The sequence below is a fragment of the Cupressus sempervirens genome, chromosome 9 (genome assembly GCF_028749045.1).
Source record: "Cupressus sempervirens isolate cs-2001-9-10 chromosome 9, ASM2874904v1, whole genome shotgun sequence".
NCBI lineage: Eukaryota > Viridiplantae > Streptophyta > Pinopsida > Cupressales > Cupressaceae > Cupressus > Cupressus sempervirens.
Genome location: NC_143126.1, coordinates 157,514,508 through 157,586,596, shown reverse-complemented (window position 1 = coordinate 157,586,596; position 72,089 = coordinate 157,514,508). Strand labels below are relative to the sequence as shown.

At 35.3% G+C, this 72,089-nt stretch overlaps 1 protein-coding gene across 1 annotated transcript; it reads left to right on the top strand.

Annotated features, from left to right (window-relative positions):
* The first annotated feature begins 21,856 nt into the window (after nt 1-21,856).
* LOC149537988 (uncharacterized) lies at nt 21,857-56,638 on the top strand. Its single transcript, XM_089799385.1, has 4 exons — nt 21,857-22,319; nt 40,467-40,563; nt 56,050-56,109; nt 56,241-56,638. The coding sequence occupies exons 1-4, from the start codon at nt 22,036-22,038 to the stop codon at nt 56,319-56,321; spliced, it is 522 nt and encodes a 173-aa protein (XP_089655511.1). The 5' UTR covers nt 21,857-22,035; the 3' UTR covers nt 56,322-56,638.
* Nucleotides 56,639-72,089: the final 15,451 nt, after the last annotated feature.

Genomic DNA, 72,089 nt, shown 5'->3' with positions numbered 1-72,089 from the left:
ATCAATAGGTTATTGGGTATTAGGTTGTAAGAGTTGAGTCACAGATAAAAGAAGTTGAACAATAGAGATATGGAATTGAACACTAGTCAAACCAAGTCGATATGTAATGCCCTGCTCGAGAACCCAAGAGAAATAACCTAACATGATTCAATGTTTAATAAACTATTTTTAAAAAAATTTAAACAACATCGAAGTAACAATGTGGAAGCAATATACACATACGTGCATCAAGTACACATAAACAATTACAAATGTAGATTTTCATTCCTCAAGGGTTCCTTCACGTTGAGTTACATTTAATAAGTTTATATTTATTAGTTTAAGTCTCAAGTATAATGTCTCATGAGCATAAGGAAATAACAGATACATCATCTCATAAGAAAATGCATAAGTACAACTTATACAATGAGAACACATCAAATAAATAGCATCCACTACACATGTAACACAATATGTGAGAATAGATACAAGTATATTAATACACAACACAATATCCTATAGGATGTCAAAATACATGATACATAGATACATCAAATGAACAGAAGTCTCCAAGATAAGAATAAGAATGCTAATGGTACAAATGCATCCACGAACATCCAACATCTGCCAAACTAAGGGGGACCCAAATGGTAAGAAGACACTACCTCCCGACCACCTGGTCACCTAGTCAGGCTTTCACTCCCACCATGTAAGGAAGATAATGAATGATCCACAAATGAATAATCAATCATAAAGCATTCCTAGGAAAGGAATACCTCAAGGGTAACACATACAACTCAAGAAGAAAAGATAATCAAAATTGAATAAACACTCAATCCAATACCAACGTCACACACCAAGTCAACATCTATATACCAAGTATAAATCAAGTATCAAAAATCAAGAGATAACACCAACGAAAGACATCCACTCCAAGTCAAAAGTCACATGTCAAAGAACAATAATCAACAAATAACAATCATCATCAATAAAATTAAATCACCAACAATAAGAACATCCAACAATAAGTAAACCACCAATAAATAGCCATCTCATCAATAAAAGTCAACTATCAACAATAAATGATATCCAATCAATAAGTAACAACTCACAATAAATACACCATCAATAGTAATATCCAACAAGTACACCACTAGAGGCAAATATTAAAAAAACCATGAAGGAGACTCGAGCTACATATTGTTGGATACAATCAACTAATTGTGTGTTGTCTTTGATGTTACACAAATCTCATATCATTATCAGTCGATATATGTCAAGCTCACTTGGGCAGTGAAGATAACTTTCTATGTCTACTGAGCGTTCCTGTGATTGCCTAGTTCAGAAGGTAGTGTCTACCAAGTTCACTCGAGCATTGAAGGAAAGTATACAAAAAGTGAGTGTTAATTGAGCTCACTCGGTTAATGAAGGAAAGTTGGATGGAACTAGTGCTAACTTGGTTAACTGAGTTCACTCAGTTGCTAAAGGATTTTTGTAAAGTTTGCAGTGTTAACCGAGCTTCTATTGATTAACAAAAAAAATTATTTTTAAGTTAGTTTCTACCGAGCTGGGTCGGCTAACGAAGGATTTTCTTATTTTGGTATAGTAAGCTTAATTAATTTATCTATTGATTCCAATCGATTGAGGTGGTGAATATTAATTATTGTAAGTTGTATATGAGCTGACTTGATAAAGTGGAAGATATAAGTATAAGGTCAAGTTTGTGATTTCAAAGTATGGTGTGGATGTAATGCAAAAAGATGTTATTGAAGATCTAATGATGAGAAGAGGAAGCAAATTTGAAGGATAAGCAGAATATCCTTATGGAGCAAAAAAATTATATTCGATTAGGAAGGATTAGTATAAGCTAGATCAGAGATTTGTAATCAGCAATTAAGTTTCATTCAAATAAGGTCATCTCATTGTTACTCTCTAACTCCTATAGGAGTGATCTAAATCTTCTAACAGAGTTGGCTTAACAACTATTTGCAAATCCTCTAACAAGGTGTCAGTTCTATTAAATTGTCTAAAGACCTCTAATAAGGCCACTCCTAACAGGGTGATTAAATCCTCTAATAGGGTGACACCTAATAGCATTTTTTTTAACCTTTAACAGGGTTGGCTCCTAACAGGGCTCACTTCAGAAGAGTGAAAATAGTAACTAGTTGTAATTGGTGGTTTTTCCCAAATTGGGTTTCCATGTTAAATCTTGGTGTCAAATGTGTTCAAGCTATTTTCTTTTATGCGTTTGCAACTAAGTTAAAGTAATGGTAATCACAGATAACATCTAAATTTTATATGTCAAGCTTTTACTGAGTTACAACATTTTGTACGTGTTTACCAAGCTTCAACAATATTCAATTTTTAGTTTGTATTTGGTAATGACATCTAAGGGATATAGGATTTATTTCAGTAGTAACTGATTCACCCCTCCTCTCTCAATTACTCCTCTTATATTTCCAACAACTAGGGAGTGTCATCACATAGTCAAACTACTTGAGTTACCCTGGACTAATCTCTCACTAGGCCCTAGACCCTCAAGTGTTGAATTACCCTAGATTGGTCACTCTGGACCCCAAACTGTCAAGGTGACACATGCAGAACTAGAATACTCTCTCATGGAGACACGATGAACCAATCATACATCTCACCAGGTATCGTCCCATTCCATCCTTAGCCTATACAAGCGCTCAAGACATGGGCGAGGCAAAATCTCTAACTTATCTTTTTAATGTTTTCTAAATATTTAAATTGTTATGTTATCACTTGTTGCACAACTTACAATGAGTTAGATTGGCAACCACTTTGGGCCTTGACCCATTGCAAGCCACTCCTATAGACATGCATATAAACTACCTTCCCAAAACTCACAAACCACAATTGTGTCCCATACCACAAAAGTAACATTGATCGAATTCAGTTTCTCAACGGACAACTCAAAAATAACATTGGTTCTCAAAACTCAAATTCTCATAAACGTTCAATAGCATAAAACTCATAAAACATAAATCTCAATTCCAATCATAAAGTACATAAAGTCAAATAATCACGAAAATCTCAAAAACGCCTCCGGTGCACATCCTAACTTGGCCAACTAAACAACCCACAAAGAAAATCATCACAAAAATAAACATCACAAGACTATAAATAGAATATAAGAAAACACATAGTTTTCAGCCAGATAATTTAATTCTATCAATTTCTCTTATTTAGTTTGGGTCATAAGGATGTGTTTAGAAATAAAATAAGAATATACATGTTAATATAACTTGTTATGCTAATATACTTATTTAAATCAATAAGTATTTAAATGTCAAATCCCTTTGTGCATATAAAATATCATGCAACATTATCATGTTATTAATTTAAATAATCTTAAATCCTAAATGATTTAATTAATAACATAAATGCATATTATTAGACTAAATGTTAACACCAATTTTATTTCTAAAATATTAGTTTGACTTCTATTTAAGTCTAATATTAATATTTAATTATCCTTTAAATCTTAATGCAACTAGAGATAAAATTATAAATTGAATTGAATTATTTATAATTTATCTCATAAAATCAAATAGTTATTAACTAAATGATTACAAAGTGAGCTCCACCACAAATTCTCTTAAAATATAATAAAGTTATAAATATTTATTTATTAACTTCCCACTTGCATTAATAAATATAAAATCATTCACATGCAATTAAGAGTTTAACTAGACTTAAAGAATCACTAATACTAACATTCATTTTATAACTAAATGAATAATATTTATTTAATTGTCAAAATTAATAAATTAAAAATATCAAGAATATATTTTAAATTTTTTTAAAATTAATAAATAATCATAAATTTTATTTTATTTTTTTATATAAATAAATTTAAAAATTAAATTATACTTTTATAAAATTAAAATAAACATGCAATCACTATTTTTGCATTCATTATGCAACCATAATATACTTAGTTTTCTATCTTTAGTATGTTTGTTTTCACATGCATGCATCAATATAGCTACAACATGCTTTCCTCTCAATTAATATCTCATTTTTTCAATAAATTTTGCAATTAATTTATTATAGATGTAAGAATAATATTTATCTTTAATTTTAAAATTTCTAATGGCATTTTTAAAGTTGAAACCCTAGCTATTCAATTTGTCATTTTCTTTCAATTTTCTATAATTAAATTTTCCTTGTATTAGAAAGGGTTTCAAAAGAATACAATTATAATAATTCTCTAGATTTTTCTACAATTTTCCTCAGTCAAATTTTTTTGATCAATAAGTTTTTTTTTAAATCTACAACATAATTATTTATCCATAAATTAATATAGTAAATTAATAAGCATTATGCAAGCACCCAAGAAGACATGAAGTAGAAGATCTTTCAATAAAATTTTACAATGGTTTTTCAAACCTACCTTTAAAACAATCTACGAACATATGCAAATCTAAACCCTCTGAAACTTTCAACAATTCTTTTTCTCCAATTCTGAATTTTGCTCTCTAAAACCTATGTGTCCCTCAAGTGAACTACCATCACCCTAATAAAGAACCATAACCCTAACTAGAGTTTTTTTTCTCCAATATTTCAAAAGCTACTAAATTTATTAAAATATCAATATTTTAATTGTTTAATCCTTTCATGCACTCTTAAAGAAATTTTAAATTAAAATTTTCTTCTTTTTTTTCCCCTCCACTTTATTAATAGTGCAAGCATTATTTTAAGTGCAGTTTATTATTTAAATTAATAATAATAACTAAAGCTCATTATTTAAATGCAACTCAATTTAATTATTATCAATTAAATAATTATAATAAAAATATTAAATCTTTAATCTTTTAATATTTTATTTCTCTTTTTATTCGACTTCTTAAATTATACTTTTAAATTGAAGCACATATTTAATTAATTTCTAATTAATTAAGTAACATCATATTTTAATTTCTCTTTAACCAATTTTTTCAATTTAGACTTCTAAATTAAGCCTTTTAAATTAAAGCGCACATTTAATTAGTTTTCAATTAATTAAATATTTTGATATTTTATTTTTAATTAAATAATTCTCAATATTATATGATTAACCCAAATATTATAATTAAATCACATAGCCAAATCCACATAAAAGCAACATTTTCAAAACTAACCAAAACTCAAAATTAAACATCAAGGACGAAGATAAACTCATGGGTTAAAAAGGGTGGAAATTCAGATACATGTCCTCATTCTCAAGACAAGCAATTAGGTTATGATTGGGATTGGCCCTGAACATTATCTCCCCATTCTTACCATTGAGTTATTGCAATAGGGCATGCTCATCTTGTCAATTCAAAGAAGTCGATGTCTGGTACCTACAAATCTATATAAAATATGAGAATTTACATGTGCATATATATTTAAGCTAAATAAATAATGGCTAGGAGTGGTACATTGTGTAGATCCCAACTAGCAAGTGACTACATCTCCCTCCCTCAACCATATTAGGCACATCAAACATAAATGTAAAACTCACACACACACCATACACATGCAAGTATGGAGTGAGTATAATAGTAAATCCTAAATATAAATAGAACCATATTCTAACATGAATATCTCATCATTGTGCGGACATAATAAACATATTTCTAAGACACACCATAGGACATCATCATAAAAGGTAATTTCATTGACTAACTAAGAGAAATTAAAGCATCATCATTGCAAGCAGGAAATTATTACAACCTAATAAAACCAATTACTCAACATATCAAAGTATTGCATTTCAAATATCAATTAAGGGATAAAACATCTATAGAAGATTCATATAGAACTTTAACAACTAAGTCTACAATTATAACAAAGGAGGGGTATTACACAAGTTGCAACCAAAGAAACCTAAAATAGAAGAGCAAATAGAACTAAGTGAAATAAATGAAGAAGAAAGAAGATCTAAACCTGTGTTAGAAGAATATGTAAGGAGGAATCATACACTAGACTAAATCATTGGAAGCAAATATTTAGGATTCATGACAAGAAGTTGAAAAATGATACATGTTTGTTGTGTGAGGTTGAACCTAAGTCAGTTAAATATGCTTTGGAGAATGAAGATTGGATTAAGGCAATGAATGAGCAAATTGATCAAATAGAGAAGAACAAGACATGAACATTAGTATGTAGACCAAAGGACAAGAATTTGATTGGAATGAAGTGGGTTTTTATAAACAAGCTAAACGAGAAAGGTGAAGTCACAAGGAACAAAGCGAGACTGATTTATAAGGGATATACACAAGAATAAGGAGTTGACTATGAAGAGACATTTACCCCAATTGCAATATTGGAAGGAGTAAGAATTTTTCTTGCATATACTGCTTACAGAGGATTCAAAGCATATCAAATAGATGTCAAATTTGCATTTTTGAATGGAATCTTGGAGGAAGAAGTCTATATTGAACAACCTAGAGGATTTGTTGATCCTAGCAAAAGGAATATGGTATTTAAGTTACACAAAACATTATATAGTTTGAAACAAGCCCCTAGAGCATGGTATATTGAAAGGTTACACACTTATTTGGTGAAAATTGGTTTTGAAAGAACTAATGACAATAGCAATTTGTACTTGAAAAATGAATCTAAAAGTAAGATATTGCTAGCTGAAATTTTTGTTGATGATACCATATTTGGAGGACAAGATCTGATGTGTGAGTCATTTGCTAATCAGATGAAGAAATAATTGTAGATGCCAATGTTTGGTGTGATCAAGTTCTTTGTAGGTTTGCAAGTTTATCAGATGGAGAAAGGTATTTACATTGCTCAATCAAAGTATGTTAAGGAGATATTGAAGACCTTTGGAATGGAGGACTCAAGACTAGTTGGGATACCTATGGTGACTATACATAATCTTTTAAAGAATGATGGTTCTACTAAGGTGAATCAAACATTGTATAGGTCAATGATTAAAAAATTGCAATATATTGTACATGATAGATATGAAATTACATTACTTGTTGGTATTATTGCAAAAAAAAAAATCTAATCTTAGAGAAAATCACATGATGGTTGTGAAAAGAATATTGAGATATTTGAAAGGAACATAAGACTATGGATCATGGTATAAAAAGAGTGACAAGTTTGAGCTAAAAGTGTATACAAATGTTGGTTGGGCTGGAAACATACTTCACAAAAAGAGTACAAGTGGAGGTGCTTTCTTTCTAGCAAGGACATTGATTTCCTAGAGAAGAAAGAAGCAAAATTGTATTTCTCAATCCACAGAAAGGTTGAATATGTTGGTGCAACAAATGATTGTTCAAACATTGTGTAGATCAAATAATTATTGAAAGGTATGAAGGAAGACATTTTTGAACTTGTGGTGATATATTGTGATAACACAAGTGCTATAAACATTTATAAGAATCTTGTGATGCATACAAAGACAAAACACATTGCAAACAAGTATCATTACTTAAGAGAATTGGTACAAGACAAAGAAGTAAGACCAGAATATGTGAGCACAAAGGAGTAGATAGTTGATATATTCATTAAGGCATTGCCTAAGGATAATTTTGAGTATCTAAGAGATAAGTTAGGGGTCATTCCCCTATCTGAAGCAAGTTGTGAAGTGATGCAGCATTGCATCAAATGTTGTGATTATAATACTTCACACATTGACGCAAAAAAGTCACACTTTAGCAACTACCTAAAGATTGTGAAAAGATGGACTGCAGCATGAAGAAGATGAGATTGCAAAGAGTCAAGCTACAGATGATAGTGGAAGTGATTTTGACATATCAGCTAGACATTGAAAAAATGAAGATGATATGTATGATGAGACAAAGAGGAAGATATATGTTATAGATGATATCTTTGGCATTGTTGTGAAAGAGGGAGAAGTTATGTACTTACCATCCTATATCTAAATGAAAGAGGGAGAATCTATATGAAGTTATTATTGTCAGAAGAGGGAGACATATGAAGCTAGAGAAGAATGTGATTAGAGGTGTTGTCATCTAGTGATCAGAGTTAGAAGCTTTTTAGTGTTAGCATCGAAGAATGTATAATTGGTATCTTAGAGGGAGAAGTGTAAGTGAGTGCAAGATGAGAATCAAAATGAAACTAAGGATATTAATGGACATCTATATTAAATCACAGAGGGAGCTATTGTTAATACATCATGAGAATGTCTTTTGCATTTGCATGGTAACTAAAGGTGTTGCCATCAATGTCAAAGATGGTATTGTTGGAAACTACAATTGGAACAATTATTATGTTGGCATTGATGTTAAAACTTACTAGTAAGACATTTAATAACTATGTTGAGTGTTGTATAGTTGATTGATGAAGAGGATTTGAAAAGAGAGATAACTAGATGAACTAGTGAAGTTGAGGAGTGATGATGAGTAAGTATGATGGAATTACAATGGGCACTTGATCTATAAATATTTGACAAAATAATGAGTTCTTCAATCATTATATGAAGTGAGGGAGACAATTGAGTTAAAAACTAAGCTTGACTGAGTGACAGTTTTACAAGGCTATTGAAGCAAGAGATTAAGGAACTTAAGAGTTAGCCAAGCAAATAGTCTTAGTCGAGTGATAGTTATGGTCGAGCAAGAAGAAGAAGAAAGTCTAGTAAAGATCAAGTGTAGTGAAGACTGGGTGATCCAATAGAAGCTGAGAAATCTAGTGATGGCCAAGCAAAAGAACATAGTGAAGGCCAAGTGTTAGCAAAACAACAATTTGTGAAAGAATCAAGTTTTGAGGCCAACATACTTGAATTTTTGGATTAGTCAAAACACGTGAATGATATGAATAGATAAGTTGACGCATTTGTTTCAATAATTGAGTTTGTTATGTTATCAAAGGGAATGATTCAAGAAGAAGTTTCTAAAAGTATCAAGAAAGGAGTAGAAGGAAAAAACAATGGATAGATTCAATGGATCTAACCTAAAACTAACATCTACAGTGATGTTTAATTGGAAAAAGATTAGAGCTACCTATTTAGGGAGGCATAATAGATGTTTTATAAGGTTGGTTTGTTGTTGATTGGAGATTTTTATGAAGAACCTATGAAGAATAGAGTAGGAGAGGAAAAGTGAGAAGATTGGTATAGTGTGATTGCTTAAATGGTTGCTAAGCATATCAAAAAAGGAGAACATGATGGAGGCTAGTCAATGAACTAGCATGGGCAAAATAGAGATCTAAATTTATAAAGTGAGTTATGTTTTACATATCAAACCTTTTGTTACTTTCTAACCGCTGTGGTAGTCAAAATCCTATAATTAACATTGACCTAATAGTCACTTGTAAATCCTTTAATCAAGGTGACATTCTAATGGAATAATCCAAAGTCCTCTAACCAGACCACTCCTAACAGGGTCACGCCCAACAATGTGTTTTGTAACCTTTAAAAGGTTGGCTCTTAACCAAGCTCACTTCAAAAGAGTGAAGATTCAGTGGCATGTTATTGGTGGTTTTTTCCAAATTGGGTTTCCAAGTTAAATCATAGTCATTTACTTGTGAGAATGTTATGTTATGCATGTTGTTTCTACAGTTGTTTATATTATCGTTAGTCGACACATATACAAGACATAGAGATGAAGAATGTTAAGTTGTCGATGAGATGCTATATAGGCTGAGCTGTTTAATGAGTTTGTTTAAGTTGTTTGAAGTTATTAAATGTTGAATTGGTTCATTTGGACCTAAGGGTAACTGATTCACCCCCCACCCTCACCCTCTCAGATATTCTAAATATTCTAACAATCCCAACACTTTTAGAAGAAGAGAGCAATAAAACCATTTGACCTTTGGGGTTTTCAGATGACAAAGGCAAGACTACCTTATAAAATTTATGGAGACTAAAAGGAGATAGTAGGAATAGCATCAAGTAGCCCCTAAATCCTATTGTCATCCACATGAGGGGGAAGAGGGGGGTCTAGAAGATCTTGAAAGATTTTGACACCCTCATTCTAAATGTCTTGAGAATCAGTAATAATTCTACCATTAGAATAATCCTTAAAAGATAAAATTGTACTTGTAGCTCTTCTTTGTTTCACTAATGTGTGGAAAAATTCAATGTTTTTATGTCCCTCCTTTAGCCATAACTCACATGATTTTTGCCTCCAATACTCCTCCTCTCTATTACACAATTCAACTCATTCTACATGTTTTTTATTTTGTCTCATATGTGTGTCAGGATCTAAACCATGGACAATGATGTGTTCATTGATTTCTTCTAGTTCTTTCTCAACCACTTCTTTTTGTTGAAAGACATTCTTGAATACCTTTGTATTTCATTCCTTAATATGTAATTTGATGCATTCTATATTGTTATGAAACTAAAACATTTTAGTTCCCACTTGAGGAGGAGCACTAACCCACCATTGCTTGATTAGAGGGAGGAAATGAGGATGGAAAAGATACATCCTCTCAATTTTAAGTAGAGGCCCATACCTGGGAGTACTTGAAGAAGCAATATTGGAGACACTCAATAGAATGAGGAAATAAGCTGAGCTAGGAAGAGGCAAAATGTCCAGCTAAAAGGAGAAATCGCACAATTTATAATCATGAGAGATGAGAAATTTGTCCAATCTTTTCGCAGTTTGGAGGAATCCATCTCATTTCTTGGTCCACGTGAAGATACCATTAACTAGAAGAATGTCTTTGAGATCATTTATTTCTATGAGAGAATTAAATTCATCCACCACTCTAGTTGTTGGAATAATGCCACTCTTCTTTTCCCGTAAACTTTTAACAACATCGAAGTCACCTCCAATAATGAATTTTTGATTACGCCACTACTAAATATTGATAGCAAGACAATCTCATGATTAATTTTTTTGTCTACAGTGACAAAAGTTCCATACAAATTTAAGGAAAAATGAGGTATCAAAATGTTTAAAGTTTAGTAGTTTCTAGTTGCTTCCTTGATTAATAAGATTGCTACTTATGGTCTTAGGATTCTACAAAGAAACAATACCTCTTGATGCACCTAATCTCTTGGAATGAACTGATTTCTATTAGGTTCATTTTTCCGCTATTTCTCATAAGATGCATCTAATAACTTAGTTTCCTAAAGAAGAAGAATAATGTCAACTTGTGAAGAATCAAGCAAAGACTTGATTTTCCCTCTTGTCAAAGGTGTTGATACCCTCGACATTCCATGTAATGATCTCAATGCTTTCTTAAGAAGGATACTTAGTTCTCCTCATAACACTTTTTACTAACTTGAATCTCTCTTCTAAGGTGGATTATAGACCCGTTGCAGTTTACTCTTTAGCTTTGGTACTTTTTTGATTTCCCAAGGTGCCTTTTTTTGTGATTCTTTATAGACTAGATATTGATGAAGAAATAGTGATTGTGTGAAGTCAAATAGAGATGTTTTTCCTTCAAAACCATCCCTTGAAATATGTTCTATGGGAAGTTCTTTTACTTCTTCTAGTGTAGAGTGGGTATTCTATCAAATTGTAAATCAAATAACTCCTTGGGGACCATGATCTTTTGTGGAATGATCCTGCTATCTGTTGGGATAAGGCGACTTAGCCTTACCATGATTTATTGCTTTATTTGTTCTTTCTTGGAAAGTTGCTAAATGAAGTTGGATTCTTCCACAAGAAAAGACTTGGAGTAGAAAAACATAAAACTTCAATTTTTTGGTGATTTATTCTATTATGCTTTGTTTTTATGCAAGGGTTATGCATAAAGAAGTTTCTAAAATAATTTATAGATGCATTGAATGTAGACGCTTTAGAAATTGTTTCCTCTTGTACAAAAACTATATAAGTACAAAGAGTTGTTGTAGAGAATTATGAGAGATGAAAAGTTATTTGCATTGGGCTATGCTACCAGATTTTCTCTAGAATGGAGCAAGATGTAAGTCTCCATGTGAAGGCTGAAAATGTACTATAACTTGTTGCTGAATGATACATTAGCTTGATGGTTTGGAGGGTGGGGTTTTTACTTGGAAAGGTTTTCCCCACATATATCTATGTTCTCTATTCTATCTCATTCTTCTAGTTTTATGATTGTAGAATAATAATATGTATGTCGTAATGCCACTAAAATTTATTTAGATCAGTAAATTCCAATCACTTTCCTTTAAGGCTTTAATTATGGGAAATCAACTATGTTTGTTTCCACTTTTATGGCATAGTAGTATGCACTTGTATTTTCTTATTAGAAGCTATTCAAGGAACTATTGGATACAAGATGCGCATACAGATCTCAGATGACTTTCTGGGGTACTCTCATTTCCCTTCAATTGATATTAGAGCTTAGTTTTATGAATTGCATGTTGCTTGCATGTGAAGATTCTAAATATTTCTAGTTCTGGTTATTTCTTTTGTTAAGATTTCTTAGCTTATAGAGCTTGAAGATTTTTTTGAAGAAATCGACTAATATTTAATCCTTGGATGAGTGGAAGTCTCACAATTGATTTATCTTTTAGGATATAATAAACATTTCTTGAAGGATGGTGAAGACAGAGAAAATAGAGTTTGTCATGTTGAAATGACATTGATTTGGAGCTAAAATAATTCTCAATGCATTGGCATTGGAAGATGTCTCTTTTGTTATCTAGAATGCATAGAGGTTATAGAATTGATCATTGGATGATTTGGAAGCTTCTAGATAACCTATCTCTCTCAAATGTATGTACTAGTATTGGTTGTGGAATTGGTCTACAAGTGGGCCTAGAGTTCCAGTACTATGTTTTCCTCTTGGATGCTTATACATGCATGACTTGGATTCTTGTTCATTGGATCTGAGGGGTTTATAGATTGTCTTAAAAAATCTATGGCAATGTTCATCTATGATAATCCATTATTTTGGGTTCAGTTATTTGGTATTTTTTTCAGACATTGAGTCTTCCAGATGAAAAGTGGTTGTGGATGTATATGGGTGTTCTTAAACACAATATTTTTGCAGGTTTTGCATGCTAAAATAAAAATGTGTGGTTTTTTGTGGATCTATTGAAGAGCTATTTTCTTGACTCTTATTCCTTTAGAGCACTACTAGGTGAGATAGTTGTAGTTCTACATGCATGCATTATTTGTGCATGGTGAGAGGAGGTGTTTTTTCTTTCTCTACATGGAGATGTTGGTATATGATCAATCACTTAACATTTTTGTGGTGATGCTTTGTTGGATTCTTGGACTATAGTGCTCAATGTGGACATAATTGGCAAATCAAATTTGTGCTTGTTCTGGTGTTTGAGTCATGTTGTCTACATGATTATTCTCTTTGATCTGATTTGTATATGCCACTAATGTGATAGTGGGTTTGCATGTTGCAATGATCAGATCTACAAGTTATGCAATCAAGTGGGTAGGCCACCCATTTAATTGCAGTGGGATGACTTGGATGTGGATTGTTTATATCCACTAGAATTGATTTAGTGTTGGTATAGACTTGTTAGCTGGCCTTGTTTGTGGTCACTTGTACATTTGTGTGGTTGCTTTGGGATGAGAGGATGGATGATATTTGAGTACTTGGCTAGTTAGTTATGGAGTCCCATAGCATGGTGAATTTCCTTAGTGTGGAGATCTTGGTTTCACTAAGTGTGATGTGTAGGCTTGGATGATTTTTAGATTTGGAGGATGGCGTGTCATATGCTTAGATAGCTTGGTATCATGTTTCAGTGGGAGCTTTAGCAGTGGCTATATTTTTCAATCACATGGTGATGGATTATCTTCTCTAGTGCTGCAGATGTTGGAGGATGTCTTAGATCTTGTTGTTGTAGAAGGGTATTTCACATTTGTTGGTTCACTAGTTGGAGATGGTATCTTCATGTAATTGGAGATGTTGACATCTTTAGGATTCAAGGGGTCCTTCGTAGAAATGTTGCTCATGCTTTTATTTGATATGTAATCATGGTGGCTTTTATGTCATGGTTTTCTCTTTATTACCAGTTCAGAGTTGTGACATGATAAGATTATTTGATATGATCACATGGAGCATGTTATCTCTTTGGAGGAGATGTTTTAGATCATGATGTCATGTTTATATTCCTGATTCCATGATTGGAGGTTTGACATTGATCTTGGTTTAGTTTCTTAGTATTGAGTACTTTGATCATTTGCTCGATACTTCATGACAGTGTTATGTTGCAATGGAGTGATTGATTACAAGTACTTATGGATACTTGGAGACTTAAGTGAGGCTAGAGTTCTCTTGAGATGAGAGACATGTTGTTGAGATGGATACTCTCGATGAGATTTCAATAGAAAGTCTGAGGAGCCTATACCTTTATTGGACATGAGTTCAACAGAGACCTATGAGGAGATTGTTCTTAGATAAGTCATAGGGTGACTTTCATATCTTAGAGGAGCATTCTCATTCCCTATTGTTGGTCTACTCGACAGTTTATCACTTGAGAGGTATTGCCCAATGTTACTTTTGGGTGCTTTATATATTTTTTTCATATTCATGGATCTTGAGCTGCAGTTAGATGGTTTTTGATCAGGTTGGTAGTGGAAAAATACAAAAATAATAAAATTCTTCGATATTTTTCTATGTCTCAGTAAACTGCATTTTTGAAGGCCTTCGGAGCATTTCTGGGACAATCTTCTTTATCTAACCTTGGTTTGATGTCCCAATTTTGGTTCTAGAGTTTTTGACCAGCTTTCCAACGAAGTAAACGATTTACAAATCGGAGCTAGGACTAGAAAGTTATGCCTTATCCAAGTGGACCTATTTTTTTATATAGTTTTTTTGATAATCTTGGTAGTTTGAATAAGTTTATTTGTATTAAACACTCAATGACTCTTCATTTTCATTTTTGAGGGGATTCTAGTGACCCTTGAGATCCTCCATATTTGTATAAACTCATATTTCAAACAGAATGGAGTTTTCCGTTTTTGGTTGGCAATCTTATTGTTCATTATTATTGTTTTTCAATACCGCAGGTTTCACACCAAGTATTATAATCTAAATCTTTAATTCAGATCAGTTTTGGAGGATTTGTCGCGAGAGATGGATAACATGGTTATGATGACAATAGGAGATGGTAGTGGGTTGATTTTCTAAAATGAGAAATGGAGTTGTTTGATCTTCTTTGGGAGTCTTACATCCATATAGATTCATGATATCATATTATGTTTAATCTCTTGAGGTTGAACAATTTTGGATGTTGTTGTGGCTTTTCTCTTGGGGTTGTGAAGGAGATTATACTTGACACAAATGACTTTTAGAAGTGTCTGTAGAAGGAAATGCTACATGCTTGTGATTTTCAATTTCTTTCTTTGGTCAAGTGGTTATCTTCTTGCATGTTTTGGTTCACGTAACATTATTTTTGAGAGCTATGGTGGTCACTTTTTTGTGGTCATTTGTTATCATGTTTACTTCATTTCTTTTTTGTGATAACAAGGTGGCTCATTTATCTCTTTTCTTTGTTGTATGTGGAGAACATGAGAGAGTTGTGGAGACTAGATGAGAAAGATGTTTCTTGCAGTGTTTTTGCTATAGGGTTTGCATGTCTTTGTGGATGGTCCTTGGTACTACATGGTTGCACTTTCTTTATGTTGTTATCAGTAGACTCAGTATGCTTTTGATTTTTTAGATTCAATATTAACCATGCAGTGGGAGTTCTTGTATGTGTTTGGTCTTCATCAACTGGTTTGCACATAGAGCTTGAGGTTGCATTTTATGGGTTGGTTATGTTGTTGGCATGAGTTTTGTGGTGTTGGATACCTTTGAGGTATGGGTGATTGGATTGGTTAGCATTTACTGTGGATTTTATTTTCAATCTTGTGGGTTTATTTGTTGGATTGGACCAATCGGTTTGGTTGTTGTTCTGGCTGATGTTTTATCTTGTTTTCTAGAAGATGACTTCACAATTTTGTTGGGCTAAGAAGTTATTTTTTTAAAATACTTATGTGTAGCTCATGAGCCTAGTGGAGTGATGGCAGTAGTGTGTTGCCTTTGTTATCACATGGATCTTATGCTTGTGTTATTTGGACATGTGTCTAGTTGGAGCATGGGAGCATATGTTATGATTTATGTTATTTCATGGATGACTGTGATGATATAGTTTCATTAGTTTGAATCTTGTAAGGTCTTCGTCAAGTGGGAGATTGTTGGGATAAGGTGAATCAACCTTACCACAATTTATTGCTTTATTTGTGCTTTCTTGGAAAGTTGCTAAATGAAGTTGGATTCTTCCACAAGAAAAGACTTAGAGTAGAAAAATATAAAACTTCTGTTTTTTGGCGATTTATTCTCTTATGCTTTATTTTTATGCAAGCACTGTGCATAAAGAAGTTTCTAAAATAATTTGTACATGCGTTGAATGTAGACACTTTAGAAACTATTTCCTCTTGTATAAAAACTCTATAAGTACAATGCATTGTTGTAGAGAATTGTGAGAGATGAGAAGTTATTTGCACAGGGTTATGCTGCTGGATTTTCTCTAGAATGGAGCAAGATGTAAATCTCCATGTGAAGGCTGAAAATCTATTATAACTTGTTCCTAAATAATACATTAGCTTGATGGTTTGGAGGGTAGATTTTTTACCTGGAAAGGTTTTCCCCATGTATATTTGTGTTCTCTATTATGTCTCATTCTTCTAGTTTTATGATCGTAGAATTATAGAAATTTATTTAGATTGATAAATTGCAATCACTTTGCTTTGAGGTTCTAATTGTGGGAAATCAACTATGTTTGTTTTTGCTTTTATGGCATAGTAGTATGCACTTGTATTTGCTTATTAGAAGTTGTTCAAAGAACTACTGGATACAGGATGTGCATACTAATCTTAGATGACTTTCTAGGGTGCTCTCATTTCCATTCACTATCTATTATGTTGTCCTCTAGATCTTCTACCAGATTCTATGAAAAAAGACTCTAATTAGTTCTTGTCACCATCTAGATGCATGTGGGTGTCTGGAAAAGTGGTCTCTTTCTCTTAAGAAGTTCCTCCCCAAGTTTCAAAGAGTGGTCGTGGTGAGTATCCCTTGAATCATCCATATATTTTCAACATTATGTACTCCAGACTTATCATGAATGAGTGTCGTTAGGTGAGCACATTCTCCAAACATCTCATCAATTTATTTGGAGGAAACAAGTTCAACAATCTCTTTTGCTAAAATGATAAACATAGAAAGGTGGAACATCAATTTGTGATTCGTGAAACATAATTTGGTTAATTACAACTTTCTCAAAACTGGCATTCCTATATTCAAGTATAGGAGGAGGGGGAAGTGACAAAGGAGAAGTAACTCTAGGCATAATGGTGGAACATCTAGGAGTAACAAGTGCCTCAAACCAATCTACTGGGAGTGCAGGCTCCAATTTTATTTTCAAACTAAAGTAAAAAAAAATCATCTAAATATGAAATATGAAGGAATTTATCCTTAACACCAAAGGTAAGGGTGTAAATAGGTGACTATGTGGACATATGGAATCTTGAATTCCTACCCAACACAATTCTGTCAACTGTTATATGAGGACCATTCACTTGACAATTTGCATGTTGCATATCCATAGACTTACCCACATCCTTGCTAATTGATTGCTAATTGATAATTGATAGAGGGCAACGATTGCCAACCTGCGTGTTCATGTTGTCCCTTTTTTATTGTAAACCTACTTGATGTTGATCAATATTTACCCTCCCTTTATTTTGAGTACCAACCATGGGTTCTACCAGTTTATCCATTGGGGCCCTAAAATCTATTTGATGGTCAATATGTTGATAGTTATCCTTGGAAACTTCTTGAATGTCCATTGTCAAATATTGAGAAAATGATTCACCCTGGCCCCCCAAAGTGGAATTCTGAGGGATAATTTGCTAATGAAACAAGGACGTGGGGGGATTTGAGTTTTGATTTGGGTAAACCAAAACAATATCTTGATTCAACCCATTGCACTTTTTATTGAAGTGACCTAATAAAGTAGTGTTGATGTACTATGCTGGCATCCAACACTAACACTTCTTGATCCCACAATCCCCATTTAGATTGAATAGAAATGAGTGAAGAGAAAGGTTGTGTGGTCTTTAGAAGAAAACACACCCATATTGACCTAAGAACTTTCTCAAATGGGATAAGGTCACATTTCATAGGTATTCCCATTATGTTAGCAAGTATCTCAATAATCTTTAGATCTTTGTATTCCATGGGGAGGGTAGGCATTGATATCTAATAGGGCACAAAACCACATACACTAGGACTAGATTTGAAGTTGGGCACATAGGTAAGAGTGGCAACACCATAACCAAGATAAAACTAGTCTTTAAAACGATAAACTGAATCTCTAGAAGACTTATAGTTAAAAATAACAAAAAAAAGGTTGGGTTTGATTCAAACAATAGTACCTCATTTAAATTGCACCAGTTTTGTGAAACCCATTCCTTAATTTGATCTGAAGCCAAATATGCACCTAATATTTAATAATGAGAGTTATCTCCCTAAGGAATAAGACATGTGGTAGAAGTAAACTCTTAGGGAGGGTGATTTCAAAATGTCTCTATTGCTTGGACTGATCAAGAGTTGTTTCTTTCTCCATACTTGTTTAAGTTTTTGGCCATGCACCTCCTTGGGTTTTGGCATGTTTCAATGAATCACATTTTCCTTGTGAGGCACATTTACCTTCTTGTTTGGATTAAAGGGAGGTTGACGATTCTTGGTATACACATTTCTTTTCTTTTCTGTAAAGCGAGTGCACACAATTGCTTCCTTTGAATTTTCTCCCTTGTCAAAAGTGGATTGCCCAAAGGTAAATATGACCTTTCCTTTATCTGATGTTGGTTTTCCTCTAAATGTTGTTTTATTCCATTTATCCACCCACATTCAAGTCACATCTCTGTTTGAATCTTCCCCGTAGATATCAAAGGGTGTCTGTTTTTGCCCTTGGCGATGAACCCCAATGTGAAAGCACAGATTGAGAAAGAAGAATTTAGTGGGTTGAATAACTACTTATTTGTAGAAAATATTATTGAGCAACTCTAGATCTTTCATACTACTTCTAGGCTTGCCATTTATGTCGATTCTGAACTTATCTACAAATCTACAAGTTTGAAGTCCATTTATCGCCCACATCACTCCTCTTGCTCCTCTTGTCATCTTTCCAAGATTTTTTTTTTCTCTTGAGGTGTTGCCATCCATTTTTTAGTATTCAACTATTGTTGGGCTTAGTATTACTATTTAAGTAGAGCTATGGTTAGATATAGTTTAGGTTCAGGGTTGACTCAAAGTTTGTAAGAGGTTACCCTCAAATTTAGGAAGAACTGTGGTAAGGCTTTAATCATGATTATGTTTGGTTATGTTTTATTTAGAGTTACATACATGGTTATGATTTAGTTATAAATAGGGTTAGTGTTAGGATTCAATTAGGCTTATCTTTTAACTAGGGTTAACATTAGACTTAGATCCAATGATAGGTTTTAAGTTATTGTTCAATTTGGGTCATGATTGGGGATAGAGTTTAACTAGGGTTATCATTAGCTTGAGGACCAATTTTAGGGTTAGGATTAGAGTTACAATTTGCATTAGAATTAAAGTTATAATGTAATTAGAGTTAGGAATAGGGTTGAATTATATAGTTACACTTGAATTAGAGTTAGGGTAAAAATATAATTGTGACTAAGTTAAGAATTGCAATTTAAAAAAGATAGAAATCAATTAAAATTAGGATTAGAATACAATTAGAATTAAACACGTTAAGATGAATATTTTTTGATATATTGTATAGATTTTTTTGAATAGATCAAATAATTGAGAGGGGGGTGAATTAGTTATTCCACACACTCTTAATTTTTTTCCCAACTATTTGTTGTAGAAAAAATATACATCCACTACCACTAAAGAGATTATGATTAATGCACAACAACACACCATCAAATGATAAGCATTAAGAACATGGGTATACCAACACAATGAACATTATATATGACGTGAAATCCAAACTAGGAAAAACAATCTAGAGAATCTAATTCTCATGAAATGAATAATGGCATCGATTAGGTGATTTGATACATCAATACTGATTGCTAGAAAGAATAAGGGGCACTGCCAACAAGCTAACTGCTTGAGTAGTTACGCCCCAAAATACATAAAGGTTCACTTCCAAAATAAATGTTCATTGCCATAATGAAAATGAGATCGAACCAAATTGTAGTGTTAGGCTTCTACAAAAACTAGTTGTGAATTGTCTGCACCTCCTTGATCAACTTGACTGAGTTGTTCGCACTTCCATCACAAAGAACAACACATGCACCAAAATATGCAATACCATTGCTAGGCACAATGCTTACTTGCATTTCTAGTACATTGCACTCATTCAAATTATTGCACTCTGCTTGAATACAAAGAAGTCTTATATATACATATATACTAATATTCAAGATTACCTCTATTGACCACCAATAACAAAACATGTGAAACCTCCAATGTGTTGATTCCATTGATACAATTAATTATAAGCATCAAACTTAAATTTTGAGTCTCATCACCACATTATGCTATTACAAAAATAGGTCACACATAAGATAATGCAATTGTTGACGCTATGTGAACACTACAATCAAGTCCAAAAGATGGAAACTTAAAAGTCATTGGACGAATTGACTACCCCGGGTAATACACTGATAAAACCAAGAACTAAGAATAACTAAGGTCAACCAAAAAGAACACAACTTTTGACAAACACCAATCTGAACATGAGTACCCAATCAACCAACCAAGAACTAACAAGTGTATCGATAAGAAAAAGCAAAGCAACCAAGTACACGAGCCCACCAACAATAGGAAATGTAGGATATTCTTGTCTTGTATACTCCTGCAGATGACCAACCAAATTGTATCCATAATTTATACTAGGAGAACCGATGCATGAAACCAAATACATTAAAAACTAATCTAAATAGAAGATGTGTGATGCCTTCATTACGAGCAATGGTTCTGCTAGGCTAACCATACTATCACCAATCAAAGTGACATACACCAAAATATGTCACACAATAGCTGATACTAATAGAGGATAGGTATGGATGTTTTTACATCAATGTCTATCAATGCTAATACCAATATGCCATGTTTAATAGATTTATTATGTTACACATAACTAATTAACAAATTCTTGTAAAATGTAATAAGTTATAATGGTAGCCTAAATTATCCTCGAAAGAACTGAATTTTTTCCCTAGACCAATATACTCAACATCCTAAACTTAAAAGTTATGGGCTATGTTGTGGATTAATAAACTTTTTTCAATTATAAGGTCCAATAAGAGAATTAGATGAATTACGGGCTAAAATCTTTTAATTATCACACACAGTAAGATAATTAGAGGTATTGATTGTGATGTGGTCCAACCAAAAGCAAATGAATTGAGAGGAGCCCAGAAACAAGATTCCAGGTTGCTTATTTTTTTCTTAGAGTTATGGCTAGAAAGTCACCATTAGAATTTAGGTTACTATTAAATTAGAGTTATGATTATAAATATCGTAAGCTAAGAATTAAATTTTAGGATCAACATTAAGTTAAAATTAAAATTAAGATTAAAATTGAAATTACAATTCAATTAAAATTAGACTTATGATTTAATCACAATTACATTTGAATTAGAATTAAGATTAATTAAAAAATATGACTAAGATTAGAATTACAAATAATTAAAATTAGTTCTACCAAAATTAGAATCAGTTACAATTCAATTCAAATTAAACTTATGATTTAATTACAATTACATTTGAATAAGAATTAAGATTAATTAAAAAAAATGATTAAGATTAGAATTACAGACAATTAAAATTAAAATTAGTTCTATCAAAATTAGAATCAGAAAAAATTATATATATATAAAACACTTCGCATATTGCCTGATTTTAAAATTCTTTAAACAATGGTCGGTTACCCCAAAAAAGATATCCTATATCTCAGAGGTTATGGGCTGCATCACGGATTAATAAATGCCTTTTAATTGTCAAGTACAATTAGAGAACGATAGATAGTTGGCCCAAGACATGAAGTGGAAGGAGCTGGAAACAAGATTCGAGGTAGTGGGGATATTTTGGAGGGAAAATCTTGCTATTAATATGTTTCAGTGGTGAAGAGGAGAAAGTAATATCTCAGAAGAAATTTCAATGGCTCCCAGGAAGAGAGGTGGCTCTGCTAGAGTACAGCCTTCTAAAAATGAAAAGAAACCCAATTCGAAAGATGCTCACGAGGAGCCAAAGGAAGAGCGAAAATCCACCTCGATTCATGTAGAGGAAGAAAACCCCCCAGCGAAAAAGCCCAGGAGAAGTTCCAGAACTGCGTCTGTTCCCGATGGAAAAGAGGCTGGAGAAGAAGTGAAAGGTCAAGTAGTTGTGGAGAACAATGTTTCAGAGGATGCTGGCAAGTCCAAAAACATTGTGATTGAGCACTGGTGAGTGGGTTTCTATAGGCATGCATTCAGCGGATGTGTGCTTGAATTGCAGAGTCAAGTTCATGGTTTCTTTGTGGGCGATTGTTCTCATGTTTGAGAGATGGGTGAGGGTTTCCGGATTTCTAGTGTGATCTTAGTTGCAAATTTACATCTCTAGCTTCATCATGAAGTCAATGCAAGTAAGGTCTTGCGCACGCTTTTTTCTTTTTGGCTTACATGCAGTATCCTAATCTTGTTGTAGGAGTTCTGTATGCAAGCAAGGCCCCCAAGTACAGCCCTTGGGTTGGTCTTAAAAACGGTGTCGCTTGGAGCTACCAAATATTTTTCCCTGATTTTAACAATGTTTATGTCTTGGCAATCTCCACCATCGACCCTCTTTTGTTCTTTGCATTCTAAAAAGTACACGACGTTGAATGATGGACTCTAAAATGTTATTTTCTACTGATTAGGATAGATACGTTTCTCTTACTTTCTAAGTGGGGTATGTTTTGTAAAGATCTCAGAGATTTTAGAATTCATATCTTAGGTTAACTCGACCATTGGTAAAGATATGCTACTTATTTTAGCTGTTCGTTGGGTGTTTGCATTTTCCAATTGTCTGATTTAGGGCAGAGGTCCAATAAGTCGGGCACACTATGCTGGCTTGGGATTAGTTGACCAAATTTATTTGGCATTATTAGGAAGTTGTTCCAGAGCTGCTCTTTTATACTAATATCAAGTGTAAGTTTTTTGACTTTTTTGAAATAATTTTGTATAGGTGATTATATGCAAAGAAAGTGTGACGTCCATAAGTGTTATATTAGATCAAGTGTTTTTGGGGTGCCTATGCTATCATATGAGATATAAATTTAAAACACTGGACGTCACATAAGATAAGATATAAAAAATAACTGTCCTTAAAAAGTCCATGTATTTTTATAAGACACCATTCAACAATTATGTACTGGAGATCAAAGGAAAGGTGCATGAATTATAGACATCATTAAGCGAGCCAAATATATAAGGAATTATTCTCTATTTGTATCCATCAGTTGTTAATTTCCGCAGCATTTTCTACTTAGTCTATGGTTTTTATGATTGAGTAGTTGCTTATTTGCGGAGTTTATTGGTCCAGATGTTCTCTAGACAACTTATATGTAATCCTTCTCTTACAAGTGGTTTTAAATGAATGATTGTCAGTCCCTCCCTCTCCATATTTACGGAGGACACAAGTCAAAGTATTAGCTGTTTGTATTGGCAGCATCTTTATGTAAATATAGACCAGGAGGGTCTTAAATCTACTACTTTATGTGAAAAAGTTCTACCTGGTACAAAATATTCGTGTTTTCCTTTAAAGCACAGAAAAATGATTTATTGATGTATTACTTGTAAACATACTTTTTTGAAAATTTGATATTTATGAAAGTGTGGCTGCCACAGTCTTCCCAAAAATTTGACTTGGCTAACTTTGACAATTTTGATATCTTGGGGTGATTGCTCCCATGTTTCGTTAACCATTCTTCACTGATCTTGGTATCCACTTGATCATTATAGTGTTTTAGAGCTTGTTCCTTTGTCATGTAAACACCTAACGCTTGATAAGGTATGTTGAAGGTCTCTCTGATTACTCGTTCAGTGAGAATTGTCAACACTTGCTCGTCTTTCCCATAGTGGATTGCCTTTGTCTGTGGGGATTGTAATGCATGACACGCTCAAGTACTAATTCCGAGCATTGCATCATAGGAGGAGAGGTGGCAACTTGAACAATTCCATTCCTCGCCAATTGTTTTGCCATCTTTGAAGGATTCCATCTAAGCACTAGTTCCGAGCATTGTATCATCGGAGGAAAGGGAGCAACTTAAACAATTCCATTCTTCACCAATTGTTTTTCTCCATCTTTGAAGGATTCCCTCTAAACATTCAATCCCCTTATTTGCAACATTTTGACTGGTCCAAGGTTGCTATCTCCAATCTTTTTGTTCCTTGAGGCAAAGTTAGTCGCTGGAATCATTTGCTTTGTATCTTCTCTTTTTGAATCTGCCTATCCTTCTTTGAGCTTGCAGTCTTAGCTCCCGATATCTTTGGACCTGCAATCAACATCCAATCCCCTTATTTGTAACATTTTGACGGGTCCAAGGTTGCTATCTCCAATCTTTTTGTTCCTTGAGGCAAAGTTATCTCCAATCTTTTTGTTCCTTGAGGCAAAGTTAGTCGTTGGAATCATTTCCTTTGTATCTTCTCTTTTTTAATCTGCCTATCCTTCTTTGAGCTTGCAGCCATAGCTCCCGATATCTTTGGACTTGCAATCAACATCCACAATTAGATTTCAATTTAGAAAGCAAGACTACAATCATGATATAAACTCATGCAAAAAGCTAGATCAACTTATCACTTAGGCTAGATTTGAACTTTAATCCAAGACAAGATGACTCCATTTTTTTGTTATCTCTATAAATCTTCATTAAGCACTCACACAAATGGCTTATCTTACTGATTAGAGATTAAAAAAATCTTAGTGCTAAAAGTTTTGATTTTGCTTGTATCTCTGATTCAAAATGACTTGTCTAATAAGGCCTGATTTTTGTGTCGTTAATCTACATTATGTCTCTTTTCAGCACCCCACTCCTCTGATTTCTGGGAGAATTAGTGGGGCTTCATGGGAGAATTAGTGGGCTTCACCCACTAGGCTCTCTTGAAATTGCACCTCTGAGTCATAAAATTGCTGGTTTCCTGAGTAATTCACTGCTCCTTTTAGTGGTCAGTCTGCTCTTTTTGGATTTGATGGAGAGATGAAATGTCTCTCCCTTATTGTATAGATGATCTTAAGATGAAAAGGCATGGCAGGGCTGACCTGTTCTAAGTGTGGACAATCAATAATTTTAAATTAAACATTTTAATGTACATGAAGGGGCCAACCAAATTGGTGATGAAACACAAATTAGAACCCCTAAACTAGTTCATGCGATCTAGTTATTCATTTCGAACCCTCTCATCAATTTGGTTTAAAGTGCAATTGACTGCAGGTAGAGATTTAGTGCAAGTTGAGATTACAAATCTCAATAAGGGAACTGATTCCACCCCTTGGCCAAAGATTGTCTCTTCCTCATTCGTCTCTCTTGCCTTAAGCAACTTGTCAATTGGCAAGGGCAACATACCCTTTTCTCACTCCAAACCTGCCATCTTATTGTGCCATGGCAAAATTTTTAGTGGTCTGGATATTAAGAATCCTCAGTATGGGTTGGAATTCGATACTATGTCAGGATGATTTTGGGTCTTTCTTATTGTTTTTCAAGCCCTCTTCCACTTTATTTCGTTCTTACAAATTTCTTTCAAGGTTTTATTGTTTGGGTTTCTTAAGTGTAATCTGCGTTTATGACTGATTGGAAGCCATATTCATTCGATTCTTATTCACCACTTGGTTTTAATTCATATGCATTAAAACTTTAATATCCTCCACTTTAAGTTATTCGGAACTAAGGATCTTCATCAAGGAGTCATCATACTTGAGCGGGGATTTGAATCAAGTTGGGATTTATTTTTTATTTGATAGGGGGCAGAACTTTTATGACTCTTGAGATTATGAATCCTGAGAGGTGGTTGGATTTTGACCTTCCCTCGAGATTGTTGTTTCGCTCATTTAACTTTGCAAACCTCCGTGGACTTCACTGTTTCTATTTTAATTTTCAACTTTTCCCTTTTGTGTTTTGACACTCAATTTTATTTTGGTCTGAATGTATTAGATTTAGTAATGATTCTATAGTTGAAAATCATCATTCCTTCCTTGGATCATTATCATTTTGATTTGTATTTAAATTTTACCCTGTCATTGTCGCTTGGAACTCACCTAATCTAGGGGTGGATTGGGGAGGTGTTCGGATTGAGAATCTTGACAAGTTGTCAGAATCTGACCTTATGAAGGTGTCAGGATTGGGAAGCTTGACAAGAGGTTGGAATCTGACCTCTTGTCAAGATCATTCCCTTTCCACAGAGTCTTTCCTTCAAATCTTGACTCATTTCACTTGTAATGCCTCGCTTAGAGATCCTTGGAAACAAGGATTCAAATCAAGCCAAGATATTTTTTTTTTTACGAGTATGAATGCACATGACAACATCATACAGGGATCACAAAGATCGCAACGGAAGACTTCAACACAATCTCGGCAACCAACGAATCTCCGAACACCACTACCAAATTGACACACAAACAAAGCCAACAACAACAACGCACATGATGAGGGCACAAGAAACAACCACTCATCAACAAAACACCAAGCTGGGGTAAAATGCAGAAACTTGAAATCTGGCTAAGCCTGAAATCCTGAAGCCTTGAAAATTGGCTAAGTTCGGATTTTTGAAGCTCTGAAATTTCCTAAAATCCATAACTTATCTCTGAGAGGTCTGAAACCTATCTCAAACGATTTGTTGCATATATTAAAATATATCTTAAGTATTTAAACGATATATTTTAAACCTCGAAGGACTACAACAAAAACCCAAAAGCTGAAATACAAAGAAACCTCTTGAATACAAAATGCAACAACATAGGCTTGAAGAACGCCCAAAAAGGTATCCAGATCAACTATCAAAAAGATCAGAACGCTACAAAAAGTGCCTGCTGATGGCACGCGCAGGTTTTAACCAAAGTGCGTGTGACACTTTTTACTAAGGGAGGGCGACACTTCTCCCATAGTGCGTGCGACACTTTTCAAAAAGGCGTGCGATATTGGAAAAGTATTGCGCGACATTTCTCATGAAGTCGTGCGACACTCTTCCAATGTCGCACGATACTTTTCCACTAATGCGTGCGATACTTTACAGTATCGTACGACATTCTTTCTATGGGCGTGCGATATTTTATCAGTGTCGCACAATGCTGAACAAATGTTGCCCATAGAAAACAAAAACCCTTCAAGAAACTCGAAAAAGGCCTAACACACAGAAAAAGATCCACATCGGGGAGTACCGGATCCACATTCCGAGGCGAGAGCACTCGAACAATAATAGAGTATCTGAAAGATAGAACACTAGGATCTAACCATCTACCAAACAGAGAAGGGAAAAAGTACACAAAGGAAACATCATATTCAACTGAAAGAAACATTGCAATAACATAGTTAACAATGCAATGAGCAAAATAACCAACTAAGTACGCGGTTCCTCCCAACCGTCAATAGCATCATAAGACCATCGTGGGTCTTAGCCATCCTCCGCGCGTAATATCCCAAGCCACCGACCAGATCGTCGGTACTGTTGTAATAGGGATGTCACTACTAAAACATGCAACAATATAAGCATTAGGAAATCTAACATGCTAGTAGAAAAGCATAAGATAATCCTACAATAGATAACATCACCTATCACATGCTAAATAGCAGTAAGCGACAGATAGACTACTAAATCAAATAACATCATCTAATCATATGCTAAACATCACGATAAGGGAATGCATCAAGTAAACTAATATCTAAACATGATATACAAGCATCCCAATGAAAGCATAAATCACAAGAAAGCATACTTTGAAACTCAAAGTACCAAGTGAAAACATCTAGCAACGATCGCACTAGGACAAAAGATTGTCTCTGTACACCGATCCCTAGCAGTGGTGAAGGTAGCTACGCCTTCCAACCACGTGGCACCCACAGGTCCACACCCGCCGTGCTGATGGAGATATAGATCCAACCACAAACACACAAAAATCACAACATCCATGGCTAACACACACGCCAGGCAGTATGATGGCTGAACCAAGAACCTAAGACAATGCAAGGAGTACAGGTCCTGGTCAGACACTCAAAAGGCTACTATGTAGGGACTAACATCATGGAGAGTCGCTTGGCATCAAAAAGCCCAAGCTAGGACTTGCGCATATTCAACATCCCTCAACGGAAAGGCTCTTGCACCCCAAACCTTTTTATTATCTTAAGTTTTATTATCATTCACACATTTTATTTAATTTTCACTTAAGTAAAGCTTCCTTTGCCAACCCTCTGGGCACAATGATCACCAGGTTGCGAGGTAGAAGCCCCTTCCATATGCTACCCTACCCTACCCATGCTCATCCTACGACAAGTGCCCGTGGGCATGCATACTCCCATCCCAACCCCAATGATCATAGCTTTCGGCAAATCTACGAAAGATCGGGCCTCGCAAGTCACCCAACAAATGTACGCGCACGTACTCGTGTGTGGCGCACCACCATCACGAAGATCATAACACAAGGACAGGAATGAGAACACAATGCAAAGAAAACACCCAACTAAAAGCAACACGGGAAGGACGGATTCTACACGAATCCCAAAGCCAATAAAATCATACATCATGAAATCACTCAACCGGCCTCAATCCGAGAGTATGGATTCTACACGAATCTCAATGATGTAACAAGACCAAACATTGTGAATTCACTCAATCAGCCTCAATCCGAGAGTATGGATTCTACACGAATCCTAGCGTTCACGAAACAAAAGCAAAGGTCCAACAAAAACCATAACGAGTATAAAATCACTCAACCGAACACAACGTCAGGAGTACGGATGCAACACGCATCTCAATGCAACAAAAATGTACAAAAGTGGTATGATTGATATCCAAACGGATCATCAAGGTCCACGACCCACATTGTGTCAAAAAAATTCGAGAAAACAAGGTGGCACACAAAACGAGGTAAAAATTTCAAAAATTTGAAAAACTTCAAAATTAAAACCCAGTTGGCCCTTGGGTTCAAAAACCCTAAAAATTCAAAAATAAATGGAATCGGACACCGTATGCAAAAACGGCTAGCATAACGGTGCAAAACCCCAAACCCTCATCCAAAAAAATAGGAAAATGTTCATACTCGCCCAACCGGGTAGAACTAACATACAGAAACGGAGGGGAACACTAGTTCTCAGCCTCCAAACAAACGGCTACCAAAAACAGAAGCTGAAACGGAGCATAAAGAACAAAACAGGAAAGCCCTACCTCACAGCCAAAAGGGCAAAACGGGAATCTGAACCATAAAATAAATATCTCGCAGAAGTAGCTGAAAATCGCGGCAATCCAAGGTTTCCCCGAGCTGGATCCAACAAGATCAACCTCGCGATAACCCCATGCTCGTAGCTCCCACAACGAACAAAACAGTAAATCCTCATGAAGAGGATTTTGAGTTTTACTCTCCAACTTTCCAATTTGAAAGTGAGAAGTGAGAAGTTAAATTCCTCTTTGGATACTTATTCACTTTTCGGGTGAATAATCGATTAGGGCATTTAACCAGCCAATCTAGTTAAACCCCGAATCGACCCAAACGAAAATAGGCTATTCCTATAAATAGGAATTCGTTTATGGCAAAGCTGCCAGAAATTAAAATAAATCAATTAAAAAGCCCGAAAACCCAAAGACACAGAAATCACCTTAAACAACTTTCGCGACAATGCGAACCTCGAAATGCACAGACACGCTTATTGGTCTAATTACATAATGCAATGAGTTCGAATTTAATAATCACCGAAAGGTTTAAATTAAACATTTTAATAAAGGATACGTTGACCATACAAGGACGGCATTGGTAAAATATGAAAGGCTGAATCACTAACTCCATGTGCCACTGCCAGGGATATAAATCCTGCACACTAAACAACACGATCAAGTGCAATTGCATATAATAACATAGCCGAAGCAATAAATGCATTAAATCACCTAATTTAACCATTTATTTAATTATATTAAAATAGTTTATTTACATCACTCACGTTCGCATAAAGCATAACAACGCAGGGATGAAGTAAATAACCATAGCATTAATTCCATCACATAACATAATCAAAGGTATGTCCAATTACCAGATATCATCATAAAACACATTGTCATCTCAAAATGGCATCATCATGCAATATGATTAACTGAACAGTAGTCTAATACCTATGATACTGAAATCAAAGAGTAACATCTGACCCTCGGGTCATCTCAAATGTAAACATACATGAGTAACAAATATCTCTCTAATCAGAAATATAACAAGGTAAATGCCTGGAACACATAACCAAATAATCCCACATGAACAATCCATTCTAATTACTTAAACATTTAATAATGATTGATTACTCTGCATTAAAAAGGCATTTAAAACACAAGCAAACACAATCGAAAACAGGACTAACCACTGCTACGGGAACCTAGTCTAGTGTAGCATGGTAAAAAGTACACAGTGCAATCTCTGCACACATCTCAAGGTAATCACGGAACAACCTCATGATACCACATCGATCCTGGTAACCACTGGCACAAACCTCAGTGAACCAAAAATCACATCATAATCTCAAAAATCAGTCAAAAGCATAATCAATGCAATTGATAAAGAAACATAAATCCAAACACCTCAACGGTGTAGATCACTTAGGGTCACAATCATGATCCATCACAACAAAAGATCAACAAGGGTGCATCCATCAGGATGACTTACAAAAGTCAGATGGGAGAGGCACTACATCATCCCCCCCAAAGACTAGGCTTACTCCTGAAAGCTTGCAATCCAAGAATAGAACCCAAAACACACAAGAACCAAAATCAAAAGCGAGCAATAGGAATGACTCAACAACTCTGTACAAGTCAAACCCAAATCACTCCAACATTCTCAAACCATCATGTTAACCCCCAAATAGGTTAACCACGAGAGAATGGGTGTCACACAGACACAAGGTCCTCCAACAAGGAACCTTCTATGCACTAGGAAGAACCCAACAAGCCATAGAGTCAACAATACAAGGTAAGGAAAATCCCTCTCTACCTCGTCAACAGGTGCCCAACTACAACATGCACCAACCACATGACCACAAAACCAGGTCAAAACACAATGCACTTCCAACAAAAGTTGGAATCATGGGGAAAACCATCCCAAAATTCCCAAGAATACTATCATGTCACACATGATCATTCTAGAATCCATGTAAACTCACCCTTAGAACAAAGAAGATGAAAGTTTACCAACAAAAGGACACACTCCAAAAGACTACTCACCACCAAGCGTAGAAGCACAACGACTCACCACGGCACAAAAGTTCAACTACCACTAGAAACTAGGGTAACACAACCCAACCAGACAAGATATCACCTTCTCACAAGGTTCAAAGACTTTCGTCAGTGGACACAATCATCAAATGTCAGCATACCAACTCACGAGATGGTAACATGTGTCCAACAATACCATGTCCCTCTAGCACCATGCTAGGAAAACTACACCCAATCTACCGCTAAACTCAATCTCTAGCCTCAAGTCAACAGTTAAAGAGAAAACTTGACTGAGACAATCCACATGAAGATATAAGCTTAGGGAGAAGGATACTACAGAGTATTAGGACTGAGAGGGAGTCTCTCTCTCAACCTCTACACTAACCAGTCCATGATGCGTTAGGAAACTCACAATTTCACCAACCATCAACATACTCACTAGAAAGCACTAACTGAGCTAGTGGCATAACCACACTAGCTTACTCTCACAAGAGAGAAAAGGATACAGAGGTGCACCCAAGACAACGTCCAAGAAGGAGAATCTAGACTCATCAAAGAACTGAGTCACTCCCAAAAGACAAGGCAACAACAACCTTGAGCAAGGAATGCTCACAAAACACACTACACCTCACAAGGGCGGTTCAATGCAATAGGAAACACAAAACCCAAGCACGAACCCCAATAGGTACCTAGTAGATTATGAAGACAAGATAATTCTTCCATATGAATATCATGAAGAGTTAAACTTCTCCAATGGCCATAAATATGATATGTCATGATCGAATTGGCCTCTATTCAAAAAGGTACTCGGAACATCAATCAGCAACTCCAGAAGCCATAGCTTTCACGTCCGGACTCAAATTGAATCCATTTGAAAAGCATGGAAAAGATATCGACAAGGACTACAACATGAAGAAGCTAAGAGAGACCTAAGACCTACGATTGAGTCACCACTCGAAACAAAACCACAAAGGCAAAAACAACAGTCTTGGCGACCAAGACAAGCGACAGACAAAACGTCCAAAACCACTCAAGAACACACATGCCCAAACAACATATGACATGGAAAGAAAGGTAATTCACACATTGAAACCATCATTACTCCTCTTTCATAATTTCATTAATTAAACATAATATAGGCACCAATGCGCAATGAAAATGAAAGGTTTTTCAAGCAAGGGTTCAAGAGTCACTTTCCTTAAATCAAGTACATATCTTTCAATTTCTTTAAGAATACACTACGTTTACTCATCTTTTAAACCATTCAATAACAATAACAACTTTAAATCTTACAAAGACACACTAGCATGTTCTCCATGATATTATCCCTTGAACGTACTATCAGAGGTTCGAGATGAACATGATAGAGTCACAACACATAACTGGGCAGCAATAAAACACATTCAAAATAGTCATCATGAAACATAATCAAGAAGCCCAAATGGGGGAATTATCAATTCCAGCAGTAAGTACCAAAAAGAGCTCATTTCAACAATAAGTCAAATGTGACAACTGTCACAAAGAGAGCGATAGATAAAATTTGATGACTACTCCAAGAGAGGAAGAAACTAAAAACCAATGCTAGCCCAACAACATGAGGAAAGTACCTCCAGCCAAATAAAACAAGGCATCAAACAAATCACATTACAGGTGATCACTGAGGACAGTCACACCAGAGGGATAGATCACCACACAATGCTAAGGAATACATCATCCTAGAAATGTTAGAGAACACACTCACAAACGTCAAACAATATACCATCAGTAACCTCATGCATATGCAGACAACAATAATTTCCATGCAATGCAACATTTAGATATCCATCAAATTAATACAGTTCTACATAAGCTTAAGAGACAATCAGATTGGGGACTTAAGTCATTAACCCAAATATATAATGCAAAACTACAACTTTGCAATGATTCACAATAAACACTCATTTTCAATGAAAGGAACCCTTTCATCATTATAACAACAAAATAAAGAATCACAAATAAGATTCATTCATCAACTTACAATCAGGAAAAAACAGGGAAACAATGCACCTACTCCACAAGGAGAAACAAAAGCAGCACTCAAAGCCAACACATGGACACCAATCAATGGTTCCATCTAAAAAGGGTCACATAAGCAACCAACCAACCAAGGCACATCGATTCTGCTAACAAAACTAGGAAGACTCACTTCCTTCTCCACACACTGCTCTAGTTGCCTCTACTAGACAAGCAAGTCCATCACAAGTAGATACCAAAGCAATAAGATCACGAGTTCTCACCAAGACACTCGCACTCACCCAACGCAACAACAACTACATGGGCAACATAAACACAAAGATCCCAATGTTTGACCATGGGCTCTGATACCAGATGTAATGCCCCGCTCAGAGATCTTTGGAAACAAGGAGTCAAATCAAGCCAAGATATATTTTTTTTTTACAAGTATAAATGCACATGACAACATCATACAGGGATCACAAAGATCGCAACGGAAGACTTCAACACAATCCCGACAACCAACGAATCTCCGAACGCCACTACCAAACTGACACACATAAACAAAGCCAACAATGACAACACACATGATGAGGGCACAAGAAACAACCACTCATCAACAAAACACCAAGCTGGGGTAAAATGCAGAAACTTGAAATCTGGCTAAGCCTGAAATCTTGAAGCCCTGAAAATTGGCTAAGTTCGGATTTCTGAAGCCCTGAAATTTCCTAGAATCCATAACTTCTCTCTGAGAGGTTTGAAACCTATCTCAAACGATTTGTCGCATATATTAAAATATATCTTAAGTATTTAAACGATATATTTTAAACCCCAAAGGACTACAACAGAAACCCAAAAACTGAAATACAGAGAAACCTCTTGAATACAAAATGCAACAACATAGGCTTGAAGAATGCCCAAAAGGGTATCCAGATCAACTATCAAAAAGATCAAAACGCTACAAAAAGTGCCCGTTGATGGCACGTGCAGGTTTTAACCAAAGTGCGTGCGACACTTTTTACTAAGGGAGGGCAACACCTCTCCCATAGTGCGTGCGACACTTCTCAAGAAGGCATGCGATACTGGAAAAGTATTGCGCGACATTTCTCATGAAGCCGTGCAACACTCTTCTAGTGTCGTACGATACTTCTCCAGTAATGCGTGCGATACTTTACAGTATCGTACGACATTCTTTCTATGGGCGTGCGATACTTTATCAGTGTCGCACAATGCTGAACAAATGTCGCCCATAGAAAACAAAAACACTTCAAGAAACTCGAAAAAGGCCAAACACACAGAAAAAGCTCCACACCGGGGAGTACCAGATCCACATTCCGAGGCGAGAGCACTCGAACAATAATAGAGTAACTGAAAGATAGAACACTAGGATCTAACCATCTACCAAACAGAGAAGGGAAAAAGTACACAAAGGAAGCATCACATTCAACTGAAAGAAACATCGCAATAACATAGTTAACAATGCAATGAGCAAAATAACAAACTAAGTACGCGGTTCCTCCCAACTGTCAATAGCATCATAAGACCATCGTGGGTCCTAGCCATCCCTTGCGCGTAACATCCCAAGCCACCGACCAGATCGTCGGTATTGTCGTAATAGGGACGTCACTACTAAAACATGCAACAATATAAGCATAAGGAAATCTAAATTGCTAGTAGAAAAGCATAAGATAATCCTACAGTAGATAACATCACCTATCACATGCTAAACAGCAGTAAGCAACAGATATACTACTAAATCAAATAACATCATCTAATCATATGCTAAACATCACGATAAGGGAATGCTTCAAGTAAACTAATATCTAAACATGATATACAAGCATCCCAATGAAAGCATAAATCACAAGAAAGCATACTCTGAAACTCAAAGTACCAAGTGAAAACATCCAACAACGGTCGTACTAGGACAAAAGATTGTCTCTGTACACCGATCCCTAGCAGTGGTGAAGGTAGCTATGCCTCCCAACCACGTGGCACCCATAGGTCCACACTCGCCGTGCTGATGGAGATAAAGATCCAACCACAAACACACAAAAATCACAACATCCATGGCTAACACTCACGCCAGGCAGTATGATGGCTGAACCAAGAACCTAAGACAATGCAAGGAGTACAGGTCCTGGTCAGACACTCAAAAGGCTACTATGTAGGGATTAACATCATGGAGAGTTGCTCGGCATCAAAAAGCCCAAGCTAGGACTTGCGCAGATTCAACATCCCTCAACGGAAAGGCTCTTGCACACCAAACTTTTTTATTATCTTAAGTTTTATTATCATTCACACATTTTATTTAATTTTCACTTAATTAAAACTTCCTTCGCCAACCCTCTGGGCACAATGATCACCAGGCTGCGAGGTAGAAGCCCACTCCATATGCTACCCTACCCTACCCATGCTCATCTTACGACAAGTGCTCATGGGCATGCATACTCCCATCCCAACCCCAATGATCATAACTTTCGGCAAATCCACGAAAGATCGGGCCTCGCAAGTCACCCAACAAATGTACGCGCACGTACTTGTGTGTGGCGCACCACAATCACGAAGATCATAACACAAGGACAGGAATGAGAACACAATGCAAAGAAAACACCCAACTGAAAGCAACACGGGAAGGACGGATTCTACACGAATCCCAAAGCCAATAAAATCATACATCATGAAATCACTCAATCGGCCCAAATCCAAGAGTATGGATTCTACACGAATCCCAATGATGTAACAAGACCAAACATCGTGAACTCACTCAACCGACCTCAATCCGAGAGTATGGATTCTACACGAATCCTAGCGTTCATGAAACAAAAGCAAAGGTCCAACAAAAACCATAACAAGTATAAAATCACTCAATCGAACACAACGTCGGGAGTACGGATGCAACACGCATCCCAATGCAACAAAAATGTACAAAAGTGGTCTGATTGATATCCAAACGAATCATCAAGGTCCACAACCCACATTGTGTCAAGAAAACTCGAGAAAACAGGGCGGTACGCAAACGAGGTAAAAATCCCAAAAATTTGGAAAACTTCAAAATTAAAACCCATTTGGCCCTTGGGTTCAAAAATCCCAAAAATCCAAAAATAAATGGAATCGGACACCGTATGCAAAAACGGCCAGCATAACGGTGCAAAACCCCAAACCCTCATTCCAAAAAATAGGAAAATGTTCAAACTCGCCCAATCGGGTAGAACTAACATACAGAAACGGAGGGGAACACTAGTTCTCAGCCTTCAAACAAACGGCTACCAAAAACAGAAGCTGAAACGGAGCAGAAAGAACAAAACAGGAAAGCCTTACCTCACAGCCAAAAGGGCAAAACGGGAATCTGAACCATAAAATAAATATCCTGCATAAGTAGCTAAAAATCGCGGCAATCCAAGGTTTCCTCGAGCTGGATCCAACGAGCCCAACCTTGCGACGACCCCACGCCCGTAGCTCCCACAACGAACAAAACAGTAAATCGTCATGAAGAGGATTTTGGGTTTTACTCTCCAACTTTACAATTTGAAAGTGAGAAGTGAGGAATTAAATTCCTCTTTGGATACTTATTCACTTTTCGGGTGAATAATCGATTAGGGCATTTAACTAGCCAATCTAGTTAAACCCCGAATCGACCCAAACGAAAATAGGCTATTCCTATAAATAGGAATTCATCTATGGCAAAGCTGCCAGAAATTAAAATAAATCAATTAAAAAGCCCAAAAACCCAAAAACACAAAAATCACCTTAAACAACATTCGCGACAATGCGAACCTCTAAATGCATAGACACGCTTACTGGTCTAATCACATAATGCAATGAGTTCGGATTTAATAATCATCGAAAGGTTTAAATTAAACATTTTAATAAAGGATATGTCGACCATACAAGGACGACATTGGTAAAATATGAAAGGATGAATCACTAACTCCATGTGCCATTGTCAGGGATATAAATCTTGCACACTAAACAACACGATCAAGTGCAATTGCATATAATAACATAGCCGAAGCAATAAATGCATTAAATCACCTAATTTAACCATTTATTTAATTATATTAAAATAGTCTATTTACATCACTCACGTTCGCATAAAGCATAACAACGCAGGGATGAAGTAAATAACCATAGCATTAATTCCATCACATAACATAATCAGAGGTATGTCCAATTACCAGATATCATCATAAAACACACTATCATCTCAAAATGGCATCATTATGCAATATGATTAACTGAACAGTATTCTAATACCTATGATATTGAAATCAAAGAGTAACATTTGACCCTCGGGTCATCTCAAATGTAAACATAACATGAGTAACAAATATCTCTCTAATCAGAAATATAACAAGGTAAATGCCCACAACACAACCAAATAATCCCACATGAACAATCCATTCTAATTACTTAAGCATTTAATAATGATTGATTACTCTGCATTAAAAAGGCATTTAAAACACATAAGCAAACATAGTCGAAAACATGACTAACCACTGCTACGGGAACCTAGTCCAGTGTAGCATGGTAAAAAGTACACAGTGCAATCTCTGCACACATCTCAAGGTAATCATGGAACAACCTCATGATACCACATCAATCCTAGTAACCACTGGCACAAACCTCAGTGAACCAAAAATCACATCATAATCTCAAACATCAATCAAAAGCATAATCAATGCAACTGATGAAGAAACATAAATCCAAACACCTCAACGGTGTAGACCACTTAGGGTCACAATCATGATCCATCACAACAAAAGATCAGCAAGGGTGCATCCATCAGGACGACTTACAAAAGTCAGATGGGAGAGGCACTACATCACTTCACATTTTTATGTATCACTATAACTTTTAAGGTTGATTTTCATGTCCTGTTCTGATTTACACGTTAGCTGAGTGACATTCATTGACATCCGATTTCATCCATGCCCATCCTTAAAGTTGGCTTATCCATCTTCAAAACGTTGACTGATTTTCACCTCTCACCTTCAAGTTTGGCCTTCCCCATGTCAATTTGAAGTTGGAAATCTGTTGTAGATTGCTCCTGTAATTGCACGGAAATGTGGAGGATGTCAGGGTTTTGCAGAGAGAAGGGGGTGGGAAACTTAGGGCGATGAGGATTCTGAATCCTGAGACCAGGTTGCCCCTGTAATTGCATGAAAATGTGGAGGATGTCAGGGTTTTGCAGAGAGAAGGGGTTGGAAATCTTAGGGTGGTCAGGATTTTGAATCCTGAGACTAGAGAGACTAGATTAGAATCCAATGTGCTCTCAGGATTACACCAAAAAGCACTGCTTCAATCAGACTTGCCCATTATCACCTCAGCCAAAACTATACTTTGCTTGGTCCTTCCCCATTGAAACTAGGTCTGTGATAACCATCTTTGCCTACATTTTTATTAGGACTTGTTTCTGATGTAAATGTTGACATTCATACTTGCCCTCTTGCCATACCTGGATCTTGCTCATTTTCATCCCCATCCCAATGTCTTGTTCAAGATCCAATGATTTCATGCTAAGCTCCTTTTCTTGTAGTCACCACCATTTAATGATGATTTTTTTTTTTTTTTAAAACACCAAAGCCTTGATCTCCTGTTCTCGTTTACCTCTCAAGTCTTCACTCTGGAAAAGATGAACTGCCCAACCTGACTTCGTAAGCCTAAGACAACTATCTAACCTACAGAAAAACCAAAAGAGGGGGTGCCCATTTGCAATGGGTGGTGGTGTGGAAACTGGTACATTGTCTTTTAACATTTTCTTCTGTTCAGTTCCAGAGTTGGACATCTAGAAGAGCAAGTCAAAGAAACTGGTTTTTTTTTACCGACTGATATTTCCTCTCATTTTAAGGCTGTAATGGTTGTAGGTCACTTTGTCTTGATTACACCAAATGTGCTATTCTTTCACACAGAGTCTTTTTTAGCTTGTGCTTTGTGTTGCACATTGTAGATTCTACACATTGAACGATAAAGAAAGAATCAAGAGCATAGCATAGGGTTTCTATTTTTTTTAATAAATTTGAAATTTTGGAAAAGTAAGAAAAATTAATAGAAATAAAAAAAAATATAGCAGGATCCAAAGTAACAGGAAATCTCAAAATTCTAGCACCATAACAACAGGGTTTTCATTGTTTTGATTTTAAAATTTTGAAGAAAGAAACTAGAAAAGAAAACAAATAGCTCTTCAAATGCATTCCTATCATTGATAAATCCTTTTTCAATTGCACTCCCACTTCGTCAACAATCAATTTGATACATTGAGAATCAAGATTGCAATGACAAGCTGAAAATGAAAAAAAAGACAAAATAAATCAGGTTTCAATGACTTCTGGCATGGTGTACTTGCTGGTTGAGATTGCAGAGATACCTGGGAGGGACTTTGCAGGCCAGCCTTGTTTGTAAGTTGTGAGTTACTCTTCTGGGCTTGGTTCACGAGTGACTTGTGAGCAACTGAGTCTGCAGAAATCCTTTTGAGTTTAGTGAGGAATTTGCTGGGTTTGCAAACTATGCTTGCAACTTCAACAACAGATTTGGAAATTAATAATAATGGCTACACATGAACTGTGGAAAATGATGTTGTTTGGAAGCAATTACTTACTTGGTGCTTCAACAAGGATGCAATACTAGAGATCCAGCAGTGTCCTTTATGTCTTGGACTTCCCGAGGTTTGAATTTGGGGGGGATGTACTCTCTATCAGGACTGGATAGCTTGCACTATTTGGTACATAAAACTAATATTTCAAAGCTTTTTCAGACAAAAATTGCTGAACGCACAAAAAAACTAAAGTGAGCTGCAAATTCAGCACATTGTACTTCGTCAAATTTTTATTTTCTTGTTTAACATGTTTTATGTTAATGTAATTACTTACTGCAGCCTGTATGGTCTGGAATTTTCTATAGTTCTTTGTGAAACCTTGTGCATTTTATTGGACACTAAAAAAACACTACTTTTAGCTTTAGATTTTTTTTTGTGTTTCATTATACAAGATTTGACAATTCACATAGTGCTTAACTCCTCTCATTGTGTTTCTTGCATTAAATGACAAATGGTTGTTTTCAACTTTCTATATTGAACATTTTCATCATGTTGTTTTTGCATCTTTTCAAGGTCTAATGTTCTATGTTTAAATGCGTTGCCATAAATTCTGGATTTAATAATATATTGCATACTGATGATTAGTTCTCGTGCAGTAAACAATGCCAGTGTTTCAAGGTGAGGGCATTAAAGGTGGAAAAAGAGCTGAAAGGTGCCATTCCTAATGTGGAAGTAACAATTAATCCAGAAAAGGTAATTTCTCTTTGTATGCTTGTACTTTCTTGTTTCACCCTCCTCGAGAGAGAAGTGTTCTCCATTGATCAATTGTCACCACTATATAACAATTTTGTTTTGTCTTAGCATTCAGTATCAAGGGTATTATTCTTTGCTCTAAATATTTTGAGTTTAGATCCTTAGAAGGATATGACCTGCAAATATTTAGCCTATGTACAGCCCATCTTAGCAAAATGGTGACGTTGTTCAATCTATAGTGGACGTCACGTGTTTGAATCTAAAATGGGGTATGCAATACAACTTGGGGAACAATAAACATGGTAGTTGGAAAACATTTTGCTTGGTGATGCTTTTATAAGGGGTTTTGCACAAATTGGTTTCATGTGGTTGGGCAAACCAAAATATTTACCTTGACATACTCGGTAGTCTTTGGACTCACTATTGCTTTGCTTATTTATATCATGACCATTCTAAAAAATCATCTGCTTTATTTGATGGATTATTTGTTTTGCATATTGAGATTTGGTTGGACATAAATCCTTTCTTCCTATTATGCTACACGTGCTTATTTTATCAGTGACATGTTTGTTGTGGGCGTCTTAGACAGTTTCTATAGTTCTATTGGATTCCAATTCATACTCATCACTTCTATTAGGATAGTTGAATTAGAAATGAGTGTTAATGGTCCTATCTTTTCAGAGGGGGACAATTATGCTTCATTGTCTCAAATAAATGAATGGTACTTTTTGAAGTCCTTGTAACTATCAAATTATTACCTAGTAGATTTCTTGAGTTTGTGTAACATTCATTTCTTTAGAAAAGTGGTGATTGATATTTGCCAAAATTTTCACCAATGTCTAATGAATATATATAAATCATCATATTTTTCTTCTTTATAGAACAAGTTATAAATTGAAACAATCATAAAATGAATTTTTTTTTATAGATAGAGAAGGAAGAATTATTCTTGTAAACATTAGAACAGTCTTTTGGACCATTAAGGTGTCTAGATGGGTAATGCTTCACTATCCATCACATCTTTTAAAACAATATTTAATCTTGCTAACCCATCATCACTAATCTCGTTTGTAAGTTGAGTTTTAATGAGTTGATAGAGGAATTATTAAGAGCAATACTAGGAGAATCACTTGTAGCCAGATCTAGAGGAGTAGTAAAAACAACATAGCTTTGAGCATTGTCAAATGTGAGTGTTTAATTGTTGGAAATCTAATGGAAAAGTAAGATGTTGAGGGGGGTGGGGGTGGAGGGTGAATTAGGATCGCTAAATTTTTTTACCATTTAAAACATAAACCATATTCACCACACATCTCAACCTTAACCTTAACCATGCATCATCATATAATAACATGTAATATTAGATCTAACATCTAATAACTTGAATAACACACAAACAATTGATCGACACATAACACAAGATGTGGTAATGCAAAAACCCTCCAACGAGAAGGTAAAATTATGGTGGGGATGGCATCCACAAATTCTTCACTATTGTAGTAATGAAGTGTGCCTGTTAGGGCTACAATTTTAATCACTACTCATGATCTATGCGGTGGGGGTTTTGCTCTATTAAAAGCTTACAAGATGGTCAAGTCTAACTTGATTAAAGGATTTATACATCACAATAAAGTGAGTGCTTTGTTAGGAGATTTACAATAGGCCTGTTAGGACCACTCTGTTAGGAGATTTACAATAGGACTGTTAGTACTACTCTGTTAAGAGATTCATCTGATACACTGGTTAGAATGTAATCAATATCAATGATCCTTTGGTTTGCACTTGATTGCTGATGACAGATTTTCTCTTTCCAATATGTTATCACCTCAATGCAATTGATATGCAATATCTCCTTTTTGTATTGCTTAGTTGCCTTATTCCTTCAACCTTTGATTCACCTTCAATTGTGCAATCTCCTTGCTAAGAACTTCAACAACACAAAATTTCGTGTTAAACCCTTCTTTTATAGCCATCTAAAGAAACTTCTAGATCTTGATAAATGATTAGGATTCATCCCTTTTGTCGCTTGGTCATTCCTATCTTCTGATTGGTTGATCGTACAACATAGGGATCAATGATCGACATTTATAGGTGTAATTACCTCCTTGATTCTCTCTTCAATCATAGAAACACATTTCTAGCTTGACAAAAATGGTTTACATATGAGTTTGTGTCATTTCAAACTCAAATACAAAAATTGTGTAACTTGGCATATATACCTCTTGATGCTCCACTTAGCTTGTCCCTTCATGTTGCCCCTCGGCATGAACTTCGCTCGACATATATTGTTTATCCTTGCTTTACTTAGTTGTTATAGCACTCGACATCCACTATTCTTTTCTTTTGAATAACTCGACTTGTGTTGCCCTCTGAATTGTTGTTAACAATTGGATTGCTCAGCGAGGCTTATGTGCACTGGATAACTATATTTGCCTTGACACATATTGAACTTATCTACTTCTTTACTGTGTAGCTCGACTTGTATGGTGGTTCGGTCGCAGTGATGATTGATCAACATTGCCTAGTAAATCTAAATATTTTGCACTAATAGACAAATAGTCTTTAGGGTCATCATTAACAATCTAGCGAAGATTGATTACAATGATGGGATAATTGTCAAGGATTCAACATGCAATTTTTTTAAGAAATGATGGCTTACAAATCATTGTCTGGGTGAGCAAGTTGCAATTGCTCACTGCCATCAAAGTTAATGTGAACAAAAGGTGCATTGGTTAGGAAAGGTTTTGTGGATAATTGTCAAGGGTTCAAACATGCAATTTTTTATAGAAAAGATGGCGTATGAATCATTGTTTGGATATGCAACAAGTTATAATTGTTCACTGCCATCAAAGTTAATTTGAACAAGAGGTGCATTGGTTAGGAAAGGTTTTTTGGAAGGGGTGAATTTTGGTTATGCATAGGATTACAAAAAGGTGGTGTTGGATAATGCTTTGGCTAGAGGGTGGCGGATATTAACATCTATGATGGAGTTGTGAAGGACATTAGGGAAATCCTAATGGTTGTTGCACTGAAAAGCTATGAGCAATAGGAGAGTATTGTTAGATATGGCATAGACATTGGCCATATCTAGGAGCTTTGGTAGGAGAGGCATATCAAGGGCCACATGGATAAGGGGGGGATCTATCAATGGATCCAAGACTACATGTGGGATTCCTTTCATATGAATTTATAGAAGTAGAAGCAGTTAAGGTAGGTAGTTATTATGGTGAAGGAGGGGGAAAGGAGGTTTTATATTAGGAAGCAATAGAATTGGAGGATTGGGATCAAAATAGGATAAGGTGACACATTTGCTAACCACATGTTGGTGGTGTTGCTTGTAATTTCTTGTGAGTAGGTAATATTTGGTGTGAGCTAGAGAATTGATTCTAGGAGTATTTACTAGTGTAGGTTGTTTTCCTTCCTTTGTTGAAGGGGCATGATCAATTATTGGAGGCTAGAAAACTATAGGTGTGTAAGGAGGATCTTAAGTTTGATAAAGTAATTATGTAATGTTTCTATAATGGTTATTCAATTAGGATCTTTCCTTTTGGTAGCATTGTTCTTATTTACAATGCTTCTTTTGTTTCTATTTTTAGAGATTTCGCTTGTAGTCTTTACTTAAGGAGCTTTTTTCTCCTTTGTAATTATTGAATATCAATATTCAATTGATTCATTCTATAAGAGCTGGTAGGTTAGTTTTTGTAGTTTCATACATGTGCAATTAAATTCTAGAAGCTTTTAATATTTTTTTAGTGAAGAATTGGAAGAATTCTAGAATTTAAGGCATTATACTAATCAAAAGGGTTTTGCCTAGTTGAGAATAGTCTTTTGGCATCTTTTTGTGCAATCCTAGAAGGGTTCTTTAAAAATTGCATTTGCTTATGGGAGCGAAGTCACAAATATGTACTCATCTTTTCCATACAAGTCTTAAAGCCCACATTTTTCGTCTGTCTTTTTTCGTCAAACGCATGGGTTCCATTTTTTGAGAGTAGTTTTTGAGAAGGCCAGTGGAGATTTTTTGTGGTGTTTTGTTGCAATTTACGTTTGTAGCTTTTGCATCCCTTTGTCGGATGCTTTTTTTTGCCTTAAAACTTGCTAAACGAACTTATGGATGAATTTTTTTGGTGTTTTTCAGACTTGTGAAAGTTTTTGCCGAGTGTTGGAATTTTTTCTTGCTCAAATGGAGTTTCTCAAAACTTCTGTGGATGAAGGGGCTTTTTTGGGTCTCTTCTTAGTGCTTGGGGTTTGTACAAATTTTTCCCTAGGGTTTTGTGCTTTTTCTTTTCTTAAAAATGTGGTGGTTTTAAATGGGTTTTGTACAAGTTTTCTTCCACAAATCATAATTTTTTTTGTAAAAGGGTTTTGCTTGTTTTTCCAAACAAAATCACGGTTTTCCTTTATAGTGGGTAAATGCTTTCACGATTTTTTTTTTAAAATGTGGTTTCTTGCATAATGTTTTGGGTTATACCTAAGGTTTCAAAGGCAAACATTGCTCTTGCAAATATAATAGAGTTCACATTTTTTTTTACAAAATTGCTAGTATTGATGCTTTTGATGATTTTTAGCAAACTCGTTGATTTTAGGGAGGAACAATGATAGTCATATGAGGTAAACTAGAGGGCAATAAGAGGGTGTCAGCATTGGCATTTCACAAAGAAGCTTGGAAGATTTTTGACTTGGTTAGTCAAATAAGCCAAATAAATAACAGGTTGTCTTAAGGTTGTCATTGATGGCAACAGGGCAACACAAGTGTAGAAGAAATCAACATTATCAGTGGCAATTAGTTATGATTGATAATATAAGGAAAAGTGACAAGTAACATTCACCACATCAAAGGCAAAGTAAGGATGATGAATCATCTAGAAAATGGAGATTAGATTAACAATTGGAAGGTGGAAGCCAAACATGTATAGAGAATTCAAGAAAGAATTTGATCAGGTCAAACACAAGTTGATTGACCTTAGGAATTACATAAGAGGAGCCAATGATGATCAAAGGCAAGTATTGAAAATGGATCAAAGACAGAGATATTTGAGGCAAATGAGGTATAAGCGTGGCGACAAAAGAAGTTGAGAGGCAAAATGAATTTAGGTAAAAGAAGGATTATTGGTGAAGCAAAAAAACATTGAATAGAGATTGAACAAAGAGAGCAAACAATATAGGTGAGAGAGAACAAGTGAGATGTGAATATTGAGTGATAGGTGAAGACAAGCACAAAGAGGTGATTGTGATTGAATAGAGATTGAACAAAGAGAGCAAACAATATAGGTGAGAGAGAACAAGTGAGATGTGAATATTGAGTGATAGGTGAAGACAAGCACAAAGAGGTGATTGTAGAAGCAAAGATCAAGCAGAGGGAAGCTGAAGTGAGAGCAAAAATAAAGGATTTGATAGGAAAACAATGCCAAAGATAGGTCAATCAACTTATTGTTTTCTAACAATTACAATGAGGGCAATCCCTTAATTGGGTTGATCTTAAACGGTCTTGTTAATGTAAAAATCTTTTAACAGGGTGGACACATAAGTAGTTTTAAATCCTCTTAATTGAGGTAGATCCTAACAGATCTTACCCTACTCCGATAGGGTGAATTCTCAAAAAGAGTATTTGTAAAGCTCCTAACAAGGCAAGCTAAGAGTATTCGTAGAGCTCCTAACAAGGCAACCTTTTAAACTGCAATGAAAGGACTTGTGGGTACCATCACCACTGTGGTTTTTACCTTCTAACAAGGGTTTTTTTTGCTAAACCAAAATACTAGTGTTATGTGTTGTGAATAATTGGTGAACTTGGTTTATTTTATTACAACAATTATTTGTTTGAATAGTTTAACCTGTGGTTTGAATTAGTAGATTACCTATTGTATTGATCCACCCCTTGCACCCCCCTTAGTACCAGTCCATACCAATGATTGGTATCAAAGCTTAGGTCCTCGAAGAAGAATAGCCTAACAACTAGAGGAAAAGAGTCTTGAAGATGGAAAGATATAGGTATTAGAAAGAGCTTGAGGCAGAAGTGATTATGATTCATGAGTTGAGAGATAAGCTGAAAAACTCCTTTGCAATATGAAAAGAACTGATTGCAGGGTTAACTGAAAGTTAGGATTACATTGAGCAATTGGAGGAATTGTTTGATGGTGCCATGTCTGAAGAATCTGAGAGAGCCATAAAAGAACTAATGAGAAAAAAGAGAAACTTGATGATAAAGTAAAAATATTGAAAAAGGAACTTGAAGAAAAAGTTATTGGTACACGTGAAAACCTTGAAGCAAAGATAGTTGTAGAGGATGTAAGAAAGCATGTTGAAGACACAAAAAAGTTGGCTGAAGATGCAACGAAGGCAAAATAATTAGACTCAACCAGCTCAAGAAGGAACTAGCACTAGTGTAGAAACAAAAGCAAAACATTGCCGATGTGAAATTTTAAAGTTGCTAGTGAAAATGAAAGATTGGAATGAAGTTAAAAAGTTGAAGAATGAATTGAAAACCGAGAAGGATAACAATGAAAGATTGAAAAGATGCATAATGAAAGTTCAAGAAAGCTTGACCAAAAGCTGAACAATCAAAGGAAACACAAGGATACAATTGGTTTGGGCTATATTGCTAAGGAAACATTTGAAGTTAGAATCATCAAAGCTAAAGGCGATTCCACAGGATTTGAAGGTACAAATTGGTATAACTGGTTAAAAACTTACTTAACGTGTTTGTTTCAATGGCGGAAAGATTGGTCATGTTGATAATGTCTGTAGAAACATAGTGATGATTACTAAACTAGAAGTATTTAATGGTCATTGCTACAATTTTGTTAAGTATGGTCACATGGCTTATGGATGTAGATCTAGCACACACAACAAATCAAGTGGAAGCATAATTAATAGTCATTGTTATGTTTGCAATAAATTAGGACATAAAGTTGAAGATTCAAGACTAAACCAAAGGTTCCTCGATCCCTTGTCAAACAGGGAATTACCATGTCTAAGGAAAAGCAATTCAATGTCTTCTATATGGTGTGGACATTATGGACATTGGCAATTCATTGCAGGATGAGAACCATGATGGGTAATGCAGGGCCTTGGAGGTCAATTGCTATGGCATGTTTCTTGTGTCACAAGATTGGTCATTTGGCAAAAGACTATAGGATGAACAATCGATCATCCAACTAGTCAGAGGACACCAAAGGGAAGAAAATTGCTGATGTGGAAATAGTGAAAATTGAGATGAACAAGATGTGGAAAAAAAAAAGAACATAACAGGAGCCATCAACCACAAGTGTAGTGGTCTCTTCATCAAACTTAGTGAAGCATGGACTTGGGGGAAACACTTAAGGAACATAATTAATTGATCCCCAAAAGATATGGATAGTTATTTAAAATTTGCATACGATGATGTAATGCGATGACTTGGCTTACTTTGAAAACTTGATAAGCAATTGTGAAGTGGTAGTATTAAAAGGTAGACACTTTAACTGGAGTAAAACAAGGTTGTAACAATTACTAGCTTTAACCAATAAAAAGTAAAGTTCACAGTTGGAATAGGTGCAATGGCTTCTTTCATGCATAAATAAGGGCAAATAGTGATTGTTTCTTATACTACTATCTTGAAATACTATTGAGAAATTGGATATTGCTATTGTTACTATATTTGGTTAGAATCAAAAAGTGTGTGAAGGATCTGGTTGGAGAAAACATGAATCGGCAAAGAGGTATTGTTGTGAACAGTAAAAGGGTTAGAAGGTTAACTTCAAGACAAACAATGGAACACAAAATTGATAGCCCTATTTTGATTGATGTGATTGAGAAGCCTCAACCAAAGTTCAAGTTGCATTTGATAAAGGCAAGTGAGATTGATGTGACAGGTGCTCTATCTTTGATACCATCAGGTGTATAGTCAATAAAAGATGTTTGATCCTATATTTATTGCAAAATTGAAGAGCTTGGAGTTGATGTCAACAACGTGTACAAGGAACTATGTGCAAATGACAAATTGAAGAGTGGAAACAAACATTTTGAGACAAAAGGTTTCACATACGCAATAAGTATTTCTACGTAATTTCAACATGAATGGATCATATATGTGCTGAGTAGATTGTACGAGGAAATGTTGTGGTTATACAGGCCACATGTGATAACAAAGGAAATCATTCTTGAAGTTACAGGTTTGTGTACAATTGGTGAACTACCATCAATCAGAATGTAGGCATGAAGCTTGGTATCACGACTTACTGAGGGAAAATCTAGTTCAAGGGCTATGAGGGTAAGCAACATAGAAGATATAGAAGTAAGGTTTGCATCTATGGTGATTAGATACAAGATTTATTAAACGAGCAAACTAAACAGTGTGCCTAGTTGGGCAATTCACCTTGCTTACTAAATGGTCAAAGAAAATGTTGTTTGTGATTTGAGAGAAATGTTGAGGAACCAACTCATCGCGAATAGAGACAAGATCAAATGGGACAAAAGACAAAAATTCATGTTTGGACCTATCTTGGTATGTATATTTGTTTATTTGCAAAATTCCTTTTTAGGAAAGGGAGCAATTTAGGGGTCAATAGACAAGCTTGTGATAGTAAAGATCAAACAATTCATTAAGGTCTTAGGTGACAATTTCAATAATGTTGTGGGTTACTTAGGGTGATAATTTCAAATAATGATGAGCATGTTGTTACAAAAATTTGGAAGCTGTGAACCTAGCACACTAGTGTTCACAATTGAAGAATCTAAACAAGCAACTCTTATTGAGTTGACAAGTGGAGAAGTAAAAGATAATATACCCTCAAATGAAAGTATAAAAAAAGAATAAGGAAAAGATTGACAAGCAAAAAACTAGTGAAAAAGAGCAGACAATTGTAAAGAGTATTGATGAAAATAAACTTGAAGAAGTGAAGAAAAATGAAAAGGTCTATAGTTATTCATGTAGACTCTATTGCAAAGGACATAGTAGAAAATGGGAGATTGAATGACATAGAAGGCAACTATGAACAACTGCACTAAAGGTAGAAGACAACTATGAATGGAAAAAAATAAAGAAGTTGATGGACAACATAGACAAGGACAAAGTTCATTCTCTGAAGAAATCGATGAAGCAAAGACAATTTTAAAAGTTGGACAACTGATGATTAAAATATCAAAACTATCAAGATCTACAGAAGAAATCTAAAATGCAAACAAACAACTCAAAAGCAAATGGATTTGCTAGCTGAACAATTTGATCTATTATCAATTTCACTAATGGATTATTAGTCAAAGGTGAAAATGATTACTCAAAAGTTGAAACAAATGTAGACTGATTAAAGGAAAAGAATGAATAAGCTATTGGAACTATGATTGTATATATCCCCTACTTTGGAGAAGATTCAACAAAGTGTAGAAATACAGAGAGATGGTTAGTTTACCTGATATGAACACAATGGATTCTACAGAGGAATTAGAGGAGATTTACATGTGCAACTCATTACCCTATCATACTTGAAGAGATTCTTAGAGGCATTCATTGACAGAGCTAAGATAAACTTCAAAGAAATATTTGACAAACTATGAAACATCTTCATCATTGATGACAAAAATAGGGAGAATATCCAAATATAGTAGAATATCAGAATTTAGCAAAAAGGGGGAGAAGTAAGTGAAGGAAAAAGGCGTGAATACCTATATAGGTATATATTTTAAAGAGAAGAGGGTGTTATCATCAAGAAAGACTAGAAAGTTTTAAAAGGTTTTGCCATCGATACCAAAGGGGGAGATTGTTGGCATTTGGCAAAGAAGCTTGGAAGATTGTTGACTTTGGTTAGTCAATTAAACCAAATAAGTGACAAGTTGTCATTTGTTGTCATTGATGGCAACATGGTAGTGAATACCTATACAGGTATATATGTAAAAGAAAAGAAGGTGTTAAAAGTTTCAAAAGGTTTTGCCATCGATACCCAAGGGGGAGATTGTTGGCATTTGGCAAAGAAGCTTGGAAGATTGTTGACTTTGGTTAGTCAAATAAACCAAATAAGTGACAAGTTGTCATAATGTTGTCATTGATGGCAACATGGCAACATGTGTAGAAGAAACAAGCATGATCAATGACAATTAGTCATGATTGATAGTATAAGGAAAAGTGATCGATAACATTGACTGCATTGAAGACAAAGTAAGAATGATGAATTGTCTAGAAAATGGAGAGATGAGATTAATAGTTGGAAGGTGAAAGCCATACAGGTATAGAGAATTTGAGAAGGAATCTCAACAGGTCAAACACATTTTTACTTACCATGGGAATTACACAAGAGGAGCCAATGATGAACAAAGACAAGGATTGGAAACATATCAAATGCATTGAGATATGTGAGGCAAACAAGGTACAAGCGCAACAAGCAAGTAATTCTAATGAAGGGATGAGATTAAGTGGCAAAGAAGTTAAGAAACAAAAGAATACAAGAAAAAGAAGGATGAGTGGTGAAGCAAAAAAAAAAAAATCTAAGAGAGATTAAACAAAGAGAGCAAATGGTACAAGTTATAGTGAACAAGCGAGCAGTGAATAGTGAGTGATAGGTGAAGATAGACACAGAGATGTGATCGTAGAAGCAGAGCTCAAGTAGAGGTAAGTTAAATTGAGTAGACCAACAAGGATTTGATAGGCAAACCATGCCAAAGACAAATTAGTCAACTTATTGTTTCCTCTCAATTACAATGAGAGCCATCCCTTAAGTTGATGAACCTTAACTAGTCTTATTATTGTAAAATACTTTAATAAGGTGGACTCTTAGGTGTTCTAAATCCTCAACGGAGGTAGATCCTAAAAGATCTTATTGTACTAATATTGTACAGAACACTCCTAACAAGGTGAACTCTCAAAAAGAGTAATTGTAAAGCTCACAAGAGGGCAATCTTTTTAACTGCAATGAAAGGACTTGTGGGCATCATCCCTTTGCGGTTTTTATAACAAGGGTTTTATGTGAAACCAAAATACTAGTGTTATGTGTTAATGATTGGTGAGCTTAGTTTATTTCATTACAATAGTTATCTGGTTGAATAGTTTAATTGGTGGTTTGAATTAGTAGATTACCTATTGTATTGATTCATCTCTTCCTCTCAGTAACATTCCACACCAATAGTCAGAACTTACATTTAACCACAAATGAGGCAGGTTGAGGAACATATGCAATTAGTGAAGTCTATGAAATTGAAGGGGAAACAATCACAAGGGAGGAGGAAGGACCACTAGAAAAAACTGCTTTGACTTGTGTGAGTTTTTTTTATAAGATTTAGAAAAGAGATGAACATAGGGTTGAAGAGGTTGGTCAGAAATAATTAATAGAAAAATTACTCTGCAATCAAATTGGTTGGAATATATTGTGGTGGATTGTATGCATTGCTTTGTTGTGTGGAACTTTAGGTGTTTATGAACAATAGAGGGGACTACTTGCAACAAGGTGAGCCATGATGGCCTAGCTTCAAACTAAAGTTATTGGACACAAAGGATTTTGGTCCTACTTGGGCGAAAAGGGTAAGTGAGTCCAAAGTAGGGGACAAATAGGGATTTGTTCCTACTTGGAGAACAAGGGGTAATCAAGCCAAAAGTAGGCATTGAAAGATATCACATTTTCATGTACAAACTTTTGATTGCTCATATTTGTCTCTATACATCCCATGGACATAGAAGCTCCTTCGTCACTAGAGTGATCACATTAATGAGATCAATAATAGAAGTTTCCCATTGGCATTAGTAGTATTGTACAAAGGTCCATTCACAAAAGAGAAAGAGATGGTAGATTTGGTGAAGTAGTGCAAGATTGACAATAGTAGAGGGACCTTGCAAGAAAAGGTTGGTGTGAATTTGAATGATCTAGTTAGACTTTCCTATGAATTCATTATTGTTGCCTTTCGTGTTAGAAACTTGCATGGTGTTAGTATCAACGAGGTCTTGCATCATTCACTTTAGATGCAAGTATCTCTTGATATCATGGTGAAGGGCTTTGTGGAATTCTAAAGAGGTCTTCGGGTCATAAGAAGGTGGGAAGATTTGGTTTGCATCTAAAAGTTGAATAGGAGATGGTTGCAAAAAGTTGTTGTTAGGAGTTGTTGGAAAGAATAGAAAGACTAGACAAAGTTTTTGAGTTTAAATCCTTTGAGGTTTTGTAACAAAAGCAACCAAGTTAGTAGAAGGTGTCTTGATGCTACATTATTTACAATAGCAGAAGTGTTACTTTAAAGCAAGTTTTTTTTTTCACTTGTTTTGCTAAGAAGAACAACTTTTAGATGACGCATTGGGAGCCTATGAGGTGGGTGCCTTTGAGGTTTAGTAACAAAAGCAACCAAGTTAGTAATAGGTGTTTCGGTGCTACATTATTTACAATAGTAGAAGTATTATTTCAAAGCAAGTTTTTTCCGATAGTTAAGCTAAAAAGAAGAACCTTTAGATGATGTGCTGGGAGCCTATGAGGTTTAGTAACAAAAGGAACCAAGTTAGTAGAAGGTGTTTTGGTGCTACATTATTTACGATAATAGAAGTATTATTTCAAAGCAAGTTTTTATCAATAATTTAGCTATGAAGGACCTTTAGACTATGCACTAGGAGCCTATGAGATGGGTACCTTTGAGGTTTAGTAACAAAAGAAACCAAGTTGGTAGAAGGTGTTTTGGTGCTACATTATTTACAATAGTAGAAGTATAATTTCAAAGCAAGTTTTTTTTCAATAGTTAAGCTAAGAAGAAGAACCTTTAGACGATGCACTGGGAGCCTATGAGGTGGGTGCCTTCAATTAGCTAACTATTTGATAAGTAGGACATATTTTCCACAACAAATTAAATTGTGATATTGCTACCAAGATTCAACATCTTATTTTTTGAGTTAAACCATTGACCCAAGTTTCATGAGATGCTACACAAGAACCCATCTCTTATTAGAATGAATGGATCACTTAGAACTCATTGCATCTAGGTGATGCTCATAGAGGTGATGCCTTTGATTGGCTAACTATTTGATAAGTAGGAGATATTTTCCACTACAAATTAAATTGTGATATTGCTACCAAGATTTAACATCGTATTTTTTGAGTCAAGCTCATTGACCCAAGTTTCATGTGTGATGGTACACAAGAACCCATCTTTTATGAGAATGAATGGAACACTTAGAACTCATTGCATCTAGGTGATGCTCATAGAGATGAAGCACTAGGATTTTTTGAGAGGTTATCCATTCTAGTACTACTTCAGCTCAAGTGCACTTCCCCACAAAGTCTTCTCCAAGGTTTGTAAAACCTTCATCGAGTGTTGTGCTATATGAACCATTGATTATAAAGCTTCTTAAGCTCATCAATTGAGATCGTGGCTATCTAGCCACAGATTTAGTTTTTTTCATACAACTTTTTATAGCTTTTGGAGAAACTACCAAGTCTTTCTCCTTTGTATGGGTTACTATTTTCGTGGCTGCATAGTCACTGCCTCTAACATAGCAAGTCAAATTGTTATTTTGCTGTTAGGATTCCACTGTGTAGCTTTCGAGTTAAACTTAGTGGCCCATGATTCATGAGTAGTGGTTCACAAGAACCCATCTCTTATATGGATAGTGGACATACACATGCATATATACATATACATAGCTATCTATTTATCTATATATACACATCAATAGTCATGATGGTTAACTTTGCACATCCACAAATCTTGACACTAGTACATTGGATTCTAACAATTGCTTTGGGTTGTCTCTGTATGTGATTTAGTTGATTATACGTATTGTTCTGGCTTCTATGTGGTAATGACACATTGTGGGATCTATCCTGTTCACAATGGTCATAAAGTGGTCATTTTAAAGTGTTATCCAATAGCTACTTTAATATGCCCTAATACCATGCATACAACCACCTCAAAATTCACCAGTAATTATTCACGAACGCCCTAGTAGTCATGCACTATGGGTACTAATAAATTTGCACAACTCCAACTGAAGTCTGCACATTCTAACTAATGGGGACACAAGTGGAGAGCTATTGGTACATATGAAATTTCTTAATGGCCTTTTAGTTAACATTTCTTTTTGGCTTCTTTAAAGTTAATAATTAGGGGGTTGGGTAAGCAAATAAAAAAAGAGTAATTGGATCATGGGCAATAAATGACGATGTTCCTCACTACTTGATAGAAACAAAAAGCAAAATGTTTTTGCTTGTGTATTCTCATGTGTATCTATACATATATTTGTGTGTTGAAGAGTATTCACATGGACTTCATAGTGTTGGTAAGAGCTCAAAGTGTTGTTGAGAATGGAGGAATGTTTGAGGAGAGTTCCAAGTTGCAACAGTAATTGATAGATAGCTTGAGAATATGCAAAAGATGATTGAAAAATGGGTTAAAGAGAGGGAAGAGAGAAGCAAGTAGCCGTTTAGATTCTTTCCAAAGTGGTTCTATGGAAATAAATGAATATGATTGGAATAGTCAGGGGTTGACAAGATGTCACAGGATTCTAGTACATCATGTAGATGTCTGCATGTTGCAATTGTGTCCAAACTAGAGCAGAAAGAGGTTAAATGCGAGATCCTAATACAAGGATGACACTTGTGATATCCACTTAGAGAGGAATTACAATGAGATGTCAAGCCATTGGCACCAGGGATGGAAATTGCCAAGGCAGAGAGCTGAAATGGCTTAAAAACACACTAGGGAAGACAAACACCAAAATGAGTGCAAAACATAATTAGAAATTGCAACGATATGCAATGTTTAATATTACAGTTTATAAAGTGAATTGAGTTGAGATAATGTTCTTGAGGCAAGAAATTGAGATGAACTGCTTTCAGAGGCTCAAATTATAAGATTGAAATCCAATCCCCATGGAGGAAATCTGGTGAAATTGCATTTTAAAACTATTGATCAATGAAATTCATTCCTGAAGTGTCAATACAGATTTCGTGTAATTTCATACTTGCACTTCTCAATAATCGAGTTTGTTATTCATCTTTAGCTTTTAGTGTTACTAATGACTTCTATTTGTCTTCATTAAGGAGATATAAATCCATTTGATTCAGACTCAACTTACAAATTGGACTCAACTTACAAATCGAGTTATAGTACATCTCAATTTCCTTGACACAATTGCTTAAGGTCCCATAAGCACTGCATGGTGTATAAGCTACATTTGTGTCTATGTTGAATCTTTCTTGTTTCTCATTACAAATCCATCTAAATAAATAACAATATGTTCAAGGCATTATCTGTTTCTTTTAAATTTACATTTTAAAATTTAGTTAACAAGTATTTGCCTTCACCATGATGATAGCAGCCACACTTCCAGTAAAAGCTATACAAGTGCTTTTATTGAAAGTGGCAAGTGTACTTGTAAAATCTATTTTTTGCTCAACTTCATCGGTGTGTGACATAAGCACCTCTATGTTGGGCAGGTCGGAAGGATTTTCAGTGGTGAATGACAGGATAATTACTTGTGAAGTTATTATTATTCAGTTCACGTCTTACTAGAAGTTTTCCTTATGAATGTAAACTTTTGTAATGCTTATGCAGCCAAGAAGAGGTTGCTTTGAGATTCGTGATGGGGAAGGAAACATATTCCTTTCTCTTCAGGTATTCCTTTTCTATCAAGCAATGCCCAATAATTCTGATCATCTATCGAGGATCAGATCTCAGTATTTCTTCAGACTTTCATTTCAGGTTAATATTACTTTTTTGTATTAATATGTTTGCTTATTGTGCAGGATATGCCAAGACCTTTCACCAAACTGAAACAGTATGATCTAGATGGAACAATTTCAGAGATAATTGAGAAGATAAAGTGATGGCAGTTACTTGTTCTTAGGTTCTAAATTTTGTGCCGAAGGCTGCAAGATCCCCAGCGTAAATTCAATATAATGTATGGCAGAAGCGCAACTTTGAAATGCTTGTTCTTGTACCAGCATTTTTGTAAATTTGTTTATGGTCGGGTTTGATATTAGGCTTGTCTATTTCAGAAAACACCAGAACACTTTCAAAAGTATAAAAACTAACGTATATCTTGTTTTTTCAAGTAGTGACAACACAATTTTGAACACGGTATCTGCACCTGATATAGAATTAATTAGTTGGTAATATATAATAGTAACAAAATGGTTATCTATCTTTTGGCTATTCAGTACCCATTTTTAGCATATTTGTTGTGCATGGAAAAATGATGATTGATCACCACTTTTTTGTACTTTTTAGATGTAAAAATGCATTGGGCAAGCACTAATCAGTAACAGCTCAGAGTGAATCTACACCATACAATTCTTAGACCAGTGTATTTGCCAGTTTCAACACCTTGCATGTTTTCTTGACCTTTACTCAGGTACAGAAATAGAATATGCAGACATAGGTCAGTTCTGTTAGCACAAAATATAAGTAATATTCATTATTCAGAAGAAAATATACCAGTCTGGATATTTGTTTGAATTTTTATATTCACGACCAGTCTCATTTACAACCTTTTGGGTATTCCAGTCTTTCTTCCAAACTTGCATGTTTTCTTGACCTTTACTGAGGTACAGAAATAGAATATGCAGACATAGGTCAGTCCTGTTAGCACAAAATATAAGTAATATTCATTATTCAGAAGAAAATAGACCAGTCTGGATATTTGTTTGAATTTTTATATTCGTGACCAGTCTCAATTTACAACCTTTTGGGTGTTCCATTCTTTCTTCCAAACTTGCATTTTTCATGCAGCCATAAAGTTGCACAACCTGTCTACATTGTTCAATTCAAATTTTAAATTTAGGGAATCCTAAATTTTGGATACATTATATTTTTTGGCTTAAGTTGTTTGAGATTGTGATTGTTTTAGTTTTGTTTGTTTATTTGGTTAATAATGTATTCAATGTAAAAGTTATCAGTTATGTGGTTGTAATTTGTTGACAGTTAAAAGAGGGATTTGTGTGATTCACTAGTCATGAAATATGAGTCAATGAGTTTGATTCAGAAGGATGCAATTTAATTCTGATAGCAATATCACAATTTGACTTTGTTATGAAAAAATATCGAGTACTAATCAATAAAAGAGGGGTTAAAAGTTATTCAAACTAGCAAAAATAGAAAGCAAGGGCATGAAACAACCCTATCAAGATCCACTAAGTAACCTAAATGATGAGACAAGCCCAAAGGTAAATGCCTCTTATACACATTATTCCAATTACTTCATTTACGAAGCCTACTTATTTTTTTAAAGAGGGTGTGCATCTATTCCTCTAGTGGGCTTTGCTGAAAAGCAATATGAAGAGTATTTGTATTTAATAATGTCACTAGGTATCCTCAACTTCAACAAATTACATTCAGTCGAAATGAACTTTCTCACACAAAATAACTTTCCACTAGAGGTGGTGAGCTTGCCTCTAACAAAACATCTTGGAATATCATATAGTTCCTCTCCAACCATATGTGTCAGGTAATAAAAGAAGGGCCAATAGCCTCAACAACTCGAAGAAAATAACTTTTGATAGGAGCCTTGCTTGAACGAACAAAAAATTTGTGCAAAGAAGGCACATGTCAACAAGAGAGCTAGTTTGTATTTTGTTTTAGATGATGATGTTTTGAGTTTTGTTCGTTTATTTGACTAATGTCTTTAATATAAAAGTTCTTTTTAAAATAAAGAGTAAATCCAAGCATAAACAACTTTAAGAACATATAACAAGATCTCATTATGCTTTATGATATAGTAGAGAAAAATTACTCTACAATCAAGCAAATTCATTACTTCTGGATTTATCAATTGTCAAGTGTAATTATGTTTATACCAAGTGTGGGGAGAGTTTTGTTCGTACTAAATGATCTTTTTGATTATTAGTTTGGTTAATAGAGGACAAATTGATATGGATATCTAATTCATTAAGATCGTTAAATTATGAATTAGACTCAACTTGATTAAATGTTAAAGAGTTCATGTATTTCAATTAATAAACCATATATTCCACAAAACAAGACTTGGACCAATTTTAGTCAATAGTTTGCAAACCTTCGATGATGAAGGCAAATTTTGATTACTAAATAAGACCAATTTTAGTCAATAGTTTACAAACCTTCAATGATGAAGGCATTTTTTGATTACTAAATAAGACCAATTTTAAATAATAGTTCACAAACCTTCAATAATGAAGGCATTTTTTGATTACTAAATAAGTTGCATACATAATCACAGGGTTCCATGTGTATTATTGTTTTTATAATTATAAATTAGAAATATTTATGTAAAAGTTAATCTAGTGTAAATGGAATACATATAAAAAAGTGTAATTGACTATAATGGCATAGTGGAGATAAAACAATCTACAAAAAAAACTTCCACACGGTGGTTAAATTTGTTAGTTGAATTTCAAGGGTACATCTATTTTTCTCAAATTTGTAGTTTAATTAGAAACAAATTTGACTAAAAAATAACTTAATTTACTTATATCATTGCATGTAAGCCATTAATGTCTCTTTGCATCCATTCAATAGTAAGTTTGAAAGATAAGACGAAGCTTGATGCTTGATGTGATACTTGAAATAGGGTCTCCAAGCTTGGTGGAGAATGTTTTCACCAAATTAAATGCACAATTTGACCACTTGTTTAAGTTAGGAGAGAACAAAGGATTTATAGGGATATTTAGTTTATTAAGTCTCTTTAAGTTAGGAGAGAACAAAGGATTTACAGGGATATTTAGCTTATTAAGTCTCTTAAATGAGTAAGATGAACCTAAACATTATTAGTTTATTTCACCTTTGTCTCAATTTTGCCCTAGACTAATGCTTTCTTACATCATTTGAAGTCTCTTTAATTGTGCTATTTGAATCAATTTCATAAAATATTTGAAGAAATTTAAGCTTCAAAGGAGGCATTTTTGATTACTAAATAAGTCTTTAATCACGGGTTTGCCATTTGCAATACTATTTTTCCTTATTAAAAATATTTAATTTATAAACGTCAATTTACAATGATAGTGTATTTGGCTGTGTTATATCTAAATTAAAATATATAAAGCATATTTAGAATTTAGAAGAAACATACAAAAAACTTGTTTATCAAAATTAACTATTTCGAACCTTTACCAGATTAAGAACCACATATGACAATGAGTATTAATATAATAAACCAAATAATGCCTCTAGACAATTTATCTAGATTACCCCAATTCATAGTTTTGACATCTTTTAATTACAATGACTACAATACTTGCACAACTCAACTTCTTGGGCAAGCTGCTCACCTTATTATGATTTTTGTTCTTCTCATTATCATAGCTTTGCTCACCTTATTATGATTTTAGTTCTTCTCATTATCATAGCTATGTCACTTTGTGGAGTTCCTTGTGCAAAAACACATATGCTTATAAGTGCTATAATTCTTGATTGAGACAAATACTGGGTTGTACTCTATATCTAAGTTAGATGCATCCTAAATCCGCTCTTTTCCTCCCAAAGCATACCAAAACACCTTTCTCAAGTGAATTATATACCTTTCCTAAATTAATAAAGTTATTTACACTTTTTAAAAGGGATTTTACAAATACTCACTATTATTTCTCTTGTTTAACTAAAAGTTTATAAATCCCCTATTTTTAACTCTCTTTTTTGATGTCAAAGGGCCATTTCATTCTTAAAAGAAAAAGAAACCTTCCTTATTTAGGGAAAAAGCCAAATAGAACCATGATATACAAATTAATTGAAATCATAATTGGGAAAGAAAATTTGAAAAAGAGAGACATTAGGAGATAATATCTATCTTCCTCTTCCTTAATAAATAAATAATAAATACATGCTTGACCTCTAGAAGAGGAGAAATACATCAAAAGTAGCCCATAATAACAAAATAAACTCATTTAGAGTAGCTGAAAATAATAGGAGATTATTTAAAATAGTTACCATAAGAAAATGCCAATCTATAGCTAACATTTGAGATGCTAAAAATTGTTCCAAAGATTTTAATTTTTCACCTCTAAGTTTCTAGCTACGAGATTTCTATATCAATTAAGAGAGAAATTGTCAATTACACTATAACGCTCATTTTATTTCAATATCTAGTTATGAATTAAATTGCATTAAAAAGTCAAAGATGCTAGACTAATTAGTACTAATACATTTAAACTTTAAATAAAAGAATTAATATAATGTAGACTTCGGATACCTAAACTTTAGGTTTGCCACCTATCCCAACAATCCAAATGATGTTACTATTGATTAAACTAATCTTTAACACGTAGTGGTTTATCAAAATTGTTAATATGCATCTTGGGAGTTGAGCTTAAGTTTTAATCCTAGATAAATAATTGTTTCATGTATTTCATAGATTTAATGGCAACCAAAGCCATATTTTTAAAGAGAGAAGTTCTTATACCTTACCCAATTCTATGGTTATGTTAACATATATTTTTTCAATTAATTATAAAGAAGTCTGCTGCGAGCATAGAGTAACAAGTATCAACTAGAAAATATGGAACACATCAACATGTACTCGATCTATAGTCCGTTCAGATCAACTATTCTAAAATTGGACTATTCAAAAATAATTACTTCAAATAAAAAAAACCAGCTAATAAGAAAATGGAGATACTAAATAGTAAACTATTCCACCATTCATGCTACCCATGGAAGGAGACCTTTAGCCCATCTGGACCTCTTTGCTCCATCTTTGACAATAGTGGTAGGGTCCTTCATCAGTGCTTTCCACGGAAGAGTTGGAGCAGATGGAACGATGTTCCAACACTAAAATCAATTATGTTTAAGGTGACTAATGTTTGGGGTGTCAACACTATTTGCCAAATTTTTGATATGGCTTATCTTTGATCGGTTGGTAGTAGACTTCTTTGTGTTAGTGCTTGGCTGGTTAGTTGCCTTCTGTTGGTTATTAAGTTCATCAAGTTCCTTTCTCACCTTGATCTTGTCAAACATGTCTTCAAGCGTGCTATCAAAGTTAAAGGGCTCTTTATCACTTGTTCTGACCTCATACTGCACTCTTTCCTTCTTAAGAATCTCGGTGTAGGTGCTAGTGATCCTTAGCAACTATTTTTCCTTCACTTTATAGATGATTGTGACCTGCATAGAAATTTTATGAAAGTGGGTCTCCATAGAGACTTAGTAAGGATCCTAGTCCTACCTTTGGAAAAGTTACATTTAAAGAATAGGTGGACAATAGATTTAGGATAGGAATAAAAGGTGCAAGTGAATGAATCAACATCAAGCTTAGTTAAGGGTAATCGATGAAGCAAGGCTTGCCAAAGGAAACACTAAATCTTGGGTTCAACGTTATGGTGCCAAATAGAAGAAAGGTGTTGAGACTGACATTTGGGGTGAAGGTGGCAGGACCATCTATTATTGAGAGACTCAAAGATTTCATCACTGTCAGACATCATGTTATACATGTATTTAACTTTAGTCGTAAAAATTGGAGATTCATCTGACCAACACATAAGGGGTAACCTGTCAATTTCCTCTCCACAAACCCTTGGGAGATTGACATTTTGCTAGACACTTTTAAGAACAATATATGTCCTTTTGTGGGAAGGGGAAGATTGAATCTAGAAGCAATTTATTCCTAGCTATAGAGCTCACCTTCAACAATGAGGTCACTTAACCTACAAACGCCCATGTATCCCATGCCTTGGTTGAGAAACCTTGTAGGAGTGCAAGGGATTTATCATATCTTTTAAGATTCCATTAGGGGGACTTTTCTCCACAAATTTTGGATTGGCTATCCATGGTCCCAACCCTTGACACTCAATGCCTCACCTTCTCCCATGCTTTCTAGATGGCTTTAAATACTACAAAGTCTTCTACATTGATTTTCCACTTCTTTGATAGAAGGTCATGAATATGCAAGTTCTTCCAAGACTTCCCTTTGGAGGGGACACCATGAGAAATATTATTCACAATTAGAATCTTCCCGGGTTCATTACCTTTGGTGGACTTAGCAATCCATTTGGAAGTTAGTGCTATCCCTTGCCACCTTAGGTCTTTAAATCCAAGACTACCTAGATCCTTTCTCATAGCAGTACACCAGATCAACTTAACTGCACATCTCCTTCTATGACCTCTACCATCAAACCAGAAGAAACCTTTGATAATCTTTAGTACATAACTGATTTGATTCTGGTTGAAGAGCCAGGCAAAAGAGTAGTACACAATATAGGCTGATAGGATTTTAAGACATACTTGGGCTCTACCAGCCAAGGACAGGTAATTATGGTTCCATTTGCCCAACTTACTCACAATTTTTCTTTTGATCCAATCCCACATGGCATTCAGATTGGGTGCAATAGAGAATGGTATCCCGAAGTACTTAACTATATGAGTGGGTCATTCCTGGAGAAGCCAAAGTTACTATACGAAATGGGGGGGGGGGAGTGTTCATCCCATCCTAACATAACAGATTTAGTCATTGATAATTTGCTTCTAGATGCTCTACAAAAGATGTCAAGTTCAATGGTAAGGTTGGAGGTATTCTCTTCTGATAGTTCAATTATTAAGGATGTGTTATCAACAAATTGAACATTACTTATATCTTCCAAGTTTGGTAGGATGATACCTCTAACTTTTGGGGATAGGGATTCATCTCTTAGAATATAATGCAAGATGTCAGAAATAATAAAAAATAGAGCAGAGGTCAATGGGTAAAATTTTTTGATGGATCTTGAAAGGGGGAAAGGATTTGATCTGGAAACATTAACCTCCATTGCTGCAAAGGCATCTTCCATTAGAATGAGTACCATCTTAATGAAGCCTTCTGGGAATCCCAAGCACTCTAGCATCAGACTAATAAATTTCCATTCTATCCTATCATAAATATTTTCATGGTCTATGAGAAACATAGCTACTTGGTGGGCTGAGCTCTTAGCCCAGTCCATGGATTCCTAGCAAGTGATGAGGTTTTTTAGAATATATCAGCCCTTTACAAAACCTATCTGGGTGTGGTTGATAACAGAGGGAAGAACGTCTTTGAGTATGAAAGAAATAAATTTTCCAAGATTTTATAAGACACATTAAAGAGGGTGATGGGAAGCCGATTCTTTATCAAAGTCTTGTCCTCATCCTTAGGTATGAGTTTGATCAGCCCTGAATTAACCTCAATACCCAATGATCCACACTCCATAGCTTCTTGATATAAAAGGAGGTCTTGCCAAATCCAACCAAGGTGAATTTTATAGCACTCCATAGAGATTCCATCTGGCCCCAGAGTTTTATCATTACTCATTTGGGAAATAGAAAAGTTGAGCAGTCATTTTGCATGACGCTTATGACATAAATTCTCTTGAATCTCTCTCTTGAAAAGCTTATCAATGGCCAACTCCAAGGTTTCGAATGACTATTTTTCAACTTGTCGGGTAGCTCAATTGAAGATAAATGTGAATTTTCACAAGGAGGCCTTTGTTGTTATCCACCAATTCTGCACAACTTTGTTGAAATGCAACCACAAAATAATTTTATTTTTTATTTTTTTTGTTTTATGATGAATGCAATTTCTTAATCAATGCAATTGTATGACTTCCTATTTTAACCAAGTGTTTGATAAGAAAATAACGAAGATAGAGCAACAAGTGATTGAAATAAATTATCGAAAGGAAAATTCCTAATAGACATAAGTCAAAGAAACAAAAACGTCTGTGAATTAAATTATCAAAAGGATCTGGTAGGAAACCAATAATATTAGGAGCAACAATTAACTCCACTGGTGCAATCATTGATGGTAACTTTAATAAAAATTGAAAAATGTTTCAAGTTTCACCAAATCGTGAGGCCATGAAAAACTGTGCTCACACGAGACAAAATGCTATGCAAGAATGATGATTCTTTCTCCATTTCATCACAACAACAAAATTAAAAGTTCACACAATTATCACAACACAATAAAACCATTAGCTCCATTATCATTCATGAACACGAATTCACAAAATATAGCACACTACTGCAAGATTTACTAAACTCAGAATGAGAGCACCAATAACATATATTATTGCATCAAAATATTAGCCTTGAGTATATATTAAATCCATGTACTTAAAAGAAATCCTCTCCTCCTTTTGTGTTAAGAATGAGAGCTCTTCTGATGCAAAAATTATGCTAAAAAATAATAAAATAAAGCTAATTATATACAAATTGACTCTCTAAATGGTACTAAGTAGATCTCCACCCTTGTTTATATCCATTAATGGGTGTATTAGCCTTTACATGACTTAAAACAATAAAAGAAGAAGAAGATAAGAAGAGAGAAGTCATGAGATGATTTGAGAGTCACTAGGGCTTTTAGAAATGCAAGCTTGGGCTTCTCTATGTGTTTCTGGGAGTTGAACTATGGTCAAAATGCATTTTTGATGCATGGAATGCTTAAAAATAGCAATTGGTAGTTAACTTTCAACGCACTGCTTTATCTCCAAAATTATTGACACACCTCTTGATTTAGTGCACTTTGTGAAAAGTGCACCTTGCAGAAAGCACACCTCTGAAAAGCACACCTTGTGGTAGGATCCAGAAAATATCAAAATTATGCTAAGTGTCAAAATTGAATTTCCAACATTTGGGTTTTCTTCCCCTTTAGACCAAAATGATGTCTGGATGTTTTCTCTTGAATTTCTCAATTATCTCGGTAATTTCCTTGACCTTTGGCAAGTCTAATGACTCATATTTATTGTGCATCACCTGTCGATAATTACTTATTTCTATCCTCCTATCTGCAAAATCTTCCAATTTGGAGTCTAACTCTAGTAAAGCTTCTACTATTTTGAAGATCTATCTTACATCATCTTCTGATGAAGCAACCTCAACTAAGGCTTTGAACTATTGAACCACTTGCTATCCTGAAGAAAGTTGAGTCCTTGACTCATCTTCAAAAATCTCTAGGCTAGTGACATTATAATATTTGTCCGCTTCCAAAAATTGCCCTCAAGCTATATTCCTTATCTCTTGTATATCCTCATACAATCGTTCCATGACTTTATTCTTGATTGACACTTTCTCAATCCAATCATCTAGTTTATCCAATTCATCAGGAATATATACCTCCACCAACATTCGACACCTTTACCCTTTAATAGATTTCAATGCTTGTAAATCATTGGCCTAGGTACGTACCTCATCCATCAACCCAAAATCTTGGTTTATAATAGTAACCAATTTGTCGACATTAGTTTGGATACTGTGCAGAAGGTTTAAATTACCTTCTATTATTTGTACTCCTATGTCTTCAAAATTGTGACACCACCTTTTATAAGCATCAAAAAATGAATCTCCTAGTGGTTGCCTTGCCTCTTTTCTCTCCAACGCCACCCCTAAAGTAATCTCAAGGTGATCAGGATCTATAGGACCCACTATCTCATTCAAATATCCTCTTAGTAGTTCATTCTTCTTCCTAAAAAATAAAAGCTTCAATTCACCTTTGTCTAGATGAGAGAACACTTTCTTAAGAGCTATGGTGATCAAAACTTTTGTAGCATCTATTGTGGGCTTCCCTAATACTATCTCTTTCATCTAGTAGTCTTTAGGGGTCAACTCTTTCATATTCGCATGAGCAGGTGGAATAGTGGTATGCGCTAAAAGATCCCGATCTTGATTCTTCATGATAAAAGCATCTTTGCATCACCCTTAGGTGGCTTAGATTTCTGAACTACTTTTATTAGCTCTGCAATACCCTCTTCCTTGGTAAACTCCACCTATCTTCTTTTTCTAAATAAAACCTCCTTCTTTAACCATGATGACTTTGTTCCCATGGGCGATATATATTGTGCAAAAGAAGTTGGTTCCGATGCCCATCCTTTCCCTTTATCGCTTCTCTCCGAAGTATTCTCATGTTGAGGAAGGACTTTGGACTGAGCCTCTGTATCAAGGCGAGATTGGGACCTAACTTCTGTCCTAGTTGGATCTTGTTGCCTTTCTTCCACAATCTGTCCTTCTGATACTTCATCAGTATGTAACTGGACATATTCTCCTTCCTCTAAGATTTGACTCTTAGGTTCGGTTATAGGAGGAGGTAGGGAAACTAATTTTTGGTCCAGTTGAAGAGGCACTGATGGAAGATCTTGTAATGGCGACTAAGGAATACCAAGAGGCCCTTCTAGTAAGGGAGGCAATTGATTCCAATCTTCTCCCATTGGCTTATTGCAAGGAGTGTCTTGTATCTTCTCTCCTACCATTTCAGTCCCTACTGGCATAAAGTCAAAATCTGAGATGTCGAAAACATCAATTCCCTCATCTTCCTTTCTTCAATCCATTTCTAGTCTTCTTCTGAGGTCTCAATGTGGACATGTTCTTGAGGAATAGAAGGCAATGTTTGAGTCAAACTCCTTCTTTCTTCTTCTACAGCTCTATCCAAGTGAGTTCTTTTGTTCAAGGGGACATATTCTATTTTCTCCCCTTCTTCCTCATCTTCCACCTCGAGGATGGTTTCAAGCACCTAAGGTGATAGAGTATGTTTTTTCTTCAACTGCCTCCTCTTTTCCCCTACCACCATTATTTCAGTTTTGGCCCTTCTAGATACTAACGAGGAGGTTTTTGTTGTAGGGTCCTTTGGTGCTAATGCTTCCTCCTTTGGTTGTTGAGCCTCTTCCTACTTAGGTTTTTATTCTTCTCCTTAGGTATATGGCTCATCCTGAGCCTCTTCTTCTTTATCCCTTACTCGAGTGACCCTCTTCCTCTTCTTTCTCTTTACCCTTTTTGTTTGAAAGTACTCTACCTCTCGCTCGTGTTGTTTTCAGCCTTATTGGTCATTTCACATGGTAGGTAGACACAATGAATTTGGTTATGTTTCTCTTCTTGGGTCGATCTATGGCTTGAAGAGTTGGGGCTTGAGGGCTTGGATTCAAATGGAAAGGCTTTCTGATCCATTCTCTTGTCAATTCAACAACATGTCAAGCCTAATGATTAATATAATTATTTTCCTCTCTCCCCATTTCTGCGTTCATAATGGGCCTCTCATATATCTTATCCCTATTGTATAAGGGATCCAATATTTCAGAGGCATCCTTATTCCATGACTTGAGAGGTATTTCAAGGTTAAGCACATTTTTAGAAAGCTCTAGACTCATCCTACAATAATCCCTTATTCAAACATCATAATCATCTGCATAGTTCATCCAATGATCTTCAAGTGCCATCTTGGGCACGACCTTCTTGCCTACTAGATGTTGCATCATCCCAATATTGTCAAAGTATGGGCGAGGCAACTGGTAATCCTCAAGAGGATATTGATCCGATTCTGAATCAAATGTGGCAATGTCCTACTTTTGTTTGACCTCAAAAGCCCCAATGTGATTGGCCAAACCCAAGTTTTCTTATGTTGCTTCCTCACCCTATCATAAGTAGAAGCCAATGTCCTTTCTATCTCTAACAAAAGTAATCTATCTAATAGATACCGTGGGAGTTTCTTCAGGTACAAGAGAGTACCATATACCCAAATGTAAGTGAATGTCTTAAATTAGATGACATATGCTCCAATTTGTGTTATTCATGATGTTGCTTCAACTTACATTCTTTTTGTGTTATCTCCTTCGATGAAGTGAATAATGGAAAATATGAACCCATCATTGAGTACCCAATATTTAGGACACTGTAGGGGGAGCTTCTTCTTGAAAAGCTAGGGATAAACTATGTACAACCATGCATTTGCATCCTGCATGCTTCCCTTCCTATACAACATCGGGTAATCTATGGGTCTTGCTACTAGAAGATATACTATATAAGAGGTCATATAGAAGCTAGGGTCATTCTTCATCGAAATCACTAGACCAATCAATAGACATCTTCCCCATTCTGATGGTTTCTATGAAGTGCACCATCCATGTTTCTAGATGACCGAATGTTGGGAGGCCCCTAGCTCTATTCAGAAGAACTATAGAATAGCCAGTGTCATCTATCAAGTAGCCTTGAGTCATATCGACCTTCCCACTTCTCCTGCCTAGAGGTGATCTGTCAATTAGTTATTTCCCTTGTACCAACTCCTTTGCTTCTAACTCATTGTCCCTATACCATCTATCTACCATGTCATAGGTGAGCTATAGGAATTGATCTTCTCGTGGAAGATGGATGACCTTCTGAATGTTATGAAGTCTAATGTCCAAGACTATTTCTTCAATCAAACTCTTGACCACTTTCTCTTTCGACAAATAATGGTGTGCTAGAGTCATGATAAGTTTCAATGATTGGACTAACATTAGATGCGAGGCAACATTTACCAATCGCTTTGGATCAATGCCCACACCATGGATGACCTCTCCTTGGGCTTGTTACACAATAGAAAAAAAGTATTCTAGTCAATATGTCCCAGCTTGACATCTTAGATCTTAGAATGCTTGTCTCCAAATTGAGATTTCTTCAATGCTCCTTGATATTTGAATGCAATTGGTTTTGGTATGATCTTTGTAACCATGGAGGATGAAGAGGATGTCATCAAATCTGCGCAAAAGAGAAATATTAGTATCATTGATGATGAAAACTTAAGACAACCCTAAAATGTGACTCAGACTATCAGAGGACAGACCAAAATAGAAGAAACTAACTAAAATCCCCTAATTAGGCTTGAAATGCGTACTTGTGCACTTGTGCAATGCATGTCTTTTGAAGGCTTATGAAAATAAATAAATACAAAGTGCACATAAAAAATTAGGGTGGAATCTTGCGCTAATGCACACCATGCACACCCAAAGGGTGTGCACATGCACATGTGTGCATCCTTAGTAGTTGGGTTTTACCTCAAAGAGGGTAGATGCAAGTTCCGAAGGTTTAAAGAAGCAAAGTTGTGGAGGCCTGAGGGGTACAAAGGTGTGACGCTTAGAGAGGTGAAAATTTTACAAGTGAGAATGAAGAGGGGGGGTATTTATAGGAAAGGCCTTTGAGGTGCACACCTCTGAGGGTGCGCACATGCACAGGTTCGCATGTGTGCATCCTCAACATTAAGTGCCTTTTTTGTGCACTTAGTGTAGGTGCACATGGTGGGATAGTGTGAAACTCTACATCTTTGGTACTTAAAGCCACAATTTTGCCTTTTTGACCTTCTGACATGACTCAAACTTTCCTGACTAGGAACTAGGGACTAACCTAGATTTCGAGGAAGATCCTAATCAATCGAGGCACCTGACTGGGTGTTTTAAGAGGGATCTTCAAGAAATAAAGGGGTCTCCATTTTTTGGCTCAAAATGAGGCGTGTATTGTGAGGCCACAAAAAGAAAGAACAATCTCTTCTTTAAATATGGGTTTTGCAAGCCTAATCTTATCATGTTTTGAAAATATTTTTGGGACCAACTTCCTAATTTTATTTCTCTCTTGTTCCATATTTGGACCAATGTATTATGAAGTAAATAGGTTCTTTCAGTATCTCATTGATCTCCTCTATCAGTCTGTCCTCTTCTTTGATAACATCAATCTTGTCTTTTGCTTCGTTGTTCTTGAGAATTTGAAAGAAATATTGAGATCCCTTATCTCCATGGTCAATCAAATTAACTCTGACTCTTGATTTTTCCCCTTGAATTTTGATCTATTGAATCCCTCTCAAGGCATCCCTAGCCTCAACTAGGGAAGTTTGCAGGTTGGTGCTCCTTGAATCAGATTGTAAGGTTGTTTATGTTGCTACTAGAGTATTGTGTAGGGACACGTCTTCCCTTTTTATATCCTTAGATAATTTTGTACCTACTATTTGGAACAGTATCCTCCAACTATTAATCATAGTTGTCCATCTAATAGAGGCATTAGGGTGTTTAACAACACAATGATTAAACCACCTCACCATAATAGTGGCAGCATCCATGTCAACATTTTTGAGAAGAGAGGTATTGAGGGAAAACCTAGTGGATTTGGATACAATAGAAGGTTTTTGGTTCAACTAGAATATGGAAACAATAATTGGATGGTGATCAAATAAGGTGAAAGGATAGACAAGAATACTAGATCCTTCCTTTGAGTTTTTAAAACTAAAGATGTTTCTGTTCACATAAAACCTATCCAACCTACGTTAGATCCTTTTGTTCCCCCTTCTAATAGTTGGTCCAAGTGTACTAGAGGCCATTACATTCATTCCCACTCTCAACAAGGGGGTTATATAAGAGGTATTTGTTGATCATTTTAGTCTAGAAGAACTTCGCGTCTCCCTTCCATTCAAATCTGCATCCTCCCACCTTATCTTGCTAATTCTCTACCATATTAATGTTTTTAGCTAATATCCAAGGTACATCTCTCAACTGGGAGATCTAGTTCCACAATGAAATTGTATCCAGATTCTCATTTGGGGAATACACTTGGGAGATCCCAAATTCACTACCTTGGTGATGCAGATAGACCTACACTTCTCTATTGCATAGTGAGGAGCCCCAATCAACCACTACATTCTTCCATTAAGGGCTAATATGAATGAAAACTCTTCTACTACCTCTATGATGATTGGTAAAGAATGGTTTGAAATATCTCCAAATTTATTTCAAGGTTATGTCCAATTGGAATCCAATAGCCTTAATTTCTTGAAGCAATAGAAAATCAATGTCTTTGTGGGCTCTTAGCAGTCTCTTTACCACATAGGTCCTATTACTTGAGTTTTGAGACCTCTAACATTCCAAGAAATAGTTTTGGGCATTATACTTGTAGGAATTTGAATGTTCTATCCTTGGGGTACTTAAACCTCTTAAAGAATTTAGGAAAATCACCCTTTTGGATCTTATATGGTTTAGGGGGGTGCAAGAAAGTGAGGATCTACCTCTTTTTTCTTTTGACCACCTGATCCTTCTCTCTCTAGATATTTTCCTTAAGGTTCATTTCATCAATTTTCTCAATAGATCCCTTCCTAGGCCTCCTATTATTTTTCTTGGTATTAAATACAAAACATTATTCTTTACTTTGGACACTGAGATCCAGTGGTCCCCCTCAGCTTCCACCTTCATCCTCCATCCTTTGATCTTCAGTTTCTTCATCACTTGGAATCCTAATCATAGAGGCAATCTTCTTGGGCTTTCCACATTCTTTAATTGGAAGAGAAGAGATTGATCTAGTCAGGATCACCACCAGGTCAAACCCATTAAGTTTATCAACTGAGTCATATGTTTCCATAATATCATTGAACCCATCACTTCTATTACCTTGGTTGAGATCCTGCCCGAGGATGTTTGGGGGCTCAGATTGGTTTTGCCAACACACACATATAGTGTTTATCATGACCCTTCAAAATAGTATCCACTTATTCTAGGGGAGGAAGGATAGGGTGCACATTGCATTCTCTCCTAAATTTGTGTCTAGATAGTTTCTTGATCTTTTCTAGAATAATCCGTTGAGCATTCATCGTTATGTGTTTTAGCTTGTCTTGCTATAGCCCAAGAGACTCTGGGCAGGGTGTAGGTGGCTTAATGGATAAGGGCTCATTGGAAAACACTATAGGATATTTCTCTCTTGAAGCCTTGAAAGCGGATTGCAGGGCATCCATCTTGGTGTAGAGATCCACAAAGACACACTAGGTGTCAACATTTAGGTCAGGGGTGTTATTAGTATGATTGCTCTTACTGTTGGCATTAAAATTATCCCTCCCACCTTGGGTCTTGGAGCCAGCCTGGTGGTTATTGGATGAATGAGGGCCCAACTTCTGGATAAGTGGGCAATTC

What these genes read in the sequence shown, in the direction of transcription:
- LOC149537988 (XM_089799385.1), top strand. Translation starts at nt 22,036, where the DNA reads ATGGCTCCCAGGAAGAGAGGTGGCTCTGCTAGAGTACAGCCTTCTAAA. An exon ending in TAACAATTAATCCAGAAAAG is followed by an intron (nt 40,564 to 56,049) that starts GTAATTTCTCTT and finishes ATGCTTATGCAG; the next exon opens with CCAAGAAGAGGTTGCTTTGA. An exon ending in ACATATTCCTTTCTCTTCAG is followed by an intron (nt 56,110 to 56,240) that starts GTATTCCTTTTC and finishes CTTATTGTGCAG; the next exon opens with GATATGCCAAGACCTTTCAC.